This window comes from Ranitomeya variabilis, chromosome 2 (genome assembly GCF_051348905.1).
Source record: "Ranitomeya variabilis isolate aRanVar5 chromosome 2, aRanVar5.hap1, whole genome shotgun sequence".
Taxonomy (NCBI): domain Eukaryota; kingdom Metazoa; phylum Chordata; class Amphibia; order Anura; family Dendrobatidae; genus Ranitomeya; species Ranitomeya variabilis.
In genome coordinates this window covers 198,534,064-198,606,152 of record NC_135233.1, presented here as the reverse complement: position 1 = coordinate 198,606,152, position 72,089 = coordinate 198,534,064, and the positions used below count along the sequence as shown (strand labels likewise).

The following is a 72,089-nucleotide window of genomic DNA, read 5'->3' as shown; positions in this document are numbered from 1 at the left end:
TTGGACGCCTAGGGCCACGGACCGAGTCACTGCTGCTGTGACACATCCCATTAAGAACAATTGGACTCGGCCCGAGTACCCCGCGGTTCTAGCGGGCACACCAGTTACTTGACCACGCCTTTCTATTGCCCCTTTGTACTACGAGTCCTCCTGGCATCTGACCTCGGACCTCCTGACTACCGTGTCATGGCTTGTCCGTGAGTAGTGACTCAGCATCACACTACCCTTTCCAGACAGACACTGAAGGTGTAATATTATAGTTAGATTTTTTGTGATAGGGGCACTGGCTAAAATGCCAGTCACAATTTGTAACCTTTATGCTTCTAATTAGGTGCAAACAGCCTGGCTAGCTTCAACCTTACAGATGCTTACAAGCAACCTGTCATGTCTCCAAATCTGTAAACTTTCTGGATAATAGCATTACAATGCTGTGCGGTGGCCCTGCTGAAAGTGCGGCTATGGGGAAAATGAACCCCTGGAAGCCTCCAGCTTTCAGACAGTGGCGTGCCCGATGCAGCTACAGTCATCGCTCAGTGAACGGTATGCACGCCCCAGGACTTTGATTGACAGCTTGGGGTGCAGTACAGCTCTGCTGTGAATAAATGTGCCAGGACGTGCTTATAGCTGCTGCTCTCTGTGTACTCAGCGATGATTGTAGCCACTCTGGTCACACCTCTATGAATGAAATCCGGGGACTTCCGGGATGAAAAAAAGCTCATTTTCTCGCCGTAGCCATATTTTTAGTAACTTGGCTGGACTGCATTATAACATTATTAACTCCATATCTACAGGCTTATTATAACGTTATTAACTACATATCTGCAGGCTAACAAGGTTTGGCGAAATGACAGGTTCCCTTTAAATGCAACGTTAGACCCCCTTCTTGTTTATTCTCAAGGGAAATCTGCTTCATCTTTTTGATCTGTCAGAAAAATGAAGCGAAATCTTGCTGACCTAGATCTTTTTGATGTGTTGAGGTTGCAAAACCCATCTGGCAAAGACTATTCATATCATTCCAAAGAGCAGTCCTCCTATCAGTGACTCCACTATTTATTTACCTCTTGCAATATGTTATCTAAAGCCCATAAATCCTCATAAGTATATCAGGATCTCAGTTCATGCTCCCATGTCTATCAATTAATACATTAATTCAATCCCTCCCCCAAAAATAGTTTAATAGCGCTTAAATGAAAACCTTATTAGACAAAAATTCCCGGTGGTTCCAGTATCTACAGTACAGACCAAAAGTTTGGACACACCTTCTCATTTAAAGATTTTTCTGTATTTTCATGACTATGGAAATTGTAAATTCACACTGAAAGCATCAAAACTATGAATTAACACATGTGGAATTATATACTTAACAAAAAAGTGTGAAACAACTGAAAATATGTCTTATATTCTAGGTTCTTCAAAGTAGCCACCCTTTGCTTTGATGACTGCTTTGCACACTCTTGGCATTCTATTGATGAGCTTCAAGAGGTAGTCACCGGAAATGGTCTTCCAGCAATCTTGAAGGAGTTCCCAGAGATGCTTAGCACTTGTTGGACCTTTTGCCTTCACTCTGCGGTCCAGCTCACTCCAAACCATCTCGATTGGGTTCAGGTCTGGTGACTGTGGAGGCCAAGTCATCTGGCGTAGCACCCCATCACTCTCCTTCTTGGTCAAATAGCCCTTGCACAGCCTGGAGGTGTGTTGGGGTCATTGTCCTGTTGAAAAATAAATGATGGTCCAACTAAACGCAAACCAGATGGAATAGCATGCCGCTGCAAGATGCTGTGGTAGCCATGCTGATTCAGTATGCCTTCAATTTTGAATAAAACCCCCACAGTGTCACCAGCAAAGCACCCCCACACCATCACACCTCCTCCTCCATGCTTCATGGTAGGAACCAGGCATGCAGAGTCCATCCATTCACCTTTTCTGCGTCGCACAAAGACACGTTGGTTGGAACCAAAGATCTCAAATTTGGACTCATCAGACCAAAGCACAGATTTCCACTGGTCTAATGTCCATTCCTTGTGTTCTTTAGCCCAAACAAGTCTCTTCTGCTTGTTGCCTGTCCTTAGCAGTGATTTCCTAGCAGCTATTTTACCATGAAGGCCTGCTGCACAAAGTCTCCTCTTAACAGTTGTTGTAGAGATGTGTCTGCTGCTAGAACTCTGTGTGGCATTGACCTGGTCTCCAGTCTGAGCTGCTGCTAACCTGCGATTTCTGAGGCTGGTGACTCGGATAAACTTATCCTCAGAAGCAGAGGTGACTCTTGGTCTTCCTTTCCTGGGGTGGTCCTCATGTGAGCCAGTTTCTTTGTAGCACTTGATGGTTTTTGCAACTGCACTTGGGGACACTTTCAAAGTTTTCCCAATTTTTCGGACTGATCGACCTTCATTTCTTAAAGTAATGATGGACACTCATTTTTCTTTACTTAGCTGATTTTTTCTTGCCATAATACAAATTCTAACAGTCTATACAGTAGGACTATCAGCTGTGTATCCACCAGACTTCTGCTCAACACAATTGATGGTCCCAACCCCATTTATAAGGCAAGAAATCCCACTTATTAAACCTGACAGGACACACCTGTAAAGTGAAAACCATTCCCGGTGACTACCTCTTGAAGCTCATCAAGAGAATGCCAAGAGTGTGCAAAGCAATCATCAAAGCAAAAGGTGGCTACTTTGAAGAACCTAGAATATATGACATATTTTCAGTTGTTTCACACTTTTTTGTTAAGTATATAATTCCACATGTGTTAATTCATAATTTTGATGCCTTCAGTGTGAATTTACAATTTTCATAGTCATGAAAATATAGAAAAATCTTTGAATGAGAAGATGTGTCCAAACTTTTGGTCTGTACTGTATATATATAATTGTCTAAGGGGTACTTCCGTCGTTCTGTCGGCAACTTCCGTCACGGATATTCATTCGCTGATTGGTCTCGCCAGCTGCCTGTCATGGCTGCCGCGACCAATCAGCGACGGGCACAGTCCGATTAGTCCCTCCCTACTCCCCTGCAATCACTGCCCGGCGCCCGCTCCATACTCCCCGCAGTCACGGCTCACACAGGGTTAATGCCAGCGGTAACGGACCGTGTTATGCCGCGGGTAACTCACTCCGTTACCGCTGCTATTAACCCTGTGTGACCAAGTTTTTACTATTGAGGCTGCCTATGCAGCCTCAATAGTAAAAACATCTAATGTTAAAAATAATTTAAAAAAATAACAAATCATTATATACTCACCTTCCGCCACCTTTGAGACGCTCCGGAGACCGATCCATGCAAGCGGCAGGTTCCGGTGCTAAAGTTGGTGTGCGACAAGGACCTGCCATGACGTCACGGTCATGTGACCGCGACGTAATTGCAGGCCCTGCGTGCCTGCGCGAGAAAGACCTGCCGTGACGTCACGGTCATGTGACCATGACGTCATCACACCCTCAGACCGGAAGCTGCCGCCTGAACCGAACACAGGCGACAGAACTACAAGGGGCCCTCAGAAGGTGAGTATATGTTTATTTTTTATTTTTTAACCTGTGACATACGTGCCTGGGCAATATACTACGTGGCTGGGCAATATACTACATGGCTCTGTGCTGTATACTACGTCGCTGTGCAATATACTACGTGGCTCTGTGCTGTATGCTACATCACTGGGCAATATACTACGTCACTGGGCAATATACTACGTCACTGGGCAATACTACGTAACTGGGCAATATACTACATGGCTGGGCAATATACTACGTCACTGGGCAATATACTACGTAACTGGGCAATATACTACGTGGCTGGGCAATATACTACGTCACTGGGCAATATACTATGTAACTGGGCAATATACTACGTAACTGGGCAATATACCTCGTAACTGGCCAATATACTACGTGGCTGTATACTATGTCGCTGTGCAATATACTACGTGGCTCTGTGCTGTATACTACATCACTGGGCAATATACTACGTCACTGGGCAATATACTACGTCACTGGGCAATATACTATGTAACTGGGCAATATACTACGTGGCTGGGCAATATACTACGTCACTGGGCAATATACTACGTAACTGGGCAATATACTACGTGGCTGGGCAATATACTACGTCACTGGGCAATATACTATGTAACTGGGCAATATACTACGTAACTGGGCAATATACTACGTAACTGGGCAATATACTACGTGGCTGTATACTACGTCGCTGTGCAATATACTACGTGGCTCTGTGCTGTATACTACGTAACTGGCAATATACTACGTGGCTCTGTGCGGTATACTACGTAACTGGGCAATATACTACGTCACTGGGCAATATACTACGTAACTGGGCAATATACTACGTGGCTGGGCAATTTACTACTTCACTGGGCAATATACTATGTCACTGGGCAATATACTACGTCACTGGGCAATATACTACGTCACTGGGAAATATACTACGTCACTGGGCAATATACTACGTCACTGGGCAATATACTACGTCACTGGGCAATATACTACGTGGACATGCATATTCTAGAATACCCGATGCGTTAGAATCGGGCCACCATCTAGTTATCTTAAAAATGTCAATTCTTCCAAGAGACTGTAAAGGTACCTTCACACGAAACGACTTTGTAACGATATCGCTAGCGATCCGTGACGTTGCAGCGTCCTCGCTAGCGATATCGTTAAAGGTACCGTTACACTAAGCAACTTACCAGCGATCGCGACCAGCGACGTGATCGCTGGTAAGTTGCTGTGTGGTCGCTGGGGAGCTGTCACACAGACAGCTCTCTCCAGCGACCAAGCGACTTCGGCATCGCTGAAACTGTCTTCAGCGATGCCGAAGTCCCCATGTAAAAAAAAAAAAAAAACACTACATACGCACCTTCTGTCGTCCTTCATGTCCCTCGGCGCTTGCCGCACTGACTGTGTCTCAGCGCCGGCCGTAACAGCGGTGCCCAGCGGTGAACCGCTGTTACTGCAGGTTCACCGCTGGGCTCTGCTTTACGGCCGGACGGCGCTGAGACAGTCAGTACGGCAAGCTCCAGGGGACGTGACGGACAACAGACGGTGAGTATGTAGTGTTTTTTTTTTACTTTTACCATGGTATCCATGGTAAATATCGGGCTACTAAGCGCGGCCCTGCGCTTAGTAACCCGATGTTTACCATGGATACCAGTGAAGACATCGCTGGATCGGCGTCACACACGGCGATCCAGCGGTGTCAGCGGGAGAGTTGCGACGAAAGAAAGTTCGTCCACTCTCCCTGCAACCAGCGATATCCCAGCAGGATCCAGATCGCTGCTGCGTGCCAAACATAGCGATATCGCTATGCAGGACGCTGCAACGTCACGGATCGCTGGCGATATCGCCTAGTGTGACGGTACCTTTAGTTTGACACGCAGCAGCGATCAGGATCCTGCTGTGATGTCGCTGGTCGCTGAATAAAGTCCAGAACTTTATTTGGTCGTCCGATCGCCGTGTATCGTTGTGTTTGAAAGCAAAAGCAACAATACCAGCGATGTTTTACACTGGTAACCAGGGTAAACATCGGGTTACCAAGCGCAGGGCCGCGCTTAGTAACCCGATGTTTACCCTGGTTACCAGCGTAAAAGTAAAAAAAACAAACAGTACATACTCACCTGCGCGTCCCCCAGCGTCTGCTTCCTGACACTTACTGAGCGCCGGCCCTAAAGTGAAAGTGAAAGCACAGCGGTGACGTCACCGCTGTGCTGTTAGGGCCGGAGCTCAGTCAGTGTCAGGAAGCAGACGCTGGGGGACGCGCAGGTGAGTATGTACTGTTTGTTTTTTTTTACTTTTACGCTGGTAACCAGGGTAAACATCGGGTTACTAAGCGCGGCCCTGCACTTAGTAACCCGATGTTTACCCTGGTTACCCGGGGACCTCGGCATCGTTGATCGCTGGAGAGCGGTCTGTGTGACAGCTCCCCAGCGATCAAACAGCGACGCTGCAGCGATCGGCATCGTTGTCGCTATCGCTGCAGCGTCGCTTCGTGTGAAGGTACCTTATCTCCCATTATGCCCTCTATTGTTTTGGAAGCACATAGGACAACAATGAGAAGGAAGTCTACAGCTCCAGGCTCCCACCTGAAGAAACAGAAGAGGTGGCTACATCAGATAGCCATGAGTGTCGCCAGGCTGCCAACACATCTCCTCTCTGTAAAGAACAAAGAACAAACTACAAGATATCGGGAATGTTAACTCAGCTGAAGCTTATCTTCTTGGTAAACAAAAGTTCTACACACAGTGACAAGCGTAGCAAACTAATGTCTTCCTTATTGTAAAAAAAAAGATCTGAATGTACCTTTATTAAAGGCATAAAAAAACTTTGGCAAAAAGGCTCGATTCGCAGTCTTCTGCCCTTTACTATATAGGTAAACAACTGGAATGCAGTCACATACTACCAACCAGATGGAGGCCGAAAGAACATAAGGTCAGCCTTTGTCTGTGGAATGGTTGACTAGAGTGGAAAAGGATCCTGACATATACTGTAGACTTGGGGTGGTCCTGACATACACTGTAGGCAGTGCGACTGTGCATCTAGCCTATAGTAGGCATCTGGAGCATTTCCCAATGTACAGTTGTGCTCAAAACTTTACATACCCCGGTGGAGTTTTTGCTTTCTTGGCCTTTTTTCAGAGAATATGAATGATAACACCAAAACTTTTTCTCCCCCCATGGTTAGTGGTTGGGTGAAGCCATTTATTGTCAAACTACTGTTTCCTATTTTTAAATCATAATGACAACCCAAAACATCCAAATGACCCTGATCAAAAGTTCCCATACCCTGGTGATTTTGGCCTGATAACATGCACATAAGTTGACACAAGTGGGTTTGAATGGCTACTAAAGGTAACATTCTCACCTGTGACCTGTTTGCTTGTGTGTGCAAAAAAGCTGAGTGAGTTTTTGGGATCCAGACAGACTCTTGCATCTTTCATCCAGCCACTGACGTTTCTGGATAGTGAGTCATGGGGAAAGCAAATGAATTGTCAACGGATCTATGGGAAAAGGTAGTTGAACTGTATAAAACAGGAAAGGGGTACAAAAAGATATCCAAGGAATTGATAATGCCAGTCAGCAGCGTTCAAACTGTGATTAACAAATGGAAAATCAAGAGCTCTGTAAGAACAAAACCACATACCGCCAACATATTCCGCAGCGCTTTACAGCTTAACAGTTTCAAACACAACAGTCATAAGTAACAATGTTAACAATACAATAATTAAAGCGAAATAAGACGACCCTACTTGTGAGAGCTTACAATCTACAATGAGGTGGGGGGATACAAAGTACAGGTGTGTATTTACAATGATGGTCCAGCCATCTTCAGGGAGTGGGGGATAGGTGGAGATAGTGAATGGGCTACACACAAACATAAAATGACTTAGATTAGTGAACATGATAGCCCACTCTGAACAAATGTGTTTTGAGGGAGCGCCTAAAACTATGCAAATTGTGAATGGTCCTAATATCTTGGGGTAGAGCATTCCAGAGGATTGGCGCAGCACGGGAGAAGTCTTGGAGTCGGGAGTGTAAGGATTAGTGCAGAGGTTAGTCGAAAGTCATTTGCAGAGCGCAGCGGTCGGTTAGACCGATAGACAGAAATGAGGGAGGAGATGTAAGGGGGCCACACTGTGGAGAGCTTTGTGGGTGAGAACAAGTACTTTGAATTGTATCCTGTAATGAATGGGCAGCCAGTGTAAGGCCATGTGCACACGTTCAGGATTTTTCGCGTTTTTTTCGCGTTTTTTCGCTATAAAAACGTGATAAAAACGCGAAAAAAAACGCTAACATATGCCTCCTATTATTTACAGTGTATTCCGCATTTTTTGTGCAAATGTTGCGATTTTTTCCGCGAAAAAATCGCATCGCGGAAAAAAAAGCAACATGTTCATTAAAAATGCGGAATTGCGGGGATTCCGCACACCTAGGAGTCCATTGATCTGCTTACTTCCCGCACGGGGCTGTGCACACCATGAGGGAAGTAAGCAGATTATGTGCGGTTGGTACCCAGGGTGGAGGAGAGGAGACTCTCCTCCACGCACTGGGCACCATATAATTGGTCAAAAATAAAAGAATTAAAATAAAAAATAGTCCTATACTCACCTGCGATGTCCCCGGAGTGTTCCCGCCTCTCCGCTGCATGCTGCCGCTTCGGTTCCTATAGCTGCTGTGCAGTGAAGGACCTGTGATGACGTCACTGTCTTGTGATTGGTCGTGAGCGGTCATGTGACCGCTCACGTGACCGCTCACATGACCGCGACGTCATGGAAGGTCCTGCGCGCACACACCAGCTATAGGAAGAGGAACGGACGCCGCTGAGGAGATGTCTGGGTGAGTATAACCATTTTTTTAATTTTTTTTATTATTTTTAAACATTCTATCTTTTACTATAGATGCTGCATAAGCAGCATCTATAGTAAAAAGTTGGTCACACTTGTCAAACAGTATGTTTGTCAGTCAGTTTTCCAAGCGATGCTACAGATCGCTTGGAAAACTTTAGCATTCTGCAAGCTAATTACGCTTGCAGAATGCTAAAAAAAACGCGAAAAAAACGGAAAAAAAACGCAAAAAAAAATGCGGATTTCTTGCAGAAAATTTCCGATTTTCTTCAGGAAATTTCTGCAAGAAATCCGGACGTGTGCACATACCCTAATGACTGGCGAAGAGCGGACGCGTCCGCGTAACGATTAGCCAGATGGACGACCCTGGCTGCTGCATTAAGGATAGGCTGGAGAGGGGAAAGTCAAGTAAGGGGGAAGGCCAATTAATAGAACGTTGCAGTAGTCCAGGCAGGAGTGGATCAGGGCGACAGTGAGGGTTTTTGTTGTTCAAATAGTGAGAAAAGGGCGGATTCTAGAGATGTTCTTTAGGCGTAAGCGGCACGAGCGGGCAAGAGATTGTATATGGGATGTGAAGGAGAGATGGGAGTCAAACGTAACACCCAGATAGCGCGCCTGCTGCTGGGGTGTTATTATGGTGCCATCCACGGAGAGGGAAACGTCAGATTTAGGGAGGTTAGTAGATGGCGGGAGCAGAAGAAGTTCAGTTTTGGAGAGGTTGAGTTTCAGATAGAGAGCGGACATGATGTTGGAGACTGCGGACAGACAGTCAGTGGTGTTCTGTAGTACAGCAGGAGTAAGGCCAGGGGATGACGTGTATAGTTGTGTGTCATTGGCATAAAGATGGTACTGAAAGCCAAATCTGCTGATGGTCTGTCCAATTGGGGCCGTGTAGAGAGAGAAGAGAAGGGTGCCAAGGGACCAACAAAAATGTAATTCATAACTGCCAGGAAAATTGTTCGGGGTGCAAAGAAAAACCCACAAATAACATCAGCTGAAATACAGGACTTTCTGAGAACTAGTGGTGTGGCTGTTTCAAGATGCACAATAAGGAGAAACTTGAAGAAAAATGGGCTGCCTGGTCGAGTCACGAGAAGAAAGCCATTACTGCACAAATGCCGTAAAGTATCTCTCCTACAATACTGAAAACAGCGCAGAGACAAGCCTCAAAACTTCTGGAACAAGGAAATTTCGAGTGATGAGACCAAAGTTGAACTTTTTGGCCACAACCATAAACATTACATTTGGAGAGAGGTCAACAAGGCCTACGATGAAAGGAACACCATTCCTACTGTAAAGCACGGAGGTGAATCGCTGATGATTTGGAGATGTGTGAGCTACAAAGGCACAGGAAATTTGGTCAAAGTTGAAAGAAAGATGAATGCAGCATGTTATTAGCAAATACTGGAAGCAAATTTGCACTCATCAGCCCGGATGCTGCGTATGGTACGAACTTGGAAGTTCCAACATGACAACAATCAAAACACATGGCCAAGTCGACCTGTCATTGGCTACAGCAGAGCAAAGTGAAGATTCTGGAGTGGCCATCTCAGTCTCCTGACCTCAATATTATTGAGCCACTCTGGGGAGATCTCAAGCGCGCAGTCCATGCTAGACAGCCCAGGAATTTACAGAAACTGGAGACTTTTTGCCAAGAAGAGTGGGCAGCTTTACCATCTGAGAAAATAAAGAACCTCATCCACAACTACCACAAAAGCTGTCATTGATGTTAGAGGGGGAAATACATGGTATTAAGAAAAAGGGTATGTAAACTTTTCATCAGGTTCATTTGGTGTTTTGGGTTGTCATTATGATTTAAAAAGAGAAAACACAGTAGTTTGACAATAAATGGCTTCACCCAACCACTCACCATGAGTGCAGAAAAGGTTTTGGTGTAATCAATCATATTCTCTGTAAAAAGGCCAAGAAAGCAAAAATTCTGCCGGGGTATGTAACTTTTGAGCACAACTGTATACTGTAACTTTGGTATCGGTGACCATTCACCAGGCAGAGTGTTGTGAACTCTGTTTCCGGGCTCCCTCCTGTGGTCATGAGTGGTACTGTGTGAGTTCTCTCTTTGGGCTCCTCCTGGTGGCTCTTTTTGTTATTTTGCAGGTTTCTGGCAGGATCAGCTGTCTCGTCATCTGCTAGTTAGGTTTCCTATTTAATCCACCTGGTCCTTCATTCCTTGCCTGTTGCCGTTGTATTCAGTGCTATTCTGATTGCTCCTGTCTACATCCGTTATCAGTCTCTCCAAGAGAAGCTAAGTTCTGTTTGCTTATTTTTGCTCATCTGTGTTCAAGATGTTTCCTAGTATATGATGAGTTTTTGTCCAGCTTGCTAATATGTGATTTCCCTGCTTGCTGGTGCTCTGGGGTGCTGAGTTGCTCCCCCCACATCGTTAGTTGGTGTGGGGGTTCTCGCATTCTCTGCGTGGATATTTTTGCATAGGGTTTTTCACTGACCACACAGATCCCTTGCTATTTTCTGCTATCTAGCGTTAGCGGGCCTCATTTGCTTAACCTGTTTCATCTCTGCGTTTGTCTTTTCCTCTTAACTCACCGTTATTATTTGTGGGGGGCATCTATATCTCTGGGGGATTTCTCTGAAGCAAGTGAGGTCTTTACTTTCTCTCTAGGGGTAGTCAGTTTCTCAGGCCGTGAAGAGACGTCTAGGATTTCAGGAAACGTTCCACGGCTGCCTATAGTGTGTGCGGTTAGGATCAGGTTTGCGGTTAGTCCAGTTACCACATCCCCAGAGCTCGTCCTATTATTTTCTACTTAGCTGGTTAGATTTGTGATCCTCAGCCACTAGGATCATAACAGTGCAACAGGCCTAAAGTGTTAAATGCATCGCAAAAGTGGGATAAGAGAAATCCTGAGTTCAATTTTTTTTTTTCTGCTCTGCAGTCTGTCCTGCTTCTCTCCTCCCCTTAATCTCTGGGTGGCTTTGAGTTCTGCTGCAGACATGGATATTCAGATACCAATAGAGAACCATGAAGACACTGGATCCAAAATGTACCAAATATAAAATCATGCTTTTATTACAAAAGTTAAAAAACAATACATAGTATATAGCCAACAAATATAATATAATATAGCGATGAGTCAGTGCAGGGTCATAACAGAAACCAAAGACTGATCCGGCCCCCCTATTCCTGCCCCAGGTATATAAAAGTGCTAATAGACACTAATTAAGCCAGGAACCACTGGCTAGACTACAGGAAATGTAACACACTCAACCTTCTAACAATGAAGGATAGGTACTATGGTCAATTGCCGTATAACTATTACAAATCAGCTAACACTGGTAATACCTGTAGTCATCATGGACTGGGGATGAGGGGGTCGACCAGACTGAGCGCACCTCGACGCGCGTTTCACTGCAAAGGCAGCTTCGTCAGGAGGTAGTACGGCGTTGCTGCTAGAATCTTATATATAGTGTGGAACCTAAACCTCAAATGCCCAGCACCTGTGTAGCGGCGCACCGACGCCATGTTGCGGCGTCACCGAAGGGACCGCGCTCAATGTGCGCGTCATCAGGAAACGTTCCACGGCTGCCTATAGTGTGTGCGGTTAGGATCAGGTTTGCGGTTAGTCCAGTTACCACATCCCCAGAGCTCGTCCTATTATTTTCTACTTAGCTGGTTAGATTTGTGATCCTCAGCCACTAGGATCATAACAGTGCAACAGGCCTAAAGTGTTAAATGCATCGCAAAAGTGGGATAAGAGAAATCCTGAGTTCAATTTTTTTTTTTTCTGCCCTGCAGTCTGTCCTGCTTCTCTCCTCCCCTTAATCTCTGGGTGGCTTTGAGTTCTGCTGCAGACATGGATATTCAGAGTCTGACTTCTAGTGTGGATCATCTTGCTGCAAGGGTGCAAAGCATTCAGGATTTTGTTGTTCACAGTCCTATGTCTGAGCCAAAAGTACCTATTCCTGAGTTTTTTTCTGGAGATAGATCTAGGTTTCTGAATTTTAAGAATAATTGTAAATTATTTCTTTCTTTGAGACCTCGTTCCTCTGGTGATTCCGCTCAGCAAGTTAGAATTGTTATCTCTCTGTTACGCGGCGACCCACAAGATTGGGCCTTCTCCCTGGCGCCAGGAGATCCTGCATTGCTGAATGTGGATGCGTTTTCTCTGGCGCTTTGATTGCTTTATGAGGAACCTAATCTGGAGAACCAGGCAGAAAAGGCCTTGCTGGCGCTCTCTCAGGGTCAGGATGAAGCTGAGGTGTATTGTCAAAAATTTCGGAAATGGTCAGTGCTTACTCAATGGAATGAGTGTGGCCTGGCCGCAAATTTCAGAGAAGGTCTTTCTGAAGCCATTAAGAATGTTATGGTGGGGTTCCCCACGCCTGCGAGTCTGAATGAGTCAATGGCTTTGGCCATTCAGATTGATCGGCGTTTGCGGGAGCGCAAACCTGCGCACCATCTGGCGGTGTTTTCTGAACAGAAACCTGAGTCTATGCAATGTGATAGGATTCTGACCAGAATTGAACGGCAAAATCATAGACGTCAGAATGGGTTGTGCTTTTACTGTGGTGATTCAGCTCATGTTATCTCAGCATGCTCTAAGCGCACAAAAAACTTTGCTAGATCTGTCACCATTGGTACTGTACAGCCTAAATTCATTTTGTCTGTTACTTTGATTTGCTCTCTGTCATCCTACTCAGTTATGGCTTTTGTAGATTCAGGTGCCGCCCTGAATCTGATGGATTTGTCATTTGCCAAGCGATGTGGTTCGTCTGCACGGCATCCCTGAAAATATTGTGTCTGACAGAGGATCCCAGTTTGTGTCCAGATTTTGGCGGTCCTTTTGTGCTAAGATGGGCATTGATTTGTCTTTTTCGTCGGCCTTCCATCCTCAGACGAATGGCCAAACCGAGCGAACTAACCAGACCTTGGAAACTTATTTGAGATGTTTTGTTTCTGCTGACCAGGATGATTGGGTGGCTTTTTTGCCATTGGCCGAGTTTGCCCTTAATAATCGGGCTAGTTCGGCTACTTTGGTTTCGCCTTTTTTTTGTAATTCTGGTTTTCATCCTCGTTTTTCCTCGGGTCAGGTTGAGTCTTCTGACTGTCCTGGGGTGGATTCTGTGGTGGATAGGTTGCAGCAGATTTGGAACCATGTGGTGGACAATTTGATGTTGTCACAAGAGAAGGCTCAGCGCTTTGCTAACCGTCGTCGCTGTGTGGGTCCCCGACTTCGTGTGGGGGATTTGGTGTGGTTGTCTTCTCGTTATGTTCCTATGAAGGTTTCTTCTCCTAAGTTTAAACCTCGTTTTATCGGTCCTTATAAAATTTTGGAAATCCTCAACCCTGTGTCATTTCGCTTGGACCTCCCGGCATCGTTTACCATCCATAATGTGTTCCATAGGTCTTTGTTGCGGAGGTATGTGGTGCCTGTGGTTCCTTCTGTTGAGCCTCCTGCTCCGGTGCTGGTTGAGGGAGAATTGGAATACGTGGTGGAGAAGATCTTGGATTCTCGTATTTCAAGACGGAGGCTTCAGTATTTGGTTAAGTGGAAGGGCTATGGTCAGGAGGATAATTCCTGGGTTGTCGCCTCTGATGTTCATGCGGCCGATTTGGTTCGTGCCTTCCATGTGGCTCACCCTGATCGCCCTGGGGGTTCTGGTGAGGGTTCGGTGACCCCTCCTCAAGGGGGGGGTACTGTTGTGAACTCTGTTTCCGGGCTCCCTCCTGTGGTCATGAGTGGTACTGTGTGAGTTCTCTCTTTGGGCTCCTCCTGGTGGCTCTTTTTGTTATTTTGCAGGTTTCTGGCAGGATCAGCTGTCTCGTCATCTGCTAGTTAGGTTTCCTATTTAATCCACCTGGTCCTTCATTCCTTGCCTGTTGCCGTTGTATTCAGTGCTATTCTGATTGCTCCTGTCTACATCCGTTATCAGTCTCTCCAAGAGAAGCTAAGTTCTGTTTGCTTATTTTTGCTCATCTGTGTTCAAGATGTTTCCTAGTATATGATGAGTTTTTGTCCAGCTTGCTAATATGTGATTTCCCTGCTTGCTGGTGCTCTGGGGTGCTGAGTTGCTCCCCCCACATCGTTAGTTGGTGTGGGGGTTCTCGCATTCTCTGCGTGGATATTTTTGCATAGGGTTTTTTACTGACCGCACAGATCCCTTGCTATTTTCTGCTATCTAGCGTTAGCGGGCCTCATTTGCTTAACCTGTTTCATCTCTGCGTTTGTCTTTTCCTCTTAACTCACCGTTATTATTTGTGGGGGGCATCTATATCTCATAACAGCAGAGACTAAAAGTGTGGTCTTTCGGCCTCCGTTTGTCCGATAGGCAACTCCATACCGGCCGGCAGATGTTTGTTTTTCTTTAAAACGAACCTGTCAGCAGTTTTGGCCGCTATAAAATGCGGCCACCGTCTTTCAGGGCTTATGTACAGCATTCTATAATGCTGTAGATAAGCCCATAATCCGACTTGAAAGATAAGAAAAATAAGTTTTATTATACTCACCTGGGGGTCGGTCCGGTCTGGTGAGGTCTGGTCCGATGAGTGTTGTAGGTTCGGGTCCAGCGACTCCCATCTTCTTATGATTGCCGCCCTCCTGCTTCTTCATGGCTCCCAGCATCGCGCTCCTGCACAGGCGTACTTATCTGCCCTGCTGAGGGCAGAAGAAAGTACTGCAGTTCGCATGGCTCTGGGAAAGGTCAGAGAGGCCCAGCGTCTGCGCACTGCAGTACTTTGCTCTGCTCTCAACAGGGCAGATAAATACGCCTGCACAGGAGCGCGATGCCAGGGAACCATGAAGCAAGCAGGAAGGCAGTGATCATAAGAAGATGGAAGGCGCCAGACCTGCGACACCCATCGGACCGGACTGCCCCCCGGGTGAGTATAATAAAACTTATTTTTCTTACTTTCAGGTCGGATCGGGGGCTTATCTACAGCATTATAGAATGCTGTAGTTAAGCCCTGGAAGGCGGTGGCAGCATCTTATATCGGCCGAACCGGGTGACAGGTGTCATGTCGGACGCTGTTCAGTCCAGGTCGTTCGACAGACAGCGGTAATTCCGCTTTTGACCACTATTTGCTCATTGGCGTCGGCTAGATTTTATCTAGCTGTTCCGGGGTTAATTTACCTGATCCTCGGATTGGAAGCTGGGCCATGCCCATTGCCTTTAAATAGTTCTCCTGATCATTGGGCGTCGCCGATTATATCTTCTGTCTTGTGCGTTGTTATCTCGGTCTGGAGTGGAGAGCTGGTTGTTGGAGATTCGTTGCTGGTGGTGTATTTTTCTTAGTCTTATTTACTCCTTCCTATATTTGTATTTATTTTGCCCTGCACATTTATAGTGTATTCCTGAGTGACTGCGGTGTGGTGTATATTTTCCTTTATCCTTGTCTGTGCTAACTGTGGGTATTGGTGTATTACCTCTTCACTGGGTGGTGGGCGAAGGTTTCAGCCTAGGGTTGAAACAGGAGACAGGGTGAGGTTCGAGGCCTGGACATGCACACCATCAGTGTAAACTCCAGGTAGAGGGTCAGTCAGGATTTCCCTAGTCTGAGGGAAATTGCAGGGGCCCGGGTTATTAGCTCTCGCTCATCTAGTCTCCCCGTGACATTATAATCGGCCCAACAACAACAAAAAAATTAAAAAAAATAAGGGGTTTATTTTTTTTCTTTTGTCATGGATCCCATGACTTCCATAACCCGCCAGTTGGAGGCGCTGTCCCTACAGGTCACTGAGTTGAGGGGGGCAGTGCAGCAACCGGGACTAGCAGTGTCCAATGTGCAAGCTGGAGCGACAGGAAGAGTTACTGAGCCTAAATTTCCGTTGCCTGAAAAATTTGCTGGGGAACGCAGTAAATTTGTTTCTTTTCGTGAAGCTTGCAAACTATATTTCCGTATGCGCACGATCTCCTTGGGTAGTGAGGCTCAGCGTGTGGGCTTGGTGTTGTCATTGTTAAGCGGGGATCCCCAAGCATGGGCGTTTTCTTTGCCATCTGACTCTGCTTCATTTGACTCTGTGGAGAGTTTTTTTTCCTCTCTTGGAAAAATCTACGATGAACCTGACAGAATGGCTCTAGCAGAATCTAAGATACGCACTATTCGCCAGGGGGAGCGAGTTGCAGAGGATTACTGTTCTGAATTTCGTCGCTGGGCGATCGATACACAATGGAATGATCCAGCATTGCGGAGTCAGTTTATTCATGGGGTTTCTGGAAGGGTTAAAAAAGCCCTTCTGATGTACGAGACTCCTGCTTCTCTAGATTCCGCTAGGAGTCTGGTTTTCCGCATTGATCGCCGTGTGCGTCAGGGGGAGCATGAGACACCGCCTATGGGAGAGGGTTTGGGTTCACGTGAGGTTGCTGCAGGTGAGCCCACGAAGCCTATGCAAATCGCAGGGGTGTCACATGTGAAGCGTCGAGCCCCTGAGCTCAGGAAGCAGGGAGCCTGTTTTTACTGTGGTAAAACTGGTCATTTTATTAACATCTGTCCTCTGCTGTCTAAGAAAAATGCAACGGCGGAAAACTTCTAAGCTCAGAGGGTGTGGAGGAGACCAATCTGAGATTATACCACAAGAAAAAAGCACCAAAAACGCAGTCAACACCGTCCAATTATTACAAATATAGAGAACACCTTTATTACGGGTAAAAACACAGGTTTACAGCATGGCAGGAAAACATCCCCCGTACAAACCCGCACATACATGTCACAAAAGGGCCGGATTAAAGTGCAGTATAAGCCACAGAAGTAGCAAAAATCCTAGTGGAAGATCTTAATCATATTAAATATATAAAAAGACATCTATCTGTGGACCTGTGACCATATAAATTTGCATCAAACGATCAATTACATACCACAGTGGTAAGTCGCAGTACCCACGCACAGCAATCACAGCCTCCCCGACGCGCGTTTCGGCGATTTGCCTTCCTCAGGGGGGGTGCCCAGAGATGAGGGGCAACAGTTAAATACCTTATGACCCGGAAATAGCGGTAATCGCGCCTGCACATCCAAGCATCATCCCATATCCGGTCCGCACGGCCTGCAGGGCCAGAAGCACACGGGCCCCATGTGATCCGCCCCACAAGACACTGCAGGAACCGGAGACAGGAAGAGCGCAGCTGCGCATGCGCGAAAAACCGCCGCGGCCATCTTGAAAAGGGGCAAATATGTTGGCATACAGAAAAACGCCATTACGGCGCACAAATAACATGCACATGCCAATAACCGCAATATAAATAAACAGACATCATATAAAATATACATAACCAGGATAATGTACGTAGTGACCATCCCTATTAAGGTGCTGCATATATGTGACAAAAAACCTTTATTAAATCATTATTAAATGTGAAAAATATGAAGATAGTATATATATATATATATATATATATATATATATATATATATATATATATATATATATACACATATCAGAAGCAACCATATACAAAAACATATCACCCGCAGCCATCAAAACTACACATATGTAGATTCCATATCAGTCCTATCCACCCTTGAATCATCTATGGCGGAAGCAACATAACAGCATCATATATCCGTATATAATATTTTGTACAAGAATAAACTCCTAATCATATACTTCAAAATGTCCAATATATGAAGCTGATGTATAGTAGAGGATATTCATGTTCATTCCAAAAAGACATCAGAGGTGTATATCAGATGAATCCACATTCAAATACTTCTTGTAGTGTAGTAGGGTGATTCTCCCATAGGCGGGTCACAATCCGGGAACAAACTAAAAATATATGAGACAATAAAACGCAAGTTAAAATCAAACATAGACAGCGTATGCGGAACAATACAGAGGAGAAGGTGCACAGCAGCCCGGCGACTACAGGAATGGGGCGAACGACAAACCCTCATTTAGCCCCTCTGGTTGGACAGTATGTAAACGCCAAATCCAGCGTGTTTCCAACATATCGAGTCTCTTGGAAAGGCAGCCACCCCTAATGTTGATCTTGAGGGCATCAATACCCCTCACTCTCAACAACGTGTCATCACAATCGTGATATGCCTTAAAATGCCTCGGCAAAGTTTTTAGTGTGGTCGCATCAATGTGGCCGGCGGCCGCCTGTATCCCCAACACATGCTCCCTGACGCGGACTTTTAGTTGGCAGGTAGTAAGTCCGACGTATATTAATCCACAGGGGCATGTAGCGTAGTAGATGACATATCTAGTGGTACATGTGATACGTTGTCTAATTGAGAACACCTGTGTGCCACTAGAGTTAGTAAAAGAATCACTTTTATCAATGTTGGGACAGGCGACACACCGACCACACGGAAAACAACCCACACTTGACGTAAACCTGTCCAAGAAGGTCGTTGGGGACCGTCCTTCATGGTGACTGTGGACCAACTGATCTCTTAGATTGGCAGCTCGCCTAAATGCAATAGATGGTCTTTTAGGGATAAACTTTTTAATTATTGGATCAACTTGGAGGATAGGCCAGGCCTTATCCAAGGCTCTCCTTATCTGATTGGCCTTAGAGTTATACGTGGTGATAAACCTAATATTATTGTTACTCTTATTAGTCCTACTTGGTTGCCCATACTGACTACCATAAAGTAAGTCGTGGCGTGTAGTATGTTTGGCCCTCTGATATGCCCTCTTAAGAGATCTGCCACTATATCCCCGTGCTTTAAATCGCATCCTCAGTTCCTCAGCTCTTATCTCGAAATCACTCTCGGTGGAGCAGATACGCCGTAAGCGAAGAAATTGCCCCACCGGAATAGATCGTATCATGTGTTGAGGATGACCTGAGGATGCGTGCAGCAGGGTATTGGTGGATGTCGGGATCGATTGACCGTGTCCCTTTATGGACACGGTACATTGATGATATCTTCTTCGTCTGGCAGGGCACGTCTGTCGACCTGGCGCAGTATGTCTCCTCCCTGAATAGCAACGATCTGAATATTCATTTGACACTGATGTGGAGTGATACATCTATTGATTTTCTTGATGTGACAATTAGGAGGGACCCCAATGGCACTCTTTGTACGGATATTTTCCGGAAGCCGACATCCACCAATACCCTGCTGCACGCATCCTCAGGTCATCCTCAACACATGATACGATCTATTCCGGTGGGGCAATTTCTTCGCTTACGGCGTATCTGCTCCACCGAGAGTGATTTCGAGATAAGAGCTGAGGAACTGAGGATGCGATTTAAAGCACGGGGATATAGTGGCAGATCTCTTAAGAGGGCATATCAGAGGGCCAAACATACTACACGCCACGACTTACTTTATGGTAGTCAGTATGGGCAACCAAGTAGGACTAATAAGAGTAATAATAATATTAGGTTTATCACCACGTATAACTCTAAGGCCAATCAGATAAGGAGAGCCTTGGATAAGGCCTGGCCTATCCTCCAAGTTGATCCAATAATTAAAAAGTTTATCCCTAAAAGACCATCTATTGCATTTAGGCGAGCTGCCAATCTAAGAGATCAGTTGGTCCACAGTCACCATGAAGGACGGTCCCCAACGACCTTCTTGGACAGGTTTACGTCAAGTGTGGGTTGTTTTCCGTGTGGTCAGTGTGTCGCCTGTCCCAACATTGATAAAAGTGATTCTTTTACTAACTCTAGTGGCACACAGGTGTTCTCAATTAGACAACGTATCACATGTACCACTAGATATGTCATCTACTACGCTACATGCCCCTGTGGATTAATATACGTCGGACTTACTACCCGCCAACTAAAAGTCCGCGTCAGGGAGCATGTGTTGGGGATACAGGCGGCCGCCGGACACATTGATGCGACCACACTAAAAACTTTGCCGAGGCATTTTAAGGCATATCACGATTGTGATGACACGTTGTTGAGAGTGAGGGGTATTGATGCCCTCAAGATCAACATTAGGGGTGGCTGCCTTTCCAAGAGACTCGGTATGTTGGAAACACGCTGGATTTGGCGTTTACATACTGTCCAACCAGAGGGGCTAAATGAGGGTTTGTCGTTCGCCCCATTCCTGTAGTCGCCGGGCTGCTGTGCACCTTCTCCTCTGTATTGTTCCGCATACGCTGTCTATGTTTGATTTTAACTTGCGTTTTATTGTCTCATATATTTTTAGTTTGTTCCCGGATTGTGACCCGCCTATGGGAGAATCACCCTACTACACTACAAGAAGTATTTGAATGTGGATTCATCTGATATACACCTCTGATGTCTTTTTGGAATGAACATGAATATCCTCTACTATACATCAGCTTCATATATTGGACATTTTGAAGTATATGATTAGGAGTTTATTCTTGTACAATATATTATATACGGATATATGATGCTGTTATGTTGCTTCCGCCATAGATGATTCAAGGGTGGATAGGACTGATATGGAATCTACATATGTGTAGTTTTGATGGCTGCGGGTGATATGTTTTTGTATATGGTTGCTTCTGATATGTGTATATATATATATATATATATATATATATATATATATATACTATCTTCATATTTTTCACATTTAATAATGATTTAGTAAAGGTTTTTTGTCACATATATGCAGCACCTTAATAGGGATGGTCACTACGTACATTATTCTGGTTATGTATATTTTATATGATGTCTGTTTATTTATATTGCGGTTATTGGCATGTGCATGTTATTTGTGCGCCGTAATGGCGTTTTTCTGTATGCCAACATATTTGCCCCTTTTCAAGATGGCCGCGGCGGTTTTTCGCGCATGCGCAGCTGCGCTCTTCCTGTCTCCGGTTCCTGCAGTGTCTTGTGGGGCGGATCACATGGGGCCCGTGTGCTTCTGGCCCTGCAGGCCGTGCGGACCGGATATGGGATGATGCTTGGATGTGCAGGCGCGATTACCGCTATTTCCGGGTCATAAGGTATTTAACTGTTGCCCCTCATCTCTGGGCACCCCCCCTGAGGAAGGCAAATCGCCGAAACGCGCGTCGGGGAGGCTGTGATTGCTGTGCGTGGGTACTGCGACTTACCACTGTGGTATGTAATTGATCGTTTGATGCAAATTTATATGGTCACAGGTCCACAGATAGATGTCTTTTTATATATTTAATATGATTAAGATCTTCCACTAGGATTTTTGCTACTTCTGTGGCTTATACTGCACTTTAATCCGGCCCTTTTGTGACATGTATGTGCGGGTTTGTACGGGGGATGTTTTCCTGCCATGCTGTATACCTGTGTTTTTACCCGTAATAAAGGTGTTCTCTATATTTGTAATAATTGGACGGTGTTGACTGCGTTTTTGGTGCTTTTTTCTTGTGGTGTATACATATATGCAGTTGTCCATTTATGGTTCGGGTCTGCCCTGGTCACTACACCGTGTATATTTAAATGGATATGAGAACTAGGACAGACCATGTATTCTACTGATTTGTATCAATCTGAGATTATGTATATCCTCCATGGTGGTTTCTCAATGCTTGCTCCCTGCTAAGGTTTTTATCGCTGGCAGTGAGCTGCCAGTTACTGTTTTTGTGGATAGTGGTTCAGCCACAAATCTCATTGATGAGGAGTTTGCGTGCACAGCAGGTTTTAGGATTGAAAAACTGTCTCATCCTATCCGCGTGGTCACCATCAATGCTGCTCCTCTCTCTCAGGGGGAGATTACTGAATTTGTGGCTGAGGTGAAACTCCACATTGGGGTTCTACATTCCGAGCGGGTTACATGTAAGGTGCTCAGGAATCTTCCTGCTCAGGTGGTTTTGGGTTTTCCTTGGTTGTCCATGCACAACCCGGTAATTGACTGGAAAACTCAGGACATAATTCAGTGGAGCGAGTTCTGCCAGGAGAATTGCCTGGCCACATGTGTGGCTGCGGTGACTTCAAGCGTTCCGGAGTCACTTCTGGATTTTGTGGATGTGTTCTCTGAAAAGGGTTGTTCAGAGTTGCCGCCACATCGTCCCTATGACTGTTCTATCAGGTTTAAACCAGGGGCCAAGTTGCCTAAAGCAAGGATGTTTAACATCTCCGGTCCGGAGAGACAAGCGTTAAAAGATTATATTGCTGAAAGCTTGAGCAAAGGGCACATCAGGCCGTCATCCTCGCCGGTGGCAGCAGGGTTCTTCTTCGTGAAGAAGAAAGATGGCGGATTACGCCCGTGTTTGGATTTCAGGGAGTTGAACCAGATTACAGTTCGTGATCCATACCCAATGCCACTGATACCAGATTTGTTCAACCAGGTGGCGGGTTCTAAGTGGTTTACCAAGCTTGACCTCAGGGGGCGTACAACCTCATAAGAGTTTGTCAAGGTGATGAGTGGAAGACGGCTTTTAATACCCCTGAGGGTCATTTTGAAAATTTGGTGATGCCTTTTGGGTTGACTAACGCACCTGCAGTGTTCCAACATTTCATCAATGATGTGTTCTCGCATGTTTTGGGGAAATTTGTTATCGTGTACCTAGATGACATCCTCATATATTCTTACGACCGTGATGCTCATTTAAATCATGTCAGGCAGGTGTTACAGCTTCTCAGAGAGAATAAGCTGTATGCTAAACTTGAGAAATGTGTATTTTCTGTTCAAGAGTTGCCTTTCTTGGGTTATATTGTGTCTGCTTCTGGTTTTAAAATGGACGCCGCTAAGGTGCAAGCGGTGCTGCATTGGGAACGTCCTGATAACCTGAAAGCACTTCAGCGGTTCCTTGGGTTTTCTAACTACTATAGGAAATTTATCAAGGATTTTTCCATCATTGCTAAACCGTTAACTGACATGACTAAAAAGGGTACCAATTTCTCCATTTGGCCTGAGGCTGCTGTGCGCGCATTTGAATTTCTTAAGAACAGTTTTGTTTCAGCCCCCATTCTTGTGCAGCCAGACATATCTAAACCCTTTGTTGTGGAAGTCGATGCGTCTGAGGTTGGTGTGGGGGCGGTACTATCTCAAGGCTCATCTTTGAGTGGTTTGCGTCCGTGCGCCTATTTCTCCAAGAAACTGTCGTCCGCCGAACGTAACTACGATATCGGCAACCGGGAGTTGTTGGCAATCAAGTTGGCCTTTGAGGAATGGCGATACTTCTTGGAGGGGTCGGTACATCAGGTTACTGTTATTACCGATCATAAGAATCTGCTGTATTTGGAGTCAGCCAAGCGTCTGTCCCCCAGGCAGGCTCGCTGGGCATTGTTTTTCACGCGGTTCAATTTTGTTGTCACTTACAGACCGGGGTCTAAAAACACTAAGGCGGATGCTCTGTCCAGGTGTTTTCTGGGGGGTGAACCTCGGGAAGATCCAGTACCCATCCTCCAAAAGGGTGTTGTGGTTTCGGCTCTCACTACCGAGGTTGAAGCTGAGATTGCCGAGGCTCAGGAGGAGGTACCATCTGAGCTTCCCATCAACAAATCTTTTGTACCGCTTCATCTCCACTTAAAGGTTTTGGCGGAGCATCATGATGCTGTCCTGGCTGGCCACCCAGGGGTTAGAGGTACCTTGGAGTTGGCGTCACGTCGGTTTTGGTGGCCCAAGATCCGACAGGACGTGGTCTCATACGTGTCAGCTTGTACCACGTGCGCTAGGGCTAAGATGTCCCGCTCCCGTCCTGTTGGCACACTACTTCCTCTTGAAGTACCTAGTAAGCCATGGATGGAAACCTCCATGGATTTCATCACTGATTTGCCCTCATCAGCCGGGAACACGGTCATCTTGGTGATTGTTGATCGGTTTTCTAAAATGTCGCACTTTGTGTCTTTGCCTTCGTTGCCTAACGCTAAGACTCTGTCTCAGGTATTTGTGCAGGAGGTGGTCAGACTTCATGGGGTTCCGTCTGACATCGTGTCTGATAGGGGGTCTCAGTTTGTGGCAAAATTTTGGAAAGCATTTTGCTCACGGCTGGGGATCAAGTTGTCTCATTCTTCGGCGTTCCATCCTCAGTCAAATGGTCAGACTGAGCGTATGAACCAAAATTTGGAACAGTACTTACGCTGCTTTGTCTCTGATAACCAGGAGGAGTGGTCTACCTTTCTTCCTTTGGCTGAGTTTGCCATCAATAATCACCGCCAGGAGTCGTCTGGGGAGTCTCCGTTTTTTTGTGTTTACGGGCTACATCCTCAATTTTGTACCTTGAGTCAGAGGGGCTCTTCCGGCGTTCCGGAGGAGGATCAGTTAGGAGCACAATTGTCATCAGTCTGGAGGAGAGTTAAACAGCGCCTGTTGAGTGTGGCTGCTAGGTACAAACGTGTGGCTGACAGTAGGCGTGTGCCAGGTCCGGACCTGAGTGTGGATGACTGGGTGTGGTTATCCACAAAAAACATAAGACTCAAAATACCGTCCCTTAAATTGAGTCCACGGTTTATTGGTCCATTTAGGGTCACCGCCGTCATTAACCCAGTAGCGCACCGATTGGAGCTCCCTACGTTGTATAAGATACACAACGTGTTCCACAGGTCTCTTCTAAAGAAGGTGGTGGGTTCTGTTCAGTCTTGGTGGATGGTAATTTGGAGTTTGAAGTCTCCAAGGTGGTTGACTCTCGTGTAGTGTGTCGCACTTTACAGTATTTGGTACACTGGCGTGGTTATGGGCCTGAGGAGAGGTCCTGGGTACCAGCCTCGGATATTCATGCGGATCGGCTGGTCAGGTTTTTCCATCGTCGCCATCCAGACAAGCCGGGTCCTATAAGCCGTGAGGGCCCTGGGGTCCCTCGTAGAAGGCGGGGTACTGTCATGTCGGACGCTGTTCAGACCAGGTCGTTCGACAGACAGCGGTAATTCCGCTTTTGACCACTATTTGCTCATTGGCGTCGGCTAGATTTTATCTAGCTGCTCCGGGGTTAATTTACCTGATCCTCGGATTGGAAGCTGGGCCATGCCCATTGCCTTTAAATAGTTCTCCTGATCATTGGGCGTCGCCGATTATAGCTTCTGTCTTGTGTGTTGTTATCTCGGTCTGGAGTGGAGAGCTGGTTGTTGGAGATTCGTTGCTGGTGGTGTATTTTCCTTAGTCTTATTTACTCCTTCCTATATTTGTATTTATTTTGCCCTGCACATTTATAGTGTATTCCTGAGTGACTGCGGCGTGGTGTATATTTTCCTTTATCCTTGTCTGTGCTAACTGTGGGTATTGGTGTATTACCTCTTCACTGGGTGGTGGGCGGAGGTTTCAGCCTAGGGTTGAAACAGGAGACAAGGTGAGGTTCGAGGCCTGGACATGCACACCATCAGTGTAAACTCCAGGTAGAGGGTCAGTCAGGATTTCCCTAGTCTGAGGGAAATTGCAGGGGCCCGGGTTATTAGCTCTCGCTCATCTAGTCTCCCCGTGACAACAGGTTCCCTTTAAATAAGTCAAGTAGCTATTGTGACACTTCTTAGGTTAGCCATATTAGATGGCTGTCGGACGAACGATGTTTCAGAGATCTTCAGTCGACTGCTCGTTCAGTCCAGTGCATTTACTGTATGTTCTCTATGAGAAAGCCGCTGGCTGACTCATCAGTTTATCTCAAGAAGAACAATGCTATCGGTTGTCCGAAATTAGCCTTCCCCGATAGACATCTCTGCCGATCATCAGTCAGCCAATACCCCCATACACATAAGACTATCAGCCGAACCCATCAATGTCTTCAGGTTGAGCTGACATTATGGCACTTTAAACCTCATGAACTCGCTTGTAGACTATTAACATAACCCACATCTAATGGAGGGTTAGCCTTCCCCAATATACAGTACAAGTGAATTATAATGTTATTTGTCTGAGTTCACTAAACTAAGGAAATATTTCTACAGAGATGTCTAAGATCTAAATAGACCTTTATGTACAAGACCATGGAAACAATGCTTACTTAGGAGAACCTGTCATCAGGATCATTCATGTTAAACTAAAGGTATGGGCATAAAGACTCTGTTATCCTGATTTGATAGGTACTTTCAGAGTAGAAGTCCGCAGCCTGCTTGATCTTCAATCATTAGAAGTTTGGGTTTCCTAAGCTTCGTGTATAAGGGCAGGACATTGAGTAGGGTCTTCAGCTCTGCCACCGCCCCTCCACTGCCTCTAGTTTCCATACCTTCTTACTATTTTAAATATCGCGCCTTCCCAACCCCGGGAGGCACTTGCTAATCTCACAGCGGCCTTTAGTAAAATGGCACCAGTGGTGGCACATGAGCAGATTGAAATCTTGGCTCGTCGTTGAGCCAAGATCTAAATCTACACATGCAATGACTCTGGCACCATTCTCCTGAAGACAACCATGAGATCAATGTGCGCAAGCACTGCGCCCGTTAAAACACTAATATAAGAAGATGCTGACACCAAAGATAGCAGATGGGCTGTGGCAGGGCTGAAGATCTTACCTACAGTCTGCCTCACAGTCCCACCCCGATGCACAAACTTCTAGTGGTAATTAATCAACCAAGATGCAGATTTCTAGGCTGAAGGTAAATCAGTACACACATGCCTTTAGTTTAACATCCATGATCCTCATGACAGGTTTTCTTTAAAGAGCTCAAAAATCTTATTCACCAAAGCCAGTCTTAAGTCTTGGTACTCCATCAACTCTCAAGCAAGCCATGGGTCAACAGCTTCCCCTCTTGCTGCAGCACGGACTATTCCACATCACCTTCATTCTAACTTCCAAGAACCATTAGGTTTAAGGAAAGAAATGTCTAATCCATATCTAACAATTATTTTTCTCCAGCAGTAATTCTCCTACAGATGCATCATGGATCTGCTTATTTCCTAATAAGACCTTAAATCATAAACATCTAAAGACCTTTACCAAACATTGGAATTAAGTAATTATAAGCCGAGACCTCTAACCAAAATAACCTCTAAGTTATATAACAAACCCATCTCTCTGACGCAAGTCTCTACGTCCCCCTTCCTTATCTCCTGGGAAAAAGACCTTGGTATCTCGCTGAAAGGGCAAGAAATTAACTTTGTTCTCTCTCATATCATTTTCTCAAAGTATGAGAACTCAGCAACACTCTTTCAAACCTTTAGGTGGTAAAAAACCCAGAACTTTTACACTATTACAATCTTACCAGTATGATTCTCCTCATTGGTACGATTACAGTGAATTGCCCCCACGTTTAAGGGCAATGGGGTACTCGGCACCGGGTCCTTCAGTGCTCTGCGGGGATTTCACAGTGGCCCGACCCGGTCCGTGGCCCTTTGAGGGGCGTCCAAATAATGGAAGTAGTTTTTATGGTTTTGGGAAAGGTCTTTAAAGGGATAGTTCGTGACGCCACCTGTGGTGTTCGGTCAGGGTGACCGACGCTGCTTAGGGGTCCGCTGGGGTGAGGTAATGGCAGCTAGATGGTATACCTTCCCACAGGTGAAATGTATCCCTGGGGCTTCCCAGAGGTGTAGATGGTGATGGTGGACGATGTAAGGCGCAGAGAATAGCGAGGACACAAGGTTGCAGTCTCTTTACCTTTTACTGGATGCTTCAGCATCCACAGTCCAGGGTACAGACCACAGGGTAGGCAGAGTCCGGCCGGTCCGAAGGCAAATCCAGAGTCCCCTTATCCAGGTGGAAATCAGAAGCCCTCCTACTAGCGCCTGTGTGTTGTAGTACCTCCCTGCTGAGCTTTCCGGTAAGGTCCTCACAACTCTTGTAGATGTTCTAGATGTTATTTCTTCCTCAATGTCCCCCAGATGGTGTGGATAGGACAAACCCGTATGACTGATGGCCTGAGGCTTGTTTATAGGGACCCTAGAGACGCCCCGACCCCCACAATTTGCCACTGTGTCTTCTTAGGTATTAAGGTCGGGCAGCCAACTTGGAATTGACTGTCCTGCCGGTCTTTGAAGTAAAGCGTAGAGTCTATTACTCCCTCGGTGTTCTGGCCACCGGCTACGCACCTCAGAAGGAGTCAACCTTTACAGGGCAGACTCTGTCCCCCAGATGGTGTGGATAGGACAAACCCGTATGACTGATGGCCTGAGGCTTGTTTATAGGGACCCTAGAGACGCCCCGACCCCCACAATTTGCCACTGTGTCTTCTTAGGTAATAAGGTCGGGCAGCCAACTTGGAATTGACTGTCCTGCCGGTCTTTGAAGTAAAGCGTAGAGTCTATTACTCCCTCGGTGTTCTGGCCACCGGCTACGCACCTCAGAAGGAGTCAACCTTTACAGGGCAGAACTCCTTCTGGTGTTATCTCCTTGTGCTGTGACTTCGTTTCTCACCCTCTACAATACAATTCTCTTTGTGTCGTTTCTTAGGATGCTGCCTCACGTGGGGCAGGCGCAGCTCCGTAGCTTTCTGTCCCGCTAGGCCTCTGTCAGGATCCCACCCCTGACAGGGACCCTCTGTCTGCAGCTTAGATGTTCCTCCTTTCCCCCAGTCTGCCTGACATGTGTTGCCTGGGCAAAGCCCGGTCAGCGTCTCTCTAACTTTCTATCCAGCCCACCAGTTTTACCCTTCTGTGAGGAGTGCCCTAGTAGATAGGAGCAAGGCTCGCCCTGGTGGTCTGGAGTGTGAAGTGTAGTGTATGGTTTGTGATACCTGTTAGGAAGATCTCCTTTGTTACCTTCAGACGTAATATTACTCCCCCTGGTGGAAGAATGACATTACTGCAACGACCAGGACTCTGGGGCGCTGCACTAGCGATACCAAACATGTCCAGTTTTATTATTACTTTAGTAGTGAAAAACGAAAAATCAGATGTTTGAAAAAAATGCATTTCCCGAGACCCGTAACATTTCCATTGTTCGGTCGATGGAGCTGTGTGACGGCTTATTTTTTGCAGGATGAGAAAATATTTTTATTATTTTGGGACAGATGTGACTTTTTGATCGCTTGCTACAGCATTTTTGTGGTATTATAGTGACCATAAAAACGTAATATTGGTGTACTTTAATTGTGTAATTTACAGTGTTTACCAAATGGGTTAATTTTTGTATATTCTGATAGATTGGATTGTTCTGAATGCGGAGATACCACATGTGTGTATTTTTTATTATCTTTATTTTTAATAGGGAAAAAGGTGGGTGATTTGAACTCATTTCTTTAAATAATTTTTTTTACTTTTCACTGTATTTAATAGTCCCTTTTGGGAACTTGACGCTGCGATCGTCTAATCACTTGTGCTATGTACAGTGATGCCACAGTGTTTCTGCATCTAGTGCAAATCACGGTCTCCTTTGAAGCTCGGCCACAAGCAGGGATTCAGAGGAGCTCCGTAGTGACAAGCACAGAGGTCTTCAGTACACCCCCACATGTCATACAATATAGCTGTAAGGGTCCTATCTGAATAAAGATAAAATATAACCTTTTTTGATAACCATTAAAATTGAATCTGTACCATCCACATCAGTGACACAATAAACCAAAACATAAAGTGCGCATGCCTAACAGTGCTCAATATAAAAAAATGGTTTGGTCTCACCAAATCTCGTTGTCCCATATCGAATCCATCATGAACAGGAGCAAAATATGTACCTATTTATATTTAACTAGATGGTAGCCCGATTCTAACGCATCGGGTATTCTAGAATACGTATGTAGTTTATTTATGAAGATTTTAGAATAATACATTGAATACACAGGATTCGGCCGGCCGTGACCAATTAGCGAAGCGTGGTTCAAATCCCGCGCCAATTCGTGGCCGGACTGCGCCTGTCACTGATTGTTCGCGGCCGGCCATGTAGTATATAGCACAGCCACATAGTATATTGCACAGCCACGTAGTATATAGCACAGCCATGTAGTTTATAGCACAGCCCACGGAGTATATAGCACAGCCCACGGAGTATATAGCACAGCCACGTAGTATATAACACAGTCCACGGAGTATATAGCACAGCCACGTAGTATATAGCACAGCCCACAGAGTGTATAACAGCCCACATAGCATATAACACAGCCATGTAGTTTATAACCGCCCACTTAGCATATAGCACAGCTCACGTAGTATATAACAGCCCACGCATGCAGTATATAACACAGCCCACGTAGTGTATAACACAGCCCACGTAGTGTATAACACAGCCCACGTAGTATATTGCACAGCCCACGTAGTATATAGCACAGCCCATGCAGTATATTGCACAGCCCACGCAGTATATTGCACAGCCCACGTAGTACATTGCACAGCCCACGTAGTACATTGCACAGCCCAAGTAGTAAATTGCACAGCCCACGTAGTATATTGCACAGCCCACGCAGTATATAGCACAGCCCATGCAGTATATAGCACAGCCCACGCAGTATATTGCACAGCCCAAGCAGTATATTGCACAGCCCATGTAGTATATTGCACAGCCCACATAGTATATTGCACAGCTCACGTAGTATATTGCACAGCCCACGTAGTACATTGCACAGCCCACGTAGTACATTGCACAGCCCACGTAGTATATTGCACAGCCCACGCAGTATATTGCACAGCCCACGTAGTACATTGCACAGCCCATGTAGTATATAGCACAGCCCATGTAGTATATAGCACAGCCCACGTATTACATTGCACAGCCCACGTAGTACATTGCACAGCCCACGTAGTATATTGCACAGCCCACGTAGTATATTGCACAGCCCACGCAGTATATAGCACAGCCCATGCAGTATATAGCACAGCCCACGCAGTATATTGCACAGCCCAAGCAGTATATTGCACAGCCCATGTAGTATATTGCACAGCCCACATAGTATATTGCACAGCTCACGTAGTATATTGCACAACCCACGTAGTACATTGCACAGCCCACGTAGTATATTGTACAGCCCACGCAGTATATTGCACAGCCCACGTAGTACATTGCACAGCCCATGTAGTACATTGCACAGCCCATGTAGTATATAGCACAGCCCACGTAGTATATTGCACAGCCCACGTAGTATATTGCACAGCCCACGTAGTATATTGCACGGCCCACGTAGTATATTGCACAGCCCACGTAGTATATTGCACAGCCCACGTAGTACATTGCACAGCCCACGTAGTATATTGCAAAGCCCACGCAGTTTATAGCAATGTGGGCATCATATCCCTGTTAAAAAAAAGAATTAAAATAAAAAATAGTTATATACTCACCTTCCGTTGGCCCTGGATCCAGGTGAAGCAGTTACCGATGCTCCTCACGCGCACCGGTCCTAAGAGTGCATTGCGGTCTCGCGAGACCGCTACGTCATCATTTTGCGAGACCGCAATGCATGGAGTGGTCACCGGAGCGTCGCGAAGAGCGGGAAAGGCCAGTTCTGGATCCAAGAGTATATAACTATTTTTTATTTTTTTTATTATTTTTAACATTAGATCTTTTTACTATTGATGCCGCATAGGCAGCATCAACAGTAAAAAGTTGGTCACACAGTGTTAATAGCAGCGTTAACGGAGTGCGTTACACCGCGGCATAACACGGTCTGTTAACGCTGCCGTTAATCCTGTGTGAGCACTGACTGGAGGAGATTATGGAGCGGGCACTGACTGCCGGAAGTAAGGAGCGGCCATTTTGCCGCCGGACTGTGCCCGTCGCTTATTGGTCGTGGCCGTTTTGCCGCGACCAATCAGCGACTTGGATTTCCATGACAGACAGAGGCCGCGACCAATGAATATCCGTGACAGACAGACAGACAGGAGGACAGACAGAAAGACGGAAGTGACCCTTAGACAATTATATAGTAAGATGACGGGGGAGGGGGATGTCTATTCTTCCCTGTCGTGCCCCTGCGTTGCTCCCGTTCCCCAGGTATATACTACTATGGGGTACCCACCACCACTCAGAAAGATGTATGTATTCCTTACACGTTTCTTCCACAATGAGGGGGATTCATCAGGGGAATCTAATAATAAGTATCCAAAAGTGGTCATCAGTAATCAGGGTTTACCTGGTATCATTCTAGTACCAAAAGCATCCCTAAGGAGAAAGTCACTTGGGATTAGGGAGTTAAAAATACATAGATAGAAGGGAGGAGATGGAGGGGGGGGTTAAGGCAACCGATGCATATGTTGAATTCCTATGCCACATTTACAATAGGGCCAGTGATGTAAACGGTCATGCCTAGATAGGGGGATATCTGCCACTGCACTGAACGCCCACTTTTGGATATTTAATATTAGATCCCCTGATGAATCCCCCTCATTGGAGAAGAATGGCGTAGGGAATACATCTTTCTGAGTGGTGGTGGGAAACCCCATAGTAGTATATACCTGGGGAATGTCCATGTCATTACAGGAGCAACGCTGGGGCATGACAGGGAAGAACAGACATCCTCCTTCCCCGGTCATTAACTATAAATAGGTACATATTTTGCTGCTGTTCATGATGGATTCAATATGGGACAACGAGATTTGGTGAGGCCAAACCATTTTTTTATATTGAGCACTGTTAGGCACGCACACTTTATGTTTTGGTTTATTGTGTTACTGATGTGGATGGTCCAGATTCAATTTTAATGCTTCTCAATAAAGGTTAGGTTATATTTTATCTTTATTCAGATAGGACCCTTACAGCTATAAGCTATATTGTATACATACCAAGAGGGTAATTCATTAGTGGATAATCTAACCACTAAAGCTGATTCTGCCCCAACTGTAATAGCAACCCATTGGCGGTCCACGATGACGTCTCAGATGTGCTAAAGGGTACATAAAATGGCGCGCTCCCATCCCGGCACCCTGTTAATGCTGCTGTCAGAGTTTGACAGTGGCATTGTCAGAAGACCACAGCGTCTGATTTCTCCTACTCCTGCACTGATTAGAAGCACTTCACCTTCACATTAAATGGTGCAGTTCTCTTTTAGCAGTGCAGGGGTTAATCTGCTCATTTGAGAACTCCTGGAAGCTCTCCTGCGTTTAGGCTCTCAGCTAGTTGGCTAGCACTCAATGCCAGTCCATCTTCCCATGCTCCAGAGTTCAGCGCAGGTCAGGCTGTGAGGCAGCGTGGCATCAGTGACATCACCACTAGTCTCTGAAGCAGCGCCGGCAGCATCTCCCTCATTCATCAGTGGTTTTCAGACGGGGCGGTCACATCTTGGCACCATCCTGGTTGTAAACTGTATATACCCCAGATATGATTACGGCGTGGGACACAGCGATGGACAGGTATGGTATATTGTTGCTTTTTTATTTTATGTCTATTACAGGAGATAGAGGGCGTCGCAGGAATTAGGAGTGTAATAAAATAGGAAAACTGTGTTCAGTGTTTTATTTCATTAAAAGACTTTATTCTCTGTCTTTATTTAACATGTACCAACTATAGGATTAGTAATGGATGGGCATCTTATTGACACCTCTCCATTACTAAGCCGTGGGCTTGATGTCACCTTACAATACAAAGGTGTCATTAGCCCCCAAACTATTACCCCACTTGCCACCGCTACAGTGCAAGTGGGATGAGCAAGGCTAAGTGCCGGAATTGGCGCATCTTATAGATGCTCCTTTTCTGGGGCGGCAGAGTGCTGATGTTTTTAGACGGGGGGGCAATAACCATGGCTCCTTCCTAGGCTATTAATATCAGCCTACAGCTGTCTGCATAGTTTTTGCTGATTATTAATTATGGGGGACCCCACGTCATTTTTTGGGTGGGTCCCCATTTTAATAGCCAGTAAAGGCCAAGTATACAGCTGTGAGCTGATATTAATAGTCTGGGAAGCTCCATGTGTATTACCCCCTTCCCAGGCTATAAACATCTGCCCCCAGTCACTGGCCTTCCCTCTGCTGGTTGCGAAAATTGTGCGGGAGCCCACACCATTTTTTTCTGTAAAATAATCTTTTATTAATTAAATACATGCCCCCTAATTTGCACACACACTGTACTAATTGTATTGGTCACTGACATCTATTTACTGAATGTAAACCATGTCTTCTATCCTGTCGGCTCCTGCAGTGATTTTACACAAGCCGGCAGATGAATTACTGGCTATTCTTCTATCTCTCTATGAAATATAAAGACACTAGATGGTGGCCCGATTCTAAAGCATCGGGTATTCTAGAATATGCATGTCCACGTAGTATATTGCACAGCCCACGTTGTACACTGCACAGCCCACATAGTATATTGCCCAGCCACGTAGTATATTGCCCAGCCACATGGTATATTGCCCAGTTACGTAGTATATTGCCCAGTGACGTAGTATATTGTCCAGCCACGTAGTATATTGCCCAGTTACGTAGTATATTGCCCAGCCACGTAGTATATTGCCCAGTTACGTAGTATATTGCCCAGCCACGTAGTATATTGCCCAGTTACATAGTATATTGCCCAGCCACGTAGTATATTGCCCAGTCACGTATGTCACAGGTTAAAAAATAAAAAATAAACATATACTCACCTTCCGAGTGTACCCTTGTAGTTCTGTCACCTGTGTGTGGTGCAGGCAGTAGCTTCCGGTCCCAGGGTGTGATGACGTAGCGGTCACATGACCGTGACGTCACGGCAGGTCCTTCTTGCGCAGGACCTGTGATGACGTTGCGGTCACATGACTGTGACGTCATGGCAGGTCCTTGTCGCACACCATCCTTAGCACCGGAACCTGCCGCTTGCATGGAGCGGTCACCGGAGCGTCGCGAGGAGCGGGAAAGGCGGCAGAAGGTGAGTATATAATGATTTTTTATTTTTTTTATTATTTTTAACATTAGATGTTTTTACTATTGAGGCTGCATAGGCCTCAGCCTCAATAGTGAAAACTTGGTCACACAGGGTTAATAGTGGCGGTAACGGAGTGAGTTACCCACGGCATAACGCGGTCCGTTACCGCTGGCATTAACCCTGTGTGAGCCGTGACTGCGGGGAGTATGGAGCGGGCGCCGGGCACTGACTGCAGGGGAGTAGGGAGGGACTAATCGAACTGTGGCCGTCGCTGATTGGTCGTGGCAGCAATGACAGGCAGCTGGCAAGACCAATCAGCGACTTGGATTCCATGACAGACAGAGGCCGCGACCAATGAATATCTGTGACAGAAAGAAAGACAGACAGACAGAAGGACAGACAGAAAGACGGAAGTGACCCTTAGACAATTATATAGTAGATATATACACTACAGTTCAAAATGTTGGGGTCACCCAGACAATTTTGTGTTTTCCATGAAAACTGATACTTTTATTAATCAAATGAGTTGCCAAATGAATTGAAAATCTAGTCCAGACATTGACAAGGTTCGAAAAAAAGATTTTTATTTGAAATAATAATTTTCTCCTTCAAACTTTGCTTTCATCAGAGAATGCTCCCTTTGCAGCAATTCCAGCATTGCAGACCTTTGGCATTCTAGCAGTTAATTCGCTGAGATAATCTGGAGAAATTTCACCCCATGCTTCCAGAAGCCCCTCCCACAAGTTGGTTTGGCTTGATAGACACTTTTTTGGTACCATACGGTCAAGCTGCTCCCACAACAGCTCAATGGGGCTGAGATCTGGTGACTGCGCTGGCCACTCCATTACAGATAAAATACCAGCTGCCTGCTTCTTCCCTAAATAGTTCTGGCATAATTTGGAGGTGTGCTTTGGGTCATTGTCCTGTTGTAGGATGAAATTGGCTCCAATCAAGCACTGTCCACAGGGTATGGCATGGCGTTGAAAAATGGAGTGATAGCCTTCCTTATTCAAAATCCCTTTTACCTTGTACAAATCTCCCACTTTACCAGCACCAAAGCAACCCCAGATCCTCACAATACCTCCACCATGCTTGACAGATGGCGTCACACTCTTCCAGCATCTTTTCAGTTGTTTTGCGTCTCACAAAGTTTCTTCTGTGTGATCCAAACACCTCAACTTGGATTCGTCTGTCCATAACACTTTTTCCCATTCTTCCTCTGTCCAATGTCTGTGTTCTTTTGCCTATATAAATCATTTCCTTTTATTAGCCAGTCTCAGATATGGCTTTTTCTTTGCCACTCTGCCCTGAAGGCCAGCATCCCGGAGTCGCCTCTTCACTGTAGACTTTGACACTGGCATTTTCCGTGTACTATTTAATGAAGCTGCCAGTTGAGGACCTCTGAGGCGTTGATTTCACAAACTACAGACTCTAATGTACTTGTCTTGTTGCTCAGTTGTGCAGCGGGGCCTCCCACTTCTCTTTCTACTCTGGTTAGAGCCTGTTTGTGCTCTCCTCTGAAGGGAGGAGCACACACCGTTATAGGAAATCTTCAGTTTCTTGGCAATTTCTTGCATGGAATGACCTACATTTCTAAGAACAAGAATAGACTGTCTAGTTTCATATGATAGTTCTTTTTTTCTGGCCATTTTGAGAGTTTAATGGAACCAACAAATGTAATGCTCCTGATTCTCAACTAGCTCAAAGGAAGGTCAGGTTTATAGGTTCTCTAATCAGCCAAACTGTTTTCAGCTGTGCTAACATACTTGCACAAGGGTTTTCAAGGGTATTCTAACCATCCATTAGCCTTCTTACACAGTTAGCAAGCACAAAGTACCATATTATGTATATTAAGTATTATGTATACCCCTCCTCACATGTAAAGCGCTATGGAATATATGGCGCTATAATAATAAATAATAATAATAAGAACACTGGAGTGATGGTTGTTGGAAATTGGCCTCTATACACTTATGAAGATATTGCATTAGAAACCAAACATTTGCAGCTAGAATAGTAATTTACCACGTTAACAATATATAGAGTTTATTTCTGAATCATTTAATGTTAGCTTCATTGGAAAAAAAAACTGTGCTTTTCTTTCAAAAATAAGGAAATTTCTAAGTGACCCTAAACTTTTGAACGGTAGTGTAAATACTGTATATATGTGTCACTGACATCTCTCTCTCTCTCTATATATATATATATATATACACAGTATATACATACATCTATTCTATGTGTATATATCTATTTTATCTATTCTATTCTAACCTGTCAGTGTGATTTTACTGTAAGCGCACAGGAATTGCCGACTTTTCTATCTATCTATCTATTATATATATCTAATATATATTAGAAGCTCATGTTAAAATCACATTGCAATCGGATAGCAATCTCAATGCACTCGGATGTAAATCGGAAGCTAGGTGTGAAAATCGCATTGTACTCGCATGTCACTCGTCTGTTTATTGCGAACCGTTTTTTTCTCGCATATGGGTATGATGCCTTAGGCTGCCATCACACGCTCAGTATTTGGTCAGTATTTTACATCAGCATTTGTAAGCCAAAACCAGGAGTGGGTGATAATACAGAAGTGGTGCATATGTTTCTATTATACTTTTCCTCTAATTGTTCCTCTCCTGGTTTTGGCTTACAAATACTGATGTAAAATACTGACCAAATACTGCTAGTGTGACGGCAGCCTTAATCTGGGACTATTGCTAGGTTTTGGGTGTGTACTTATCCCCCTCCTTCTCCTACTTTGGTTTTTCTCCATCCTCCACTCCCCGATGTATTCCTCTGTTGTATGTGTGGGTATATTTGTACGAATGGCATTTATCCCTGTTCTTATTACCTTGTTAGTTTGGAGTGTGGTTGGTGTATTACAGTACACTACTCTTCCCCTCTTCCCTGGGTGGGAGAAGGGTATAAATGGAGGGCAGATTCAGGAGCTAAGGCAAGGTATGTGGCCCTGGCATCTTCACCATCAAAAGTAATCTGGGAAACAGGGTGAGCTAGGGTGACCGTAGCGTTAGGGACAGAGAAGGAGCCCATGGTCCCAAAACTCACGACAACAGAGTCGTGACAGGCATTTAACAGTTTAACAATCGCTGTTGTTGGAGGCAGGTCCTGGCTGTAACACTCAGCCATTACCTACTGTGCATGGGACAGACTTACCCCATGAGCCTCGTCCATACACCCGCCACCGACCTGCACAGTACATGTATGGTGGATATAGGTCTTCTGATAAAAGTCTACAGTCATTCTATGTGACTGCACACGTCTAAATCCTGTCAGCACCCAAAGAGAATTGGAGGGCACATGACCACAAGAATGTGATTTGCATACTTCTGGCACATTCCGACTTGACATGACTGGCTCCTCTCAGTGCCAGTGAAATGAAAGGAGCTGAGCACGTCTAGTCGGCACAGGATGGTAATGTCACGGCTCGCTATCATGGGCAATACTGGTGAATCCTGACAGCGAGCACACCGCACATGTCAGGATTCAGAAGTTGTGTGACTACATCTGGACGATAACTGCGGATTTGGCACCGTGGGGCTCAGAAGGGTGGGAGAGAATTTGGCTTTGGACTTTGCCGGATTGGTGTATGGAGCCACTGATGCTTTCCCACCAGTGACATGGAGACCCTGTGTTTTTACGCTGGCAGATGGCGGACCTGAGAGGGGGATTTTGGAGCCTGTGACATTTTGGATTGCTTATAAGCCTAGAGTCACATTTATCTAGGTTCTATGCTGGATCCCGGCCCAACCATTCACTGTGAGGCCGGTGGGATCACTATGGACCCCGCGCGGCCTCAGTTCTGGCACCAAACAGCTGTAGATCACACTACTGAGCATGTGTGCAGACTGGGGGGAGGCAGAAAGAACTAAAGGTTTGGTTTGTTTTTCCTAGCGCCATTGACCATGCAGGTCAGTGAGGAGACGGCTTCCTCCTGTGGATCGGCACCAGGACACAGACCACATTTATTCCCTTTTTTTACATTTCTTGCTAAAAAGACACTTTACTCCCCTTTTTTCACCCTGGCACTCTGACAGCTGCAGCAGGGGGTTGTTTTCCGGACGAGCTGCTGCTCTCAGTGACGCCATTTTTCTTTACATGCGACTTTTTTATACTATTTTGTTGGCGTTCGTGGAATGAAAAAACTGCACTTTTGGAATGTTTTCTTGCAGGCTGCTCACGACACTGGCTGCATCATGTGATGGCACAGGCTGCCCACAAGGCGGCGACACTGTCACTATTTCAGGGAATGGTTCTCATTGTGTTACCGCTGCAGCCAATCACAGCTGCCTGTGTCTGTGCACAGAGGATGGGACTGCCGGGGCCCCTCTAATGTTATGCTTCTATTTTCGCACTTTTCTAATGGTTTTGGGGGGATGAGGAGCCATTTAATTTTTCACCTCAAGCAGCAGAATAAGTAGAATAGTTACACTGGCGGCCTGTCACCAAGGAGCACACGGGCAGGGAACGCTCACTTTATATAGAATACACAATGGACAACCCCTTTTAAGTAACGTATATGGGGGCGCAGCAGCGCTGGTGTGTCCGCTCTCGGCCGCCGTCCCTCACTGTCCTGCTTGTCTCACAGCCCCTTGTTTACTGCAATCCCAGCTGCCGACGTCACTCACACAACCACGCCCCGTTGCGTCACATGACCAGGGAGCAGTCGTCTGCGTTTCCCCCCTAGGGCTCTGTCATCACATGACCGTTCCAGTGACGGTCATGTGACCCCCGGCCGTACCATCTCACATAACGGAGGTGTGATAACGGCACTGTGACGCGGCGAGCGCCGGCATTATACGTCCCGGCGGCTCTGCGGAGGGGGGCGTGATACCGCAGCGCGGAATAGAGCTACACGGAGACGCGCGCGCGGGAACGCGCAATGTCCGGCGGGAGGGAGCGGCGGCTGAGCGCGGGGACTCCCTGACCTGCACATTGTGCGCGCCTTGCAGGTTTATTATCGCTATTACCCTGCGTCTTCCCTGAGTCAGCGCCTGTTCTGCGCAGATAAAGGGGTGAGAGGGCAGGAGGCGGAGGAGAGGAAGGAACAGAAGAGCCCGGAGCGGAGGGAAGAGCAGAGGGAAGGAACAGCCCGGAGCGGAGGGAAGAAACAGCCCGGAGCGGAGGGAAGAGCCCGCGGAGGTTCCTGAGCAGCCGGTCGGAGAGATGACGCTGAAGTTCGAGCGCTCAGAAATCAGCCGCTGCGACAGCCCGAGCATGAGATCCGCTCTGTCCGACCTCTACCTGGAGACCCTGCTGCAGAGCCGGGCGGCGACCCAGGTACCGGGGGGCACTACCGCCATCTGCGCTATGGAGCAGCCCCCCCCGTTATCTGTATGATGCCCCCCGTTGTTATTATTTATATAGCACCATTAATTCCATGGTGCTGTACATGAGAAAGGGGTTACATACAGGGTTATAGATATCATTTACAGTACACAAATTTACAATGACAAACTGGTACAGAGGGGAGAGGACCCTGTCCTTGTGGACTTACATTCTACAGGATAATGGGGAAGAGGCAGGAGGTCGGTGTGCTGCAGCTCTGGCGGTTGGTGAGGCGGCAGCTCTGGCGGTTGGTGAGGCGGCAGCTCTGGCGGTTGGTGAGGCGGCAGCTCTGGCGGTTGGTGAGGCGGCAGCTCTGGCGGTTGGTGAGGCGGCAGCTCTGGCGGTTGGTGAGGCGGCAGCTCGGTTATTGTAGGCTTTCCTGAAGAGATGGGTTTTCAGGTTCCGTCTGAAGGATCCGAGGGTGGTGGATAGTCGGACGTGTTGAGGCATGGAATTCCAGAGGATGGGGGATACTCGGGAGAAATCTTGGAGGCGGTTGTGTGAGGAACGAATAAGTGTGGAGGAGAGTAGGAGGTCTTGGGAGGATTGGAGATTACGTGAGGGAAGATAGTGGGAGATTAGTTCAGAGATATAGGGAGGGGACAGGTTGTGGATGGCTTTATAGGTCAGTGTTAGTAGTTTGAACTGGATTTGTTGGGGAATTGGGAGCCAGTGTAGGGATTTGCAGAGGGGAGGAGTAGCGAGGAGAGGTGGATTAGCCAGGCAGCAGAGTTGAGGACAGACTGGAGCAGTGCAAGAGAGTTAGCGGGGAGGCCACAGAGGAGGGTGTTGCAGTAGTTGTTATCTGCGAGATGTCCCCATTATCTGTGCGATGGAGCATGTTCCGCTTATGTGGGCGATGCCCCCCGTTGTCCCACCACTCAGGCCTGTAGTGATTCGGGCGGTGCAGCGTGCTCCTGATCAGGCCACTGTCGCCCAGCGCTCATCAACCCTTCGTACGTGCGGTGCATTCTGTAGGTTATGAGCAGCTAATAGAGGCTGAGTGTAGGGAGCAGTGATTGGGAACGGCCGACTTAGGCTACTTTCACACTAGCGTTGTGCACTGCACGTCGCTATGCGTCGTTTTGTAGAAAAAATGCATCCTGTAAAAGTGCTTGCAGGATGCGTTTTTTCTCCATTGACTTGCATTAGCGACGCAGTGCGACGCATTGCCACACGTCGCAACCGTCGTGCGACTGTTGCGTCGGACCGTCGCCACCAAAAAACGTTGCATGTAACGTTTTTTGGTGCGTTGTGGCCGGAACTCCGCCCCCTCCTCCCCGCACCTCACAATGGGGCAGCGGATGCGTTGAAAAGCAGCATCCGCTGCCCCCGTTGTGCGGCGCATTCACTGCTAGCGTCGGTACGTCGCAACGACGCAATTCGTCATACGACGCTAGTGTGAAAGTAGCCTTACTGCAGAGCTGCGTCACCCCGGGGGCTTCAAGTCTCCTGCAGACTCGTCCCTCACATACTGCGCAGATTTCTGCACCGGTCACCGCTCTGTACACACTACCGGGGGCAGAACGGTCGCTGATTCACACCTCTGTACACACTACCGGGGGCAGAACAGTCGCTGATTCACCTCTCTGTACACACTACCGGGGGCAGAACAGTCGCTGATTCTCCCCTCTGTACACACTACCGGGGGCAGGACGGTCGCTGATTCTCCCCTCTGTACACTACCGGGGGCAGAACGGTCACTGATTCACACCTCTGTACACTACCGGGGGCAGAACGGTCACTGATACCGTCACGCCGTCATTTTATTTTTACTTTTGTTTGCTTTGCCATAAACAATCCGATGAATTGTTTTGCTTCATGGTCATACGATCCTTGGCATGTGTACGCACCGGGGGATGATCAGGAGCTTTTTTGCCTTCCTATCTACCCCGATGATTGCACGATAGGTGGCCATGTTTAATGTCCACTCCTGGGGGGCAGGAGGCAGCCGCTCGGTCTTTCCCCTAGATGATGGTCACCGACAGAAGCGTTTGACGGACAGAGATCTTGTATTTATGACTCCAATCAGGACACATTTCTTATTACTTTATAATCAGAAGAATTTGACAATCATTAACAAAGTTTTGCAAAACAAAGTGTGCTGTACTCCCCCATCCTGGGTCCTGCACTGAGGCTCCTCCGCCTTTGCTCCTGGTGTCTACTACTGTCTGGTCACGTCAATGGCACTGCAGCCAATCATTCATCTCAGTTGATGACACGAGCTGCTACGCTGTTATTGGCTGCAGTGCATCTGACAGATAAGATACCAGGAGCTGGACCTGGGGAGGGTAAGTAATGCCATTAAGTTTTCCAAAACCAGAAAACGCTTCCCTTTTCTCTTCTTTTTTTTTTTTTTTTTTTTTAAATGGTTTGTTCACTAATTGATAACCCCTTTTTAAATGGACTCTGTGCTCTCGCCCTAGTCTGTAACTAGCGTGTTAAAGCCTAATTACACGGGCAAATGATTGACTGGACGGGCGCTCATCCAAACCTTCCTTCTGAACCATTGACCGTCGCAGCACTGGAACGTGTACGGGGACGAACAGTCGCACCAGTGATCATTGTGCACGTCATGTGAGCAGACACAGACAAGCACAGGTCAACTTTGTCTCCGGTCGGCTGAATACAAGCAGATTATCAGGACTTCACGGCGTGGGTGGATCAACATGGGCAGCGTCACTGTGACAAAATCACGCTGCCATTGTGGGTGGGAGAGGCGTTGTCCCCGTGGGGAGCCGCACCCTGTATATTCCCCCCAAGTGTCCTTATAAAGTCGCTTCTGTTCACATCAATGCCGCTCATTCTTTTCATTCTTTCCTTTAATAGGGATTTTCGTCCCCATCTAATGTTTTAGCAGAAGAGTTTTACACCAATGGATCTGCGGCCCCCGGATGTCCCGAGGAAAAGAAAAGGGTCCGACTGGTGCAATTTGAAAGGGAGACTGAGGAACCTATGGTAAGCGGGGGTGGGGGGCTGAGGAAATGAAAAGGGGAAGTCTGGGACGGAAAGTGCTGGCTTATATCTTTTTTCTTTAATAAAAGACAACCTCATCTACTTCTGCTAGTTAAAAGGTCACAGGCCACAACAGCTGGTCTGTGGGCGGAAGTCTGGGGAAGACCCTCAAGTATTCTGCCAGAACATGAGACTATTAGCACCAGTCCATGCAGCAGCCTCCTATGTACCTGGGGTACTAGGCTGGGGTCTGGCGGCCATACATCAGGGTCATCCTGCCTAGAACCTTGTTGTCTTTTAGATCTAACATTTTAGGTGGTGCTAACATTGACACAGCGGTGGTGGGGAGGGGGTGGGTGCTGCCACTCAGCGGTGGTGAGGAGGGGGGTGCGTGATGCCACTCAGCGGTGGTGGGGAGGTGCATGATGCCACTCAGCGGTGGTGGAGGGGGGTGCGTGCTGCCACACAGCGGTGGTGGGGAGGGGAGTGCGTGCTGCCACACAGCGGTGGTGGGGAGGGGAGTGCGTGCTGCCACACAGCGGTGGTGGGGAGGGGAGTGCGTGCTGCCACACAGCGGTGGTGGGGAGGGGAGTGCGTGCTGCCACACAGCGGTGGTGGGGAGGGGAGTGCGTGCTGCCACACAGCGGTGGTGGGGAGGGGAGTGCGTGCTGCCACACAGCGGTGGTGGGGAGGGGAGTGCGTGCTGCCACACAGCGGTGGTGGGGAGGGGAGTGCGTGCTGCCACACAGCGGTGGTGGGGAGGGGAGTGCGTGCTGCCACACAGCGGTGGTGGGGAGGGGAGTGCGTGCTGCCACACAGCGGTGGTGGGGAGGGGAGTGCGTGCTGCCACACAGCGGTGGTGGGGAGGGGAGTGCGTGCTGCCACACAGCGGTGGTGGGGAGGGGAGTGCGTGCTGCCACACAGCGGTGGTGGGGAGGGGAGTGCGTGCTGCCACACAGCGGTGGTGGGGAGGGGAGTGCGTGCTGCCACTCAGTGGTGGTGGGGAGGGGAGTGCGTGCTGCCACACAGCGGTGGTGGGGAGGGGAGTGCGTGCTGCCACACAGCGGTGGTGGGGAGGGGAGTGCGTGCTGCCACTCAGTGGTGGTGGGGAGGGTGGTGCATTCCGCCAGTCCTTCCCGATCCTCAGGTTATCGTCTATCCCGTAATAGGTGGTACGTTGTTTTCCTTGGACCCGGCTGGCTCTGTGACAGTGTTTTCTATCCTTTACCTTCCCCCGCTGTATATTGGCGTCCTTCCTGGTTAGCTGTTGGTTTTCACTGATTGTGTAGCTCTACGGTGTTTTTTCTTTTTGCCTGTTGTAGGGCATCACCCTTAAACTGAATTCACAGCAGAAATGTGTTGTTGCTCGCATTTTACATGGCGGACTCATTCACCGGCAAGGTAATTTTTGCTTCTTGGATTTTTTTTTTTTCCCCCTTCCTTTCTTTGAAGTTAATGTTCATTATTCATTTATTTATTTTTCAGGCACAAATTACACCAGAATTTTGCCACTTTTAGCTCGATGTATCTCGCCCCCCTAGAGTTTCATAAAACTACTGTACCATTTTGTGTACACAAGTCTTATGCAAACCTATGCGCCCCCATTGTAACAGAGCGGGTCACTGGTGTCGCACTACAGGGAGCTGCTTCTACTTGTTCCGAGCAGGAGTTTTAGTTTAGGGTGAATCAGGCGATTGGGGAGGACGCGAGAGGGTCGTGATCCACAGCACTCATCTGTGACTAGAGATTCATCGCCGTCATAGCCCCAAAATGATAGGAAATTTGTACTGAAGATCTTTTGCAAATGTTTTAATTTCAATGGAATTAACGCCTATAAAATGATTAACTGACTGACATGAGACCCGACGGCTCAGATCTGTGATTTTCACATATTATTTGTTTTGATGGAAGGTTCGCTGCACGTTGGTGATGAAATCCTGGAAATCAATGGAAAACTTGTCCAAAACCAAAGCGTGGACCATTTGCAGAGCATTTTGGTGAGGAACTAAGGGAACGTTTGGAAGTCTTATATATTGGGGAAAATAAGTGATTCACTGCTGATTTTTACAAGTTTTCCCACCTACAAAGAATGGAGAGGTCTGTAATTTTTATCAGGTACACTTCACCTGTGACAGGCAGAATCTAAAAAAATCCAGAAAATCACATTGTAGGATTTTTACATAATCAATTTGCATTTTGTTGCATGAAATAAGTATTTGATACAATAGAAAAACAGAACTTAATATTTGGTACAGAAACCTTTGTTTGCAATTACAGAGGTCAGACGTTTCCTGTAGTTCTTGACCAGGTTTTCGCACACTGCAGCTGGGATTTTGGTCCCCTCCCCCATACAGATCTGAATTTGTATCTGAGCAATCACACTTTGGGGATTCTGCTGACAATCATGAACATACATCCGAAATGTCCTGTGACTGCACCTTGTACAGTAGATGACAGCTGCTAACGAAATATCAAATGTTCTCTTTCCTGCTGTAGAAAGAAAGCAAAGGAAGTGTCACTCTGAAGGTGTCGCCAACACAAAGCAGCCGCAAGCTCCCACTGCAGGTAAATCTACAGGTCCAGCTTCTGAAACCCCCAACAACATCCATGGAAGCAGTGACCTGCCACTGCAGGGGTCTTACATGCCAGCCATTTAAGGGGTTTTGCACTTTTGCAAAAGTAGATACCAAACTTTTCCAATCATGTAATAGAGCAAAATCAGATAGTACTTGCCCTCCCCAGCCGAGGGTTGGCTCTCCGGTGATACCCCTGACTCATGTTTTGTCTACAGCAGTGACGTCATGTTGATGCCGACCTCATTGGCTGCAGAGGTGATATGAGCTGTCAAAGGGATGTCACCTTTGAAGCCAAAACACTGAGACCTGAGCAGCAGCGGAGAGCCAACTTTGGACCGGGTGGGCGGAATGATTTGGGGTCCACTTTTTTGATGGGTTTGACCGACTCTCTAATGTATATGATGGCGTCAGCTGACTGAATATCGGGAAGGATGTTATTTGGGTATGTCTGCTTTCCGACTGCCAGTCACATTGAGAGAAGTCATTGGCTCATGTCGGGCAGCAGCTTTCTCATAGAGAACACCGGAGCGCTCCTGTGTAGGGCCGGCCGGCTGAAATGGCTGCCCGCCGAGTGGAAGGATCATTCAGCCAATGGCCATCTACTTTGTATGGTGGTCCTCGGTCATCTGGCATTGTAAGTCACTTCTGCTGTGTGATCATCTGTACATGCGTTCACTAGATTTCTTTTCCCTAGATGTTTGTCCGCGCGCTCTTTGATTATGACCCCCTCTCGGACTCGCTGATTCCTTGCCGAGAGGCAGGTCTGCGCTTTAACACTGGAGATGTTCTGCAAATCATAAACAAGGACGACTCCAATTGGTGGCAGGGAAAGAAGCAAGGGGAAGAGAAAGCCGGACTCGTACCGTCACCTGAACTGCAGGAGTGGTGAGCCTTCTTCACAAAGAAGCTTCTTTTCAGTTGCATTTTAAGGATTTTGCTGCTGTTCACTCCTGCACCGTCTGACCAAGCGCTTGGAAAGAGAAGGTGCTGGACACTTGGTGGTCGGTTACAGAGGCGACACGTAGGGCCTATTGTGCACACGTCTTATTCTCCCTAATAGGGCTCGTGCAGGATGATCGCAGGGTGTGTAATGGTGGTCATCAACTCACATGTCGCCCTCTGGGGGAGAGCAGGTCTATACAAGGAGTCTGTTGCCCCAACATTGAGCTTAAACTATTAATATATCCATCTAGGAGACTTTGCCCTTATAAAAATCACACTGGTGGTGCAGATTTAACTTATGTATTTAAACTATTTTATGAGAGAGCTTCAGTGCATACATCTTCTCGCTTCGTTACCTTCTTCCACTCCTCCCCTTGTGGCGACTGACATCCCTAAGCTGCCTGTATTGAAGCCTCATTCGTGTACACACTGACCATGCCGGAGCAGATAGCTCTGTGTCGGTGCGTGCTGCGGGTGACCCCTGATTCCCCCCTCTTATATCTGCGTCAGACGGTTGCTGTGCACTAGTCGCGCGTCGGTGGCCTCTGGTTGCGCACGGGGTCGCGCATCCGCCGGCAGCCAGTGCTGATTGGACAGGGAGGTGAAGTTGTACTCTGACACTGCAGGAGCCAAACACGCACAGAAGCCACCATGTGCAGTCTTTTGGCAAGGAATACCCTTTAATACTTTTCACTCTGGATTATTGTAGGCGTGTAGCCAGCACCAACACGAGCAACCAGATACCTCAGACGTGTAGCCCCTTTAGCAAAAAGAAGAAATGCAAGGATAAATACTTGGCCAAGCATAGTTCTAGTGAGTATACACCGCGACATATGGCGCTGTCGGACTGTATCTGGACCTGTTGTTTTTATCCTCCTTCTCTTTGCAGTTTTCGATCAGCTGGATGTGGTGTCTTATGAAGAAGTGGTGTCTCTCCCAGCGTTTAAGAGAAGAACCCTTGTGCTCATTGGTAATGGAGGAGTAGCCGGAAAATACATGTTCGATGATATTTGGTGGTAAAAATGTCCAGATAACTGTGGCACCAAAAAGGTTCTTTCTTGATCCCATGATGCCGTAATTAATATGTATTGTACTTGTTAATAAGGCATGCATCTATAAATCGCATGAATAACATGACTGTCGTTTGGAGAACTATTTGTAGAGCTGAAGCCTCTGTCACTCCAGCTCTAATCCTCGCCCAGCGCTGCCTCCTCTTGCAGGATGGAAAGTTTCTTTGCCTGAAGTCCTACAGAGGCTGTCAGTCAAGCACGAGGAAGCGGTGTTAGGTGGGGAATAGAGTTGGAGTGACAGAGGCTGCAGATCAGAGCTGGAGTGACAGATGCTTCAGATCTACCATAGTTCTTAAGCCTTATTTGCTCATCAATTCAAACCCTGATTTCTCAGTAATAGAGTAACGGAGCAGCCATGTAAAGGGATTGCTGGACTTGTATCAAAAAGAGGGATTTTTGGTTCTTACCGTAAAATCTTTCTTGGAGCCTTCATTGGGGGACACAAGTAACCATGGGTGTATGCTGCTGTCACTAGGAGGCTGACACTATGCAAATAAAGAAGAAATAACTCCTCCATGGCAGTATACACCCTCCTACAGGCACCAGGCAACTCAGTTGGTGCAAAAGCAGTAGTAGGAACAGGTAATGGGTTGAGTTTTATATGTACCAACCCACAACAACGGCCAATTGGCCAACACTGTACAACTTCAAGGGAGGGTGCTGTGTCCCCCAATGAAGGCTCCAAAAAAGAGATTTTACGGTAAGAACCCAAAATCCCTCTTTCTTTCTCGCCTCATTGGGGGACACAGGTAACCATGGGACGTCCAAAAGCAGTCCCTAGGGTGGGATATTCTGTAGAAAAAGAGGAGTTAGGTCGGCCGGTGAGAAACCGCCGCCTGCAGTATCCTCCTACCCAGGCTCGCGTCCGCAGAAGCCTGAGTATGCACCTTGTAGAATTTGACAAAGGTGTGAATGGATGACCACGTCGCGTCCTTGCAAATCTGTGAGGCCGAGGCTTGGTGACGAACTGCCCAGGAAGCTCCCACAGCCCGGGTAGAGTGAGCCTTTACCCCCGAAGGGGGCCGTTTGTCTTGGACACGGTATGCTTCCAGAACCGCCGAACGGATCCAACGCGCAATTGTGGACTTGGAGGCGGGAAGCCCCTTTCGACGCCCATCCGAGACGACGAACAGAGGATCGGCCTGGCGAAAGGAGGCAGTTCTGGTGAGGTAAATCCGGATAGTCCTGACCACATCCAACTTGTGAAGAGATTTCTCCAAGGGATGAACCGGGGAAGGGCAAAAGGAAGGGAGGACAATGTCCTCATTGATGTGAAAAGATGAGACTACCATCGGTAAGAAGGAAGGAACCAGACGAAGAACCTTTGTCCTGATGCAGGACTAGAAAGGGAGAACGACAGGATAAAGCCGCCAGCTCTGACACCCTTCTAATGGAGGTGATGGCGACCAAAAAGGCTACCTTCCAGGATAGAAGTGAGAAGGAAACGTCCTGAAGCGGTTCAAAGGGCGCCCGCTGGAGGGCGTCCAAGACGAGGTTGAGATCCCAAGGCTCGACAGGAGAACGATAAGGGGGAGCTATATGAGCGACCCCCTGGATGAAGGTCCTCACCTGGTGCAGGGAAGCCAGGTATCTTTGAAAAAGAACAGAAAGAGCGGAGATCTGACCCTTCAAGGTGCTAAGGGAAAGACCTGAATCTAGACCCGTTTGAAGGAAGCTGAGAAAGGAAGGAAGGGAAAAGGTCATAGGAAACAGATTGTTGTCCTGACACCACCGGAAGAAGGCCTTCCAACATCTGTGGTAAATACGCGAGGAAGCCGGTTTTCTCGCTCTTATCATAGTCTGGATGACGCTATGAGAAAAACCTGCGTTCTTCAGGACCGCGGCCTCAACGGCCATACCGTTAAATTCAGAGACCGAGAATTCGGGTGGAAGAGGGGCCCCTGCGAAAGAAGATCCGGAAGCCTCCACGGAACATCCGATAGCATGTTCACCAGTTCCGCATACCAGGCCCTGCGAGGCCAATCTGGGGCTACCAAGAGTGCGGGGACCCCTTCTGACTTGATCTTCTTTACGACCCTTGGGATTAAGGGGAGAGGCGGGAACAGATAGGGCATGTGGAACTGGGCCCACGAGATCACGAGGGCGTCGACTCCTGTGGCCATTGGATCCCGAGATCTGGAGACGTACTGGGGAACTTTATTGTTTGCCCGGGAGGCCATCAAGTCGACGTCTGGAACGCCCCACCGCTGGCAAATCTGGTTGAAGATTGCGGGAAGAAGAGACCACTCGCCCGCCACGATGCCCTGGCGACTTAGAAAGTTGGCTTCCCAATTGTCCACCCCTGGGATGTGGACTGCTGACAGAGGGAACGTGACCCTCCGCCCAACGGAGAATTCTCGTCACTTCCGCCATGACTTGACTGCTGCGAGTCCCTCCCTGGTGGTTTATGTATGCCATGGCTGTGGCGTTGTCCGACTGAATGCCGACCGGCTTTCCCGAGAGGAGGGACTGCCAGCGGACGAGGGCTAGGAAGATGGCTCTGATTTCCATGAGGTTGATAGGGAGGCACGCCTCCTGAGCAGTCCAGCGGCCCTGGGCTGTGAGATGGAGAAAGACCGCTCCCCAACCCTGGAGACTGGTGTCGGTGGTGATCACCTGCCAGCGGGGAGGGAGAAATGACCTCCCGCACAGAATGGAGGAGGACAGAGTCCACCAGGAGAGGGCCTGTTTCACCTTGGGAGAGAGGCGAAACGGACGATACAGGGAAAGGGGGTTCCTGTCCCAGGCAGACAGAAGGGCCAGCTGGAGGGGACGAGAGTGGAACTGCGCATAGGGAACCGCTTCCATAGAAGCAACCATCTTCCCCAGAACCCTCATGGCGAGACGGATGGACAGAGGGTTCGGACCCTTTAGTGCTGACACCCCGACGAAGAGAGAGAAAATTCTCCTTGGGGAGGAAGACCTGAGCCCGAAAGGTGTCGAATTCCATGCCTAGGAACTCCAGACGCTGGACTGGAATCAGGGAAGACTTCTGGTAGTTGATTATCCAGCCGAGGCGAACCAGGGTGTCCAGAGTAAGATGGAGGCGTTGGCTGCAATCCCGACAGGATGAGCCCTTGATCAAGAGGTCGTCGAGGTATGGGATTACCAAAATCCCTTTTGAGCGTAGAATGGCCATGACCACTGCCATGACCTTCGTAAAGACCCTGGGAGCAGACGCCAGCCCGAAAGGGAGGGCCGTGAACTGGTAATGATGCTCTTGGATCGCGAACCGGAGGAATCTCTGATGCTGTACGCAAATCGGAACATGAAGGTACGCATCCCGAATGTCCACTGAGCACAGAAACTCTCCCGGTTCCATGGACGCGATCACCGAACGCAGAGATTCCATTCTGAAGTGCCGAATCTGAAGATGGCGGTTCAAGTGCTTGAGATCCAAAATCGGACGGAGAGAGCCGTCCCTTTTTGGAACCACGAACAGGTTTGAGTAAAAACCCGAAAACTGCTCGCGAAAAGGCACCGGCACAACGACTCCCGAGGCGAGGAGCGAATCGACCGCCTGGAGAAGCCCTGGGAGATGAGAGGGCTGTTTGGGAGGATGAGAGAGGAGGAAACGACTTCCTGGGGGCGAAGAAAATTCTATTTTGTAGCCTGACGTGGCGATCTCCCTGACCCAGGCGTCGTCGACTACTGAAAGCCAAACCTCTGAGAACAGAAGAAGGCGGCCTCCCACCCTGGAAGGATTTCCAGGTGGGGGCGACCCGTCATTTATTAGAAAACCTGTGGACCCGAGATGGTTTTGCGGGGTGGCTCTTAGCTCTCCAGCGCGGCGGAGGCCTGAAAAGAAGGTTTTCTTCGGTCCACTTGTGAGGAGGAACGGTCCTGGTTGGGGTTTCCTGAGGAGGCAAAGGACTGGGGGCCCCTCCTGTTGAAGGGACGTTTTAGCTTGGACTGGGGTAAAGAGGTACTCTTACCACCTGTAGCGTCCGAGATTATTTGATCTAGCTGCATGCCGAAGAGTCTGGAACCCTGGAAGGGCAGACCAGTGAGCGATTTCTTAGAGGCGTGGTTGTTGCCGTTAGCCCTGGTGGAGCAGGCTGCCGCATCAAGGGAGGCATTCATGAGGTATTTTCCTGCCAGAGAAATCTGATCCGCCAAATCAGACAGTTCCTTAGCAGGAGCAGAAGCTAAAATGCCCCTGCGCAGGGTCTTGGCCCAGGCTGATACAGCCTTGGCTACCCATGACGAGGCGAAACTAGGGCAAAGGGAGGCTCCGGAGGCCTCAAATGCCGATTTTTGCTAGCGCCTCGATTTTGTCTGTCCCTGGGGTCCTTAAGGGAAGCCGCGTCCGGGATAGACAGAACAGTCTGTGAAGATAGCCTGGACACGGGTGGGTCGACCTTAGGAGACTCGGGCCATTTGGAGACCAGGTAGGAGTGAAAAGGGTATAACAGGTCTAGACATTTCCTGCTAGGGAAACGCTTACCAGGGTTTTCCCAGTGAGAGGAGGTAGTGTTGTCAAATTCCTTGTGATTAGGAAAAACCCTAGAGGGACGTTTAATCCATTTAAATGTAACGGAGACGTCCTGAGAGCTTGCCTCATCCTCCTTAAGATCAAGCGTCTGAATGATAGCCGAAATGAGGCTATCGACCATATCCTGTGTTCCGGAAGTCTGATCTGCATCCGAGTCAGATTCCGACTGAGAGGTTACGTCAGACCTGAGGTACGCCTGAGAGGAAGGGGAAAGGGCAGATGGGGGAATCCCGATGTGGTCCGGGGAACTGGAGGAAGATCTAGATAAGGTCCTTTTTCTGTCTTTTGTCCGGTCTGCCTCTGAGAGTCTAGGACAGGTGCGAGCAAATCGCCGTGTGAGGCGTTCGTGGCACTGGTGGCATTAGAGAGAAGCGGGAGACGTTCAAGTGCCTGGACCAGGGGCTGAGATACCTTAGTCAGGTCGGACACTGATTGAGACATAGCAACAGCCCACTCCGGGGGAGGGGGGGTGCACTCATCCCGGGACCTAGGAGCTTCCAGGGGAGCGGACATGGTGGGAAGAACGTAGGACGGGCAGAAAGGAGATGGCTGACCTGAGGCCCACTTTTTCTTACAGTGAGCGCAGGCGTAATGGATGGCCGTAGTGGCAAAGGCCGGAGTTGGGTCGGACATGGGTGGATATTACCTTGTCCACGGAGAAATACTGCCAGGCGGAGTAAGTAGTAGCGCTGAGCCTGCTGAAGGACAGCGGTAGCCGCAGGTGCCTGTGTTCCGCCGAGAAATCCTGTGTCCCACGCGGTGAGCAGATGCTGACAGGGAGCAGAAAGTAGAAGAAAGAGCGCGGCGACAGTGCGACACTGTGGGCATGCACAGGCACCGAAGGAAGGGGGGATAGAAAGGAACGCCCCCTATAACTCTGAAAATGTCCCGGCCGCTACAAGAGGGCACTCAAGCGCCAAGAAAGAGAAATGCCGGGAGAGACAGAAAAAAATGGTGGGCGCACGCGCTCGCAGGTTTAAATAGAGGGGGAAAAAAATGCCAGCGTTTCTGCTCTTCCCTGCGGTGATAGCGCATCCCGGCGCCTGAGAATGCGGCCCTCTCCCCTATCAAAAGGATGGTCTGGTAAGATCTGGAGATTGCTGCCGGGCAGGGTGGTGGGGGTTTGATTTTGTTGATTGAAGACTCCCTACCTGAAGATGAGGAACCATCAGGATCCCTGGTAGATAGAGGGTCCTGGAAGAACTCCTCCTTCCCGCGCCACAAACTCTCCGGCGCAGAAGACGGCGTCGACCCCTAACCAGGGGGAGAGGGTCACTGGAAGTGACCGCCGTCTTCCTCTCAGCCCTCTCTGAGGAGAGGGATGAGGAGGGACACGGGCAGGACTAGTCACCCTGAACACCCGAAAGGGTGACAGGGGACAAGTCCTGCCCAGCGGGTCCGAGAGGGTGCGATGTGGGTGTAACCACACTGCTCTCTCGGTCGCTCAAAGTGGGGAAAACAGGGTGAGAAAAACTGCACCCTGTTACCCTGAAGAAAGTGTCTGAAAAAGAAAGGGGGAAATTATTAATAACACACAACAAATCCCTGTAAAAGAAATGCAGATCTGGTGTTAGATCCGGGTCCGCCTCCTACAGACACTAAGCAAAAATTGAGTTGCCTGGTGCCTGTCGGAGGGTGTATACTGCCGGGGAGCAGTTACTTCTTCTTTATTTGCATAGTGTCAGCCTCCTAGTGACAGCAGCATACACCCATGGTTACTTGTGTCCCCCAATGAGGCGAGAAAGAAAGATAATAATGTGTACCTAAATATACACTAGTGACATGTGGCCATACGTGAGCCCACGTGCTGGATACTTGGGCCATCATCACAAGGCTCTATGCCATGGCCAGCCGCTATCGCTGACATGTTTTCCTAGTACTAATCTTCCACTTATCTTTCACAGGTGTCAGTGGAGTGGGGCGAAGTCACATAAAAAATGTTTTACTTACTAAATATCCAGAAAGGTTCAGCTACCCTTTACCACGTAAGTTCCCCTTACCATTACATGCATGGTGTACAGAATGTGGGCTGTTATCCCGTAGGTCACTCTGTTGGTATTCCTAACCTTTCCACGTAATGGCGCATTCAGTGGGTGGTATAGAGGGAGGCTGGGAGCAGGCTTCTGAGCTCAAGTCTAAATCCCCTCTCGCCCCGTCTTATGTCAGGTCTCTCCTCTGCAGATACTACATAAACCTCAAATGCAGAAACCGTGCACATGCTTCTGGACTCAGGCCTCTCTTGCACATGATGTTGCAGCCCTTTGTGTCCCTAGTGGATGTCTCTAAAATATTAATAGTTTGCATTATCTTGAGACTTGTTATTGCTGAGCACCGAAACTCTAGACCCATAAAATAGAAGACAAAGTCCATGAGTCGAACACAGGTTGCACTGCTGTGTATGAGAGTTCTCATACATCCGGGTATATTGATATGTATCCATATATCTGTACATACAGACCTGCATCCGTATATGTCAGTACATATAGATCTGTATCCGTCTGTCCGTACATGTGGTCCGGAGTCCGTCCGTCTGTCCGTACATGCGGCCCAGAGTCCGTCCGTCTGTCCGCACATGCGGCCCGGGGTCAGTCCGCACAGTCGGCCCGGGGTCCGTCCGTCCGTCTGTCCGCGCATGCGGCCCGGGGTCCGTCTGTCCGCCCATGCGGCCCGGGGTCCGCCCATGCGGCCCGGGGTCCGCCTGTCCGCCCATGCGGCCCGGGGTCCGCCTGTCCGCCCATGCGGCCCGGGGTCCGCCTGTCCGCCCATGCGGCCCGGGGTCCGCCTGTCCGCCCATGCGGCCCGGGGTCCGCCTGTCCGCCCATGCGGCCCGGGGTCCGCCTGTCCGCCCATGCGGCCCGGGGTCCGCCTGTCCGCACATGCATCAGGTGCTGAAACCTAAAAGGTTTTCCACTACTTTTTCATTGATGACCTATCCTTAGGACAGGCCATCCAATGTCTCATAGGCCTGGGTCCGACACCCTCACCACCATTCAGCTGTTATTGGCGGCCACCAGCCCGAAGTGCTGCAAATGAGCCCAATGCTGCAGAGGTCCAGGAGAATCAGCAAACAGCAGTGACCTTTGGATTTAACCGGTAATAGATTGTTAGAGACTTTAGTGAGGGCAGTTTCTGTAGAGTGTAAAGAGCGGAAACCAGATTTTGAAGGGTCGAGAGAGTTATCTGAGAGATAGCGGATTAGACGGGAGTGGACCAAGCATACAGGAGTTTAGAGATGAAGGGGAGATTTAGATACCGGTCTGAAGTTAGCAGTTTTAGTCCAGGGATGCATTTTTGAGTAAATGGGTTATGATGGCATGTTTGAATGTGATTTTTGTTCAGACACTCGTCACTCCTTGAGCAGCACTGGAGAAAACGTGTTTGCATCGTGTGCCAGGGTCACCATCATCTGTGGTGGGTCGCTCTGCGTGTAACTGGAACTGCTTCATCCAGGGCGCTCTGCAATATATTATGTGACCATTCTGAGTCTGGACAAAAGTGGAAGGAGATGGCAGCTAAAGATGTAGATTGTCCATACGCTCTTGGGTATTGTTAGCTCATAGATTTCTGTGTGTGCAGTAATTGGGGGTGTCCTGAGTGGGGTAACGGTTCTTGAGAGAGAATGAAAGCAAGTTGTGGTGGGAAGAGGGTAGTTAGTAAAGTCACGCAGCGAACAGAGTTGTGGGAGGACCAGGTCCAGAGTATTCCCATCTTCATGTGTAGGAGAGTTAGTAAACTGAAAGGCCAAAGGAGGAAATTACAGATGACAGGGAGAGTCGATCATCAATGGGGATGTTAAAATCCCCCATGATGAGAGTAGGAATATTATAGAATAGGAAATGTGTAAGCCAAGTGACAAAGTGATCCAAGAACTGACGGCAGGGGCTTGGAGAGCGATACACAACCTCCACTTACAGGGAGAAGAGTTTTAAGAGTCTAACAGGTAGACTTCAAAGGATGGAAACATAAGTGAGGGTACCAGGGGGATAACCTGGAAAGCACATTGTGGTGAAAGGAGCAGACCAACACCTCTACTTTCTGTTCTCAGGTCTGAAGGTGTGTGACAATTGTAGCCCACCATATGAGAGATCAGCGGCGGTGGTGTCAGACTGTTGGATCCGGATTTCAGACTGTTGGATCTCAGTGAGAGCCAGAAGGTTGAGAGAATTTGAAAGGAAGAAATCTTAGATGTAGAGTAGTTTGTAGCATGCTGACTGTGAGTTCCATAGGGCACAATAAAAAGAGATAGGAGAAGGCAAGGAACGAATGTTTATAAGATTGCCAGGTTTCTATGTGCTGCAGGATGAGAGTTCGATATAGTAGTGTATGGAGGTCCAGGGTTGGGAGAGATGTCACCAGTGACTAAGAGAAAGACAGAAGAGGGCGAGCAGCAAGTTCAATGATGTGTGAGCGTTTTGCGTGCAGTATGGTGGTAGTGGATGGTTTTGTGTGATTGAGAAATGTCAATAGGGCCTCAGTGTTACGCATGGGAGAGGGGAGGAGAGACGCGCTGATATATAGAGACTGTGTAGAATGTGTCAAAGGGCAATAGAGGTGAAGAAACAGCAACTAGAACAACTATGGCACAGAGAGATGGAAATTACCTGGCATAGGGCACCTGAATGAGGAGCATGTTTGTGTGAATATTTGGCATAGCTTACTGGTCTCCTGCCCCGTCCACTTGCCATGTTTTAGGATAGGTGCACATGGTCCGCAATCCACGTCCAGATGTTACAGCATAGTGGATGGGATTGAAATCTCATGCCCACTATGCGTGCGCAGATACTCGCGGCTCACACGCGAAAACGGACATGCGGCGCGTCTTTCCAGACTGCAGCATGTCAATTTACCTTGCGGAGCCTGTCTCCACTAAATAAATTTCCCATACAATGTATTTAGTGCTATGATTCCGGACAGTTCAATGACCACATGCAGATTCACCTGCGTTCAATAGCCGGCAGCGCTTTGGACGGAGCGGACATGTGCTGCGTCCAATATGCTACCAATTACTGACCGTGTGCACCTACCCTAATGGGCGAGACATTTGGGGAAATTTTATTTTAGGTCCAAAATGTTTCAATGTGCTCTTTAAGCCAGATCCGTATACATTGGAAGTGTGTGCTGGGATGTAGGACCAGTTTGCCTTGTTTAAGAAGAAATTGTCAGGAGACCACAGCCGGCATTACTGTTCAGGATACACGACCGCCCAGACTGGACAGACACAGACCACAAATGATCAAGTGAAAGGAAGCAGAACATTCACAATCAAACATAGGAACACTTAGTAAATTGCAGAACCAAGATCTTGTGAATAAAGTAAGATGTTCACAATTATCAGATGTAATGCAAGCACCTTAATGAATAACCCCTTCTGGGGCATATCAAAAGCTGCACTGCTCTAATTGGAGCTGCTTACTAATATTATCACACCTGCTGCATATTGGCATAGGATCTTGGAGATGGGAATATCCCTTTTTAAGGTCACACATGGTCTTCTTTTAAAGGGTCAATCCCATCTTCACAGATGGATATTGTTGGAAAGTGCTTGGGAAAATGAGCACTTATGTAATTCACTGCAGGACCTGAGGATGGCGTGGCACCTAACCGGATGGTAAGATCTATAACTTGCCACTAGTCAATGCACATATTGTTTATGTTTTTTTGGGGTACTAGAACTCCCCCTTTTAAATAACTGAACAGAAAGAAACAAATATGTTTAAGAAGTTAAGAAAAGGACTGAAAATACAAATCTGTCATATAAACCAGTGCAAAACTAGAATGAGCTGCTGAGTGACAATGTGAGCTGCAGTGGACGGCTGCCCATCAGCGAGGGGCCCAGCTCACCTGGTGTCCATACTGTAGGACATTTCCTCTGTACTTCTCATGTAAATCAATGGGCTTATATAACTTTTTTTTTTTTCTTTTTTCCCTTTTAAGATACATCTCGTCCCCCAAAACGTGGAGAAGAAAATGGAGCTTCGTATCATTTTGTCTCTGTGGAAGAAATGAGCCAAGGAATCTCCGAAAATCAGTTTTTGGAGTTTGGGAGCTTTAGTGGATATATGTTTGGGACAAAGATCCAGACTATAAAGGATATTCATAATGATGGGAAAGTGGCTGTACTGGACATAGAGCCCCAGGTGAGAGGAGATTACAGTAACCATCGTCAAAAATCGCAGCTTTCATTGTGAGGGGCAAAATACCATTATCTGCTAATATTTGCCGTTCCTAGCAGCAGTACATCACTCCACAGCACAGCAGGGATCTGTCTCTGATTAGAGCGGAGACCATGTTCTGTGTTGTGGAGCGACAGATAATGTGTGCGCCGCTCCGAGGCCATAGTGTCACTATCGGGAAAGGCTTCCCGCCCCGTCATTACCAGTGGTCTCTGCTCTGATGGGAGCGAGAACAAGCCTGTCTTCTGATAAGGTGACACTATGGCCCTGGGAGCAGCCGCGCCCAGTCTATCTGCCTGCACATGCGCATTAGAAGCATGTAAGGTGCAGAACAACCTAAATCAAGAAAGGAAATTAAAAAAAAATATATATATGTATGTATGTATGTATGTCACGGATCCCTTCTCCGTGGTGTCACCTATTCGTCACGTGCCTGCTCTCACACGTGACTTGCGTATGCAGCATCAATAGTAAAAAGATATGTTAAAAAAAATAAAAAATCGGCTATTCTCACCTTCCGTTGTCCACCGATGTGCGCGATGCTGCCGCCAGCTTCCGTTCCCAGAGATGCATTGCGAAATTACCCAGATGACTTGGGGTCATTCCATATCAAGTGATCCAAATATGAATAATTTTTTTACCTGACGTCTTTAGATTTTTTTTGTTTGTTTGTTTTTATGAAGTACAACTTTAGTTAATTACAAATTAAAAGTTTTTAATTTTTTTTTCTTCATCGGTTAATTTTTTACAGATTTCTAAAGTTTTGAAAGTGTGGATTTTGGCCTGGTATGGCTTTACATTTTTTATCATATCTTGGGCTAGAATTAAAGGGGTTGTCCACTACTTTCAATTAACCCCCCTATGTATCCCCCCGGGGCCCCTGATGATTTGTGTAAATACCTTCTTTAGCCGTTTTCGCCTGTGAGCGGCGCTATGCTGGTGGCTGAGTCCGGGTCACGTGACCCCCAGGCTTCAGCCGCCGCTCATTTCCGCCGACGTCACGTCAATTTCCAGACTCTGGAAATTGACGTGACGTCAGTAGCAGGCGTGTCCCCAGGCTCCACAGAGAGCAGTCACTCATAAAGAGTGACTGGGCTGTGGGCGGGGCTGGTGGCTGCAGACCTGTGCTGGGGGCGGGCGGGGCTAGGCAGGGATGTGCGGTCCAGGGCGCCGGCGCTGTGCGGTCCCGGTCCCCGGCGCTGTGCGGTCCCGGGCGCCGCCGCTGTGTTGTCCCGGGCGCCGGCGCTGTGCGGACCGGTATGTGCTGGGGGGTGGTGTGTGTGTGTGTGTGTGTGTCTGTGTCTGTGTGCAGGCATCGTCCGATGGGACAACAAGTCCCATCGGGCTCTGCCTGCTACAGTGGCAGTGAGTGACACATTAGCCAATGATGGGACAGTAGTAGTCCCATCATCCGGCTAATGTGTTGAATGTAAAAAAAAAATAAAAATACACATATACAGTACATACATACATACATACATACATACATACATACATACATACATACATACATACATACATACATACATACATACATACATACATACATACATACAACACACGACATGCGACGACATGCACCATGCAACTACATGCGCCATGCGACGACATGCGCCATGCGACAACATGCGACATGCAGCATGCGACATGCGCCATGCGACGACATGTGCCATGCAACAACATGCAGCATGCGACGACATGCGCCATGCAACTACATGCACCATGCGACGACATGCAGCATGCGACGACATGCACCATGCGACGACACTCACCATGCGACGGCATGCGACATGCGACAACATGCAGCATGTGACGGCATGCAGCATGCGACATGCACCATGCAACAACATGCGTCATGCCGCATACAGTACATACATACATACAGTACATACATACAGTACAGACATACAACATACATATAGACATACAGTACATGTAACATAGATTACATACTTACCATCACTTGTCACTTTGATCCCCGAAGCCATTGTCATCTGTAAAAAATGTTAAAATAATAAACAAACACTATACTCCCTGATCCGCAGAAATCCAATTAAAACGAGTGTCCCACGACGATCTCCCGTGGAGAGCAGGAGCATCAGCTGACGCAACCACTCACCAGGGGCACCAGGAACACAATGAGGGGAGGAAGGTATCCTTCCACAATGTATTCCCCACAATGTATTCCTACGCCCCTGTGAGAAAATAGTCCCTAGTCTCACTTTATGGCATGCTGTATGAGAAAGTTCCCACGCAGCTTTTTGCCATAAAGTGAGACCAGTGAACTTTAGTAACCTCAGTGATACACTGCAGGAGCCATTGCCTCCTGTCAGTGTGTCACTGAGGGTCCTATAGAGCGGTGACATCAACCCTAACCCTAACCGTAAACGTGACAGAAATACGTGGCACTTTAATACGTGACACTGAAATACGTGGCACGTGGCACTTACATACGTGGCACTTAAATCCGTGGCACTTACATAGGTGGCACTTACATAGGTGGCACTTACATAGGTGGCACTTACATAGGTGGCACTGAAATCCGTGGCACTGAAATCCGTGGCACTGAAATCCGTGGCACTGAAATCCGTGGCACTGAAATCCGTGGCACTGAAATATGTGTCACGTGGTACTTAAATACGTGGCACTTAAATACGTGGCACTTAAATACGTGGCACTTACATACGTGGCACTTACATACGTGGCACTTACATACGTGGCACTTACATACGTGGCACTTACATACGTGGCACTTACATACGTGGCACTTACATACGTGGCACTTACATACGTGGCACGTGGCACTTACATACGTGGCACTGAAATACGTGGCACTGAAATATCGTGGCACTATGATTGTCAGAAAATGTTCATTAAACGGTTAGGGGTGAGGTTAGGGGTAGGGTTTGGATCCCTTTATCACCCTGATGGTGGTGGGTGGTGTTTCAGTGTTTTTTTCTGTTTTTTTCTATAAAAACGCATGCGTTTTTAACGCATGCATTTTTTTTGCGGCAAAAACGCCGCTAAAAATTACTACAGGTTGCATTTCTGCAAATGAACGCGCGCGTACAAAAACGCATGCGTTGCTGAAAACACGTCAAAACGCATGCGTATTTAATGTTAAGTATAGGAAAAAAAACGCATGCGTTTTTTAGCGCTAAAATGCAGCGTCCAAAAACGCAAGTGTGAAACCAGCCTCAGTGCCGGAATTGGCGCATCTTACAGATGCGCCATTTCTGGGGTGGCTGCGGACTGGTATTTGTAGCAGGGGGGGGACCAATATCCATGGCCCCTCTCTAGGCTATGAATATCAGCCCGCAGCTGTCTGCATAGCCTTTCTTGCTATAAAATATAGGGGGACCCCACGTCATTTTTTTGGGGGGGTCCCCCTATTTTAATAGCCAGTAAAGGCTACGCAGACAGCTGCGGGCTGATATTCATAGCAGGCTACAAATATTGGCCCCCGGCCGTCGGCTTTCCCCCTCTTGCGCAGAAAATTGCTCGGGAGCCCACGCCGTTTTTTTCTGTTTTTTATTAAACGCTCATTAAGCCCTGTTTCACACTTGCGTCGGCACGGGTCCATCGCTATGCGTTGGGCCGACGTACCGACGCACGTTGTGAAATTTGTGCACGTCGTGGGCAGCGGATGCAGTTTTTCAACGCATCCGCTGCCCATTCTGAAGTCCGGGGAGGAGGGGGCGGAGTTTTGGCCGCGCATGCGCGGTAGAAAATGGCAGACGCGACGGACGTGCCAACGGTCCGCCAAAACACGACGCATCCGTTGCACGATGGACGCGACGTGTGGCCATCCGTCGCGATCCTTCACTAATACACGTCTATGGGTAAAAAACGCATCCTGCGAGCACATTTGCAGGATCCGTTTTTTTCCCAAAAAGACGGATTGCGGAAAACGCAAGTGTAAAAGTAGCCTTATAGAAACATCGGCCTTTCTATTATATATCTATGGATATATCTATCTATAGATATATTTATCTATAGATATATCTATAGATACATAGATGTATCTATCCATATATTTGGGTGCTTTCACACATCAGGTTTTTGCCGTGAGGCACAATCTGGCAAGTTTTGAAAAAAACGGATCCATTTTTTTCCGTCGGATCCATTTTTTTCTCATAGTTTCATCCGTTTTTTGCCGGATCCGTCAAAAAAGCTGTTTCCGCCGGATGGAAAACACATACAGAGGAACGTTTTTTCTGTCCGGCGAAAAAACGCACAGCAACGGATCCAGCCAAAAAAACGTATGAAACTGAGCTGTGAAATGATGAATCCGGCCTTGGAATCCGTTTTTTCATGCATGTTTCCATTCAAATCATGCACATTTTCCGTTTATTTACTTATTTCCAAAAATGGCATTAAAACCGCGCATAAACCATACCAAAAAAAAGCATCAAAACTGCACCAAAAACTGCATCAAAACTGCACCAAAAACTGCATCAAAACCTGGTGCAGTTTTGCAGTTTTGGTGCGGTTTTGATGCAGTTCTTGGTGTGGTTTTGGTGCGGCTTTTTCCGCAGCATGTGCACAACAAGTCTGCGGCTCCCATAGACTTACATTGGTTGTACACTACACTGCGGATTTGATGCAATTCAGTGCAGCAAAAAACGCTGCGGATCTGCAATCAGATCCGCAACGTGTGCACACAGCCTTAGCATTTAGGGAACCTAGCAAAAAAGCCAAGCAAAAAACAAGTGTGGGATTGCACTTTTTTGCCATTTCATTGCACTTTGAATTTTTTTCACATTTTCTGCTACACGACATGGTAAAACCAATGGTGTCGTTCAAAAGTAGAACTTGTCACGCAAAAGATCACATGGCTATACTGACGGAAAAATTATGGCTCTGGAAAGAAGGGGAGCGCTAAACGAAAACAAAAAAGCTCCAGGGGTGAAGGGGTTTAGAAACATGGATATGGACATATATATGAATACATACAGATATATCTATATATCTATGTCTATTTCCATAGATATCTATCTATCTATCTGTCTGTCTGTCTGTCTGTCTGTCTGTCCATTTATCTGTGTGTAATGGAGTGTGGGTTGGACAGATGTAAAAGAGGAGGTTGGACAGAAATGACATCACAAATCTTTTTGAAGATAGAGGGGGGAGAGGAGGGAGGGGTTGGGGTGTGTTTTGGAGTGGGTGTGCCAGGTGCAGAGTTACAGGCGAGTGCAATGCATCATGGAACTTGTAGTATTAGAGCACAGTAACTCAGGAGAAAGGAAGTTGTCGATTAACCCCATGAGAGCTGAATCCAGCACTAAAGATGTGCTGCTACAGCATGATAAAAGGTAATATTGCTAAAATAAACACAGTAGATGTTTTCAGTGGCCCATAATAGCAAGATTTATGAAAAAAAAAAAAAGGTTATAGTAGTGGACAACTTCTTTAAGATAAAGAACTGGAAGAGGCATCATTTTTCTCAGAATGGTACCGGCTTTCATTTGATATGTGACAAGACTGTTTCTTTACATTTTGTTATGGATAAATCTAATTTAACATTTTGATGTGCAATTGTGAAAAAAAACGTATGTTTTAAAATTGTGAAAACATGCATGTGTGTTACTTGTGTCCTTGTTTATATTTGTACAGGGATTCAACTTGAGACCTATCAAATTTGTATTTTTTTTATTTATTTTTTTTTTAAAATCTTGAATCATCTGATTTTATGTGTGCGTGAGTTTCTTCCTTTTTTTTCTTTTCAAATTACAACTTATTGCATTCAACATTTATATGCAACAATAAAGAAACAAAAAACAAATACTGAAGTGCCAGAATAAATACATTTTAATCATCATAACACAACTTGCTCAGCATTTTCAACCTGAATTCATTGAACAAGCCAAAAGATAAAAGGTGATCATATCCTCGAGTGTGGTTTTCTAAATAGTCTCATCCTAATTATATGTTGCACACAAGATTAAAAGAACCAATATTTTTACCACCTATTTATACATGGAACAATTTTTTTTCTATTATATCACTAAACATGTCATTTACGAAGTGTTTAAGAAGAATAGTCCAGTAGTTAAATCCTCGTTCTATAAAATATGAAGTAATCAAACAATTAAGGCTACGTTCACATTTGCGTTGCGTCGGGCGGAGGTTCGGTGACGCATAGCGGCGCATGCGTCATGCGCCCCTATATTTAACATGGGGGCGCATGGACATGCGTTGTCTTGCGTTTTGTGACGCATGCGTCATTTTTGGCGCAAGCGTCAGGGCGCAAAGGACGCTGCATGGTGCATTTTTTTTGCGCCGAAAATCATGCCAAAATTGGACGCATGCGTCACAAAAAGCTGCGTTTTGCATGCGCTGTGCGTTGCGTCGCCGACACTGCACCGCACAACGCAAATGTGAACGTAGCCTAATAGTAGGTTTTTACACTGGCTTTTTATCATCAATGTGTCCCTTCTAGTGGGTGAAATGTCATCTTGTCTATAAGCGCTAACTAGCAATGGCTGTTTCCTTTTGTGTCAGAGTATGGACGACCTGTCATGGTGTCCGGCTCCACCTGAGTTAAAGTGAACCTGTCACCTGAATTTGGCGGGACAGATTTGCGGTCATATGGGCGGGGTTTTCGGGTGTTTGATTCACCCTTTCCTTACCTGCTGGCTGCATGCTGGCTGCAATATTTGATTGATGTTCATGCTGTGTCCTCTTTAGTACACGCCTGCGCAAGGCAATCTTTTGTAACTTTTACAATATCTGGTTTCCTGGGATAGACAAAGGACGGCGCTGGACCAGAAGGTGCAAAAAAGTCCTTTCTACGTCTTCATTTTCACAATCTTTGGAGAGTCCAGTAGCCGCCACCAGCGCCAATCATATTCACAGGTCACATCACCAGTTCTGCCATCCATTGCCAATCTTGTGCCGCCTTCTACCACTTTGTGGACTTCACTGTCTTTGCTGAATGAAAAATTCCTTGTTTTTATTTCTTTCACTACATGGAAAGACAGTGTGGAGCTTTCTCCTCTGTCCGCTCCTGCTTCTAAGGCCTCTTTCACACTTGAGTCGGTATGGGTCCGTCCCCTTAGTGACGTACCGACGCACGTTGTGAAATTTGTGCACGACGTGGGCAGCGGATGCAATTTTTCAACGCATCCGCTGCACATTCTGAAGTCTGGGAAGGAGGGGGCGGAGTTTCGGCCGCGCATTAGCTGTAGAAAATGGCGGACGCAATGGACAAAAAAAGTTCACTTGAACCTTTTTTCGTGCCGACGGTCCGCCAAAACACAACGGATCCGTTGCACGACGGACGCGACGTGTGGCCATCCGTCGCGATCCGTCACTAATACAAGTCTATGGGCAAAAAACGCATCCTGCGAGCACATTTGCAGGATGTTTTTTTTCCCAAACGACGGATTGCTAAAAACACAAGTGTTAAAGTAGCCTTAGCTGTAACATAATAATACAGTAATATCTAACAATCATGGATTATTTGGTAAATGCAAATCCCACACTTTTACACCACAGACTGAACAGATCTGAATTCCAGATTTTCAAATTGACACTGTAATAGTTTTATTTTTTTAAATATGATCCCATCACGATCCCAGCTTGTTTTTTGGTACAGATGTGGCTAGGAGCATAGCAGGCACATGTGCAGTTTTTGACATTTTGAAATTAAACGTTTTTTTTCGGAAATGCGTTTTAAAGTTTTGCGTTTCCGTTCGCATGGGTAAAATATTAAAAAAAGATACTCTTGTGACATATCTGGTGAAAGCCTGTACAGTTCTGAGTAGAATGGTGTTTATTTTGTTTCTCTTTCTTCTTTCTAGCCTGAGTTATGATGAGCAATGTAAAGGCAGGCAACACTGAAATTCACACTTTTTCCAAACTTTGAAAATCAATTAAAAAAAAAAAAAAAAAAAGCTAGAATTTTTTTCTTCACATTTTGCATTCTCTGACACACACTATTACCAAATAACAAAATCTCAAAATAATAAAAAAATATAGAGGTAAAAATCATTGGTTCACTTGACATGGAATGACCCTTAAAGCGGTCTCACGAAACCGCTAAGTCATCTGGGTAATTTCGCAATGCACCGCTGGGACCAGAAGCTGGCGGCAGCATCGCGCGCATCAGCACAGCTTCGCTGGACACGGGAGGGTGAGTATAACTTTAACAGGGATATGGTGCCCACACTGCTATATACTACGTGGCTGTGTTATATACTGTGTGGGCTGTGTTATATGCTACGTGGCTCCTATATACTACGCGGCTGTGCTGTATACTACGTGGCTGTGTTGAATACTACGTGGATGCTATATACTATGTGGCTGCTATATATATAATATATATATATATATATATATATATATATATATATATATATATATATATATATATATATATATTTTACACGCATATTCTTGAATACCCAATGCGTTAGAATCGGGCCACCATCTACTGTGTGTGTGTGTGTGTGTAATATATATATATATTATTTATTTATTCATTTGGATTTGTGGTTATGATTCTCTTTAAATACCAAATGCTTTCTCCGCCGTGATGCGAGCATTGATCGTGAAATCACATACAATAGTGCTGGGTTGTACGATCCAATTTAGAATTTTCTGTAAATATTAATTCACATTATTTGGCTGTCAACTGATCTAATAATAATCAGAACTTATTACTCTCCTATTTCCCAGACTCTAAAGATGGTTCGTACGGCAGAGCTAGCTCCATTCATAGTGTTCATATCTCCCACCGATACGGACAAGGTGACTTTTGTTTGTTTTTAGATTTTAATATCGATGCGATGCTCGTGGTCATGATATTTGTTGTTTCTATGGGAATATCCACACTTTATAGAGAACAATGTGTCTAGGAATAGAAATTCCAAACTGCTCGAGAACAAGTGAAGACGCTTCTCTTTATTATGTATCAATATAAAAGCCTCTGTCATTCTAATCTTGACATCTAGCATCAAATCTGCCTTTTTTTTTTTTTTTCCTAATAGAGGGGGTTCAGGTCTGCAATCAGTTCGTGTCCCTGCAGACTTGTGAATCCTCACACTGCACGCTGTTGGGAGTAGACGGGTGCAGGTCTACAAGTATAAGATTTGCATACATGCAGTCACATGAAGACTAGACATATGAGGCCGGACACGTCTAGTCGGTGTGTAGCCGGAAGTATGCAATTTGCCTATTTGCAGTCACACGGTTTCCTTGCACACTGCGACGAGTCCCAAGTTTGCAGACACACAAAGTATAATATAGTATATATATATTTTTTTTTTATGACCTCTACTTGATAGTTCTGCACCCTCCTCATACAGCGGTTACATGGCCACCAGTGTTCTACAGAGCTGGATCACCACTGCTCCGCACAGTGTGTAGAGGCAGTTTGATGGCTTGGCTTTAGAAAGGTGGCAAATTGATTCGCAGGTCCAGTGGTCAGGCCAGTAGTCTGTGTCCTTCAGAAGGGAGCTTGGCCGCCTGCCTCTTATCTGACGCATCCCCTTCTGCTCTTGTGATTAGCCGGCCTGGTGAGATATGGATGCCATCAGGGGAGAGGCGGCTCTCGGGGCTCCTGTCCGATGGCCATAAATTACTGACCTGGCCGCTGGACCGGGTTCCGTGGAACAATCTCTTGAGTTTTGTTTTTTCTTATGTTGGTATTTTTGGTGCCTAACAAATGACTTGATTTGTTTATAATTAACTTGAGAACACAAGTGTATAATACACAGGACTGGTGATGCTCTGACTTTAATATTTTAATATATAGTACTATTTAGGGGGGTTCTCTGGCACTTTGATAATTATGGTCTAGCCTAAGGACAGGTTATTAGTAATGAGTGAACATGCTCAGATAAAGTCTTATGTGAGCACACTCAGGCATTATCTGAGCATCTGCATATTATGGTGGAGTCCTCGTGGCTCCATGATTTGTGGCTGTTAGACGGCCTGAACACGTGTGGGTCTGGGATCACCTGTTAGAGAATCCCCACATGTCTAACAGCCACAAATCATGCAGCCGCAGGGACAGGAACATAATATACAAGCACTACAAGATACTCGGATAACACCCCAGTGTGCTCAGATAAGAAGTTATCCAAGCATCACCACAGGTTATTGATAACAGACTGGTGAGGGTGCGATATTTGGCACCTCCGCCTATCAGCTGTTTCCAGTGTGTCTGGATATGATCAGCTGCAGAACAGTCAAGCTATATAGTGACCACAGCCAGGTTCCGCAGATCCAGCCCTAGTCATTCCTAGAGACTTGGCTGCAGCCGATCACATCGGCTAATGAACAGATGATCGGCAGCAGTGCCATGTGTCACTCCCCCAATAATGTTGATGTCCTATAACAAAGGATATACTAGCAAAATAAAAAGTGCCATACGACCTCTTTAAGTATGAAATGCATGTCAAATCCAATAACCTTTCTCCCATGTCACCTTCTCTGACAAACACATTTCTTCCAATAGTTGCATTGATATTAATCATTTTGAGATTGATCCCAGACTTTAGTTCACCCATTGAATATATTTTGTACTTTTTTTTTTGCATTGACATTTTTTTTGTCCTCCTACCTTTCTGTGTCTACAGTCTGATGCACTCGAGAAGCTGCGTGTGGAGTCGGAGGTTCTCCGGGCTCGCTACGCACAATTCTTCGACCTAACTCTGGTTAACAATGATGCGGAGCAAACCGTTCAAGATCTACTAAGGGCTCTCGATGCAGCGTGTGCCTCCCCCCAGTGGGTCCCGGTGACCTGGGTCTACTGACGAGACCTCTACAAGATTATGTGCCGCACAACATACAAGAAATGATCTATTTTCACCTTCGCCAAGGTGGATGCAGTCTCCTTCCAAGACTTACCACTCAGTATCGCATTTCCCGCAATGTTTGCACACTTCTAATGAGTAAAATAACTCTGCAACAGACTAGACGTGTCCCTCTTATGTTCTGCAGTATTCGCTGCTTTTCTGCAATGCAAAAGTATTCATTCTAAGTCCCTACAGACATTTCTCTTTATTTTAAGAAAAAAGAGTGACCTTGCTTCTTTACCATTAACTGTGTGCAAACAGGTCCAATACCTTATCAACACCAACACCAGGTCCAGTGCGGAGCAGCACTGCTGCGTCCCACGGATACTTCTCATTTAGTGACCTAGACTCTCCAGGACATGGTCCAGACCATAAGACGGTACTTCTCATCCATGGCCATAAAGCTGTTGTGCTTCTAATCTCCGATGTCTAAGTAGTAGAGACCCCATTACCTCTGCCATCAGCTCTGTAAGGCTTTGTGAGACATCATCCTCATCTTTTTTTCCTAACCTACTAAACCAGGTGGTTCCCAAAGGATCCAAGTACCATATAGATGTCTGAAGGTGCCAACAACCTCATCCAGAAGCTCCTAGTAGTGAATTATATTTGTACTGCTATTAAAGTTCACAATCATGTGCATTGTCGCTGGTGGAACGTCCCGAGAGGTCATCGCTGGTGACTTGGGTGTGAACCAATAAAGTATATTGAATAAATCCTCGGCCATTCTTCATTCTCCGTTCCTAAGTTTTGGTTCTTTTTGTAGACTTTTTTCATGTTCATGCTTATCGACAGGTGGGATTGTAGCGAGGTATTTTATTCTCGGGAACGCACCAACATTGCAGACAATATATAGTTTTGACGTTCCAGCCGGGGATGAGACTAGTCACGCTCCGCACCCCAGGGGGCTTCTCCCACTGCTGCTGCAGGTGATTGACAGGTTTCTCCCTGTGTACGCGAGAGGGAGAGATCTGTCAATCACCTGCAGCGGTGCCAAGATCGTTAAAAAAAAACAAAAAAAAAAAACTTGAAAATTTGTTTTTGAGAACCCCAAAACACCATGGGTGCAAATGAATTGGGCTGGGGGGGGGATGGAAGGGTGGCAATGAGGGGAAGGTGCTGAAGAACGAGAGGGGATGGGGTGAGGAGGTGTCTGCACGCACGGTCTGCACAGGAGAGCATGCACTGCACGGTACGTGACCTACCAATCTATAGTGTCTTGTGGATGGATAGGGCTGAGCTTGGAGCGGTTATCACTGGGAGATTTTTTTTTTTTTACTAGTTATAATGAAGATTATGCAACACAATAAGGTCACATCATGGAACAAACAGCATTAATGAGAAATGCGATCTGGTAATGTTGCTCTGAACATACCATGTGTCTAGTATCTTGACCAAAAACATATGACGCCCACATCAGGCACCAAATATCACATACTTTATCATGAGAGTCCTCTGTCCCTGGGGACTACTGTCCATCAGAGGAGACTCAAGCCAAGGCTACCTTTTATCCAAGTTTACCAAACATTATCTATTTTTATATACCACCCTCATGGGAAGCAGCAGGATTTACCATATTGACTCAGCATGGAATTCGCAGGGATCTCTCATTGAGTCAGTTTGAATTGATGTGCAAACGAGACTGAAGGATTATGGTAGATCTGAAGCCTCTGTCACTCCGGCTCAGTCCCAGCCTAGTGCAGCCTCCTACTTGACTGAAGGAGGAGGATGAATCTGGAGATATCCCTGTTGTGCTCAGCAAGGAAGACATATATTTCTTCACATATCACAGCTGTGCTCCTGGTCGCTGACTCAGGTAAGTGAGATGCAGCTATTGTCAGTGGAGACGCGGGTCTTGGGATCTGAATGTCTTCAGTCGCCGTCCTTACACGTGCTTAGGACAGGCTGAAGTATGAGTTGTATCAGGGACGCCATTCTAGCTCATTCTTGGAGAACCTCTTTAAGGTGTTCTTTGAAGCGGATCTGCTCTCCAGGACTCCTCAAAAAGCTCTGTGCGCACTTAACCTTATATTTTCCCGGGCTTGCATTAACAAACTAGTTGCTCACAGCTAACATCTGGGGAACAGGATGGGGGAGTGGGGGCAGAAGCTGCAGCACACGTGATCCACTGATACTGCAGTGTGAAGATCAACTACACGGAGTACAGCCGGTTATTGCTGATTACTGGACATAATTGGATAGAAGCCAAACCATTGTGAGGAGACTTTGCCCCTGCTGTAGAGTCACAGCATGTGAGAAACCATATCAAAGGGAAAGGAGCCATCAAGGTGGCCGATAACCCAGAAAGGATAAAACATGGCCTGTACAATAGTGTCTCATAGTTCGCTGAATGAATGATCAGATATTCTCGTCTGTATGTCATGAATGAGACATGTTTGGCCAATTCCTGTTCTGCGAGAGGTGGAGTGATTTACTCCTGCACAAGGGCCCGCTGGGGTATTTACCTGTTTCCCTGTGGGCCAGTATAAGCCTGGTCTTAAATATTTTTTCATATCTCATTTACCCATTGACTGCACCATGTGGCCACCCTCCCCTGCTTGAGGTGCCGACTGTGATGGTGGAGGAGGGAGATACGGCTCTTCCTTCCCTCATTCAGCATGTGACAGAGACCGCAGATGTGACGATGTCACTACATCGTGTCTGCTGTGCGGAGTCTGTGCACACAACAAAGACCGGAGGCAGAGCACCGGGGGAAAAGGAGCGAGGGGAGTATGTTAGTTATTAACTTATATGTGTGGCTGAAGATCTTTGGGTGTAGCTGGGACAAGCTTCTTGAAGGAAATGGTCAAACTGCGCTCCATATATTTAACAATAATTCATTTTGTTCAACATTGAGATTACCCATATGTGCTGCAATGTGTGCTATAAGTTTACAGGATCGCCAGAGGAAAAGACAAACTATACGTGCCAGAAATG

At 47.0% G+C, this 72,089-nt stretch overlaps 1 protein-coding gene across 1 annotated transcript; it reads left to right on the top strand.

Annotated features, from left to right (window-relative positions):
• The first annotated feature begins 39,507 nt into the window (after positions 1-39,507).
• Positions 39,508-69,868, top strand: MPP1 (MAGUK p55 scaffold protein 1). Its single transcript, XM_077283450.1, has 12 exons — positions 39,508-40,091; positions 42,969-43,097; positions 44,417-44,495; positions 45,006-45,091; positions 45,591-45,659; positions 46,365-46,555; positions 47,322-47,425; positions 47,502-47,582; positions 54,082-54,162; positions 58,112-58,314; positions 67,033-67,104; positions 68,937-69,868. The coding sequence occupies exons 1-12, from the start codon at positions 39,978-39,980 to the stop codon at positions 69,111-69,113; spliced, it is 1,386 nt and encodes a 461-aa protein (XP_077139565.1). The 5' UTR covers positions 39,508-39,977; the 3' UTR covers positions 69,114-69,868.
• The last annotated feature ends 2,221 nt before the right edge of the window (positions 69,869-72,089 follow it).

What these genes read in the sequence shown, in the direction of transcription:
- MPP1 (XM_077283450.1), top strand. Translation starts at nt 39,978, where the DNA reads ATGACGCTGAAGTTCGAGCGCTCAGAAATCAGCCGCTGCGACAGCCCG. An exon ending in TCACCTGAACTGCAGGAGTG is followed by an intron (nt 46,556 to 47,321) that starts GTGAGCCTTCTT and finishes GGATTATTGTAG; the next exon opens with GCGTGTAGCCAGCACCAACA. An exon ending in TACTGGACATAGAGCCCCAG is followed by an intron (nt 58,315 to 67,032) that starts GTGAGAGGAGAT and finishes CCTATTTCCCAG; the next exon opens with ACTCTAAAGATGGTTCGTAC.